General features: G+C 42.2%; 2 protein-coding genes across 6 annotated transcripts; both read right to left on the reverse strand.

Annotated features, from left to right (window-relative positions):
* Positions 1-1,091: 1,091 nt before the first annotated feature.
* Positions 1,092-20,132, reverse strand: Poli (DNA polymerase iota). 5 transcript variants are annotated; one of them, XM_051163570.1, is made up of 10 exons: positions 20,001-20,132; positions 18,371-18,496; positions 16,170-16,334; positions 14,165-14,317; positions 11,674-11,910; positions 11,041-11,219; positions 10,133-10,224; positions 3,690-3,817; positions 2,915-3,120; positions 1,092-2,029 (listed from the first exon to the last, which is right to left on the reverse strand). In XM_051163570.1, exons 1-10 carry the CDS (start codon positions 20,098-20,100, stop codon positions 1,217-1,219), a joined length of 2,199 nt encoding a protein of 732 aa, XP_051019527.1. In that variant the 5' UTR covers positions 20,101-20,132; the 3' UTR covers positions 1,092-1,216. The 5 variants fall into 5 exon arrangements, with proteins under 5 accessions (XP_051019527.1, XP_051019528.1, XP_051019531.1 ...); XM_051163571.1 differs by having other exon boundaries at positions 18,371-18,493; positions 20,001-20,104; XM_051163574.1 differs by lacking the exon at positions 20,001-20,132 and adding an exon at positions 19,637-19,962 and having other exon boundaries at positions 18,371-18,493.
* Positions 20,133-23,070: 2,938 nt separating this feature from the next.
* LOC127204218 (NADH dehydrogenase [ubiquinone] 1 alpha subcomplex subunit 3) lies at positions 23,071-23,397 on the reverse strand. Its single transcript, XM_051163165.1, has one exon. The coding sequence runs from the start codon at positions 23,383-23,385 to the stop codon at positions 23,131-23,133; it is 255 nt and encodes an 84-aa protein (XP_051019122.1). The 5' UTR covers positions 23,386-23,397; the 3' UTR covers positions 23,071-23,130.
* Positions 23,398-57,851: the final 34,454 nt, after the last annotated feature.

The raw sequence follows: 57,851 nt of genomic DNA on the forward strand, positions 1-57,851 counted from the left end.
GTACATGCACTCGCCCCCCACACACTTGCATACACATAATGCATATCCTTGCACTCAGCCCCCCCACACACTTGCATACACACAATGCATGTACATGCACTCAGCCCCCCCACAGACACTTGCATACACATAATGCATGTCCTTGCACTCAGCCCCCCCACAGACACTTGCATACACATAATGCATGTACATGCACTCAGCCCCTCCCACAGACACTTGCAAACACATAATGCATGTATATGCACTCAGCCCCCCCACATACATTTGCATACACATAATGTATGTCCTTGCACTCAGCCCCCCCACAGACACTTGCAAACACATAATGCATGTATATGCACTCAGCTCCCCCAAATACATTTGCATACACATAATGTATGTCCTTGCACTCAGCCCCCCCCAGACACTTGCATACACATAATGCATGTACATGCACTCAGCCCCCCCACACACACTTGCATACACATAATGTATGTCCTTGCACTCAGTCTCCCCACAGACACTTGCATACACATAATGCATGTACATGCACTCTTACACACACACACACACACACACACACACACACACTTGAACACACAAAAAATTTTCAAAGCCAATTTGTAGCTGGGCATATTGGTGCCCATTAATGTAGTCTCAAAACTCTGTGGGCTGAGACAGAAAGATAACAAAACTGAGGCTGGTCTGAGTTACACAATAGGATATTATTTCGAAAACAAAAACAAAAACTTACTAAGTTGTATGTAGTAATCTGGTATTTACCTTTTTGAAGCTTACAAGAGAATTTCCTTTTTGGATATTTGGAGACTTTGAGACACTGCACAGTTTACACACTGGGGGGGGGGGGGGGGCGGAGACCCTGTTCCTTCCTATAGCATAGTGATGCTGTAATGAGCCCATATTTTACATGCAGCATAAAACATCTCTCCTACAAGTTAAGGTAAGTAGCCTGCTGTTGACCATGATATTCCTTTTATTGGACAGTGATATAAAACAGCTGTAGAAATAACAGGAAGACTGCACTTTTTTTTTACATTATCACGTTATGAATATTTCTCCCTTTGTACTAGGATTTACCTCCTGCTTCCTCTTGCTTTATCTGTTACATCTTACATTGGGTTTCTACATCATTGAAATTAGTGTTTAATTAAGAAGAGCTCATGAAAAGCTAGTCTGACAACGATGAGTGCCGTGCTTTCTGGACCTTCTCCTGAGCCTATTTAGGGACAGAGTGGAACCCTGCTCCACCCCTCTTCCACTCTGCCAGCAGTTCTTTCTGGACCTCTTCTGGTAGCTCATAGAAAACTTGAGGATCGATGTCAGCTGGCAAAGTGACTTTTTCCTCAGCAGGATCTTGCTCTCTATTTTCTACTAGTCCTTGCTGAGAGGTGGTGGCTGTCTGCTTGTGGCTGTCTGTACTGCGGTGCTTGGAGAAAAGTTGTTCACTCTGCAAATTGGGAAATGAATGAAAAACCGAAACAGCAGGGTTTGTATTAGAAAAGTGGGGTCCTTGCGAGTCTCTAGGCCCTTGACCCATGCGTTTGTCTTTTAAGCGATTGTCTATATAATGGGAGCAGTCCTTTCCACACAGTGGGGGCGAGGAACTGCTGGTACCCACACCAGATGTTCCTGGCTCACAGGGAGATACAGCTGATACCTCCCTGCTAGTGAACATGGTAGCTTTGGGGCTTATGGAACTGCCTTGCGTTTGCTTTGTAGAGAAGAAAGACAACACTCCTCTAGAGGCATGCAATGGACAACTTAAACTTCCTTTCCCTTGAAGATTTTCTCTAGACTTTCCAGAAAGGATTTCTTCTTGAATATCTGCTGGAAGTTGCTTAAAGACGTCTTGGTCAACACCCTCGGGAAGTGACTGGAATGGAAAGTCACTTGGGTCTTTTTCTTTAGAAGAACTTGTGGCGTCCAGTGGACACTCGCCAGTGTTATTTTCAATTCTTCTACTCGGAAGACAATCACAGTTTGCTTCTTTCTCCTTGTAAAAGTCTTCTGTGTGAGTGTCCTTCACTTTCTAGAACACAAGGGAGCAGCAGAACTTAGGAGCCTGGTATGCCTTCCACACGGCTGCAGAAGCACTCCTGTAGCTAGCGTCTCAGAAACTAAGCCCGCCCCACACCTCCAATCTTTTGTTGCCAGTGCCAATAGCTCCAGGTGCCTGATTGCCCTAGTGACCTGCACTACTGTGCAGCTTATCGTTTCATCCACGCGTTCCCTGCTGGCTAGCACTGAGTAACAGACACAACACGCAGGAGGAAAGGACCTCAACAGCCATGTGTTCAAGCATCCAATTTGGTAAACTAAAGTGATCCAATGTTACTAAAAATATATGCACAAAGCACCAAGGGCTGATTTCCCAAAAATTCCATGTCTAAATGGTAACATTTAACAGAAAGAAACAAAAAAGCACAAAAAAGTCTATTTTTTTTGAAGCTGTAACATTACATTTATATAAAACTTAGAAATATTCTCAACCTAAGTGTACACAATTTTCTACAATTATTTTTTCATTTGAATTTCCCTTCTAGCTTTATGTACCATAAATAGTTACATAATCACTTCAGCTCAAAAATTATTATAATACTACCCTAATCTTAATACAATAATAATTAATTTCTAGATGTTTATATTTATAAGCCAATCCACAATATTCTTATATACATCCAGAAACTGTGTTAAACATTTCCAAAACAAAAGTACCATTCTGGTTATCTCTTTTATTCTGATGTTTACATTTCCTCTTAGATTACAATATATGTAAGGCCAGCATCCATATGTGATAGGAACTACAAACCAGTAAATCACCCAAACAGCAATACCTCAGAGGATCTCTAAACAGCACTAAAGACAAACGTAGGCGTTCATTGTTAGCCACAGGATGCTGAAAGGATGTACTTACAAAACTGCGCTTGCCAGAGTGGGCAGTCGTGGACGCAGACGACGTTAGGTAGAGGTCCATGGGCCCTTTCTTGGCAGTGTTCAGGGCTTTCAGGTTGCAGAAGCACACACTTAGCAGCGTAAGGTGAAATGGCATCTTCACATTTACCATATTTCGGAACAATTTCATAAGGATATCAACCAGGGGAGTCATAGCATCGTAATTTTCTATGGAAAATGTTGAAGGATAGAATAAGCACATGCATCTTAATTAATGTTCAAAGCATAATATTTACATGACTTGGACTAAGAAATTAAAATCTAAATTGGAGTCATTGGGTATTTTGATATATTTACTAAATAAATGTATTCTACATAATTGTCTTATTTTTGTGCCCCTTGGCATTGGGAACTTTTTTTCATTTTTTGAGACAGGGTTTCTCTGTGTGGCCTTGGCTGTCTTAGACTTGCTTTGTAGACCAGGCTGGACTCGACCTCACATCGAATATCTATCCACCTGCCTCTGCCTCCCAAGTGCTGGGATTAAAGGCATGTGCCAACATGCCCAGCTGGGAAATAATTTTAATTAAATATTTACTGAGTAGACTGAGTAAATAATTGAGAATTTACTTTTGTCATCTATTAAAATGTTTTCCTAATATAATTCCTGGTAAAACAAAAGTATCTAATTTGTGAAAACTACATGAAAATACTTTTATGTATCATGTTTCCAATTCCAAGTTTACTTTTTGAAGAGTTCAAAATGCCGACTGTATTCTTAGAGAACTGGCCCGCACCTGTACCTAACTTCTGAATGACATGAGAGGGGATGGGGCACTGACGACTTTCCCGATTACAGTGTTTATCAGAATATCGACGGATGACTAGTCGTACAGTATGGGGCTTCCTTCCATCATGGCATACTCTAAAAATATAAATGGAAAACAGAATTATAAAATGAATTAGCATGCTTTTAATACTTACTGAAGTGTCAGGTATGGTAACTATAGTAATTATGTGTACCACAGAAAATGAAATAATAAGCAGTACATGCGCAAGGACACCCAAATAAGGATCTCAAAGTCAGCACAGCAAAGCCCTGGCAGCGATATCCAAGAGAGGACTAATAGCCAGAAGAGATGAACACTCAAAAAAACAAAGCAAAAAAAAAAAAAAAACACAACCCTACCAAAAACAAAATAAACAAACAAACAAATTAGAGCTAACAGGGAGTACTCAAATAAATAAAATCGTTAGGAAATACTTCTACAAGTTTTTTTTTTTTTTCATTATTTTTCTTTTTAAGAGATGAGGTTTCTCTGTGTAGCCCTGGCTATCCTGGAACTCACTCTGTAGACCAGGCTGGCCTCAAACTCAGAGAGTCCCCCTGCCTCTGCCTCCTGAGTGTTGGGATTAAAGGTGTACAAAGTTTTCAATGACTCAGCAATCAGGGAAAAGTAAATTAAAACTACTTTGCCATTCCCTCTCGCCTCACTCAGAATGGCTACAAGTAAGATAAATGCTCACAAATGCTGGTAAGGAGGCACAGAAAGGGCAGCCCTCATGCAAAAACTGTCCAGCTGTTGTGACATCGGTGTGGAGTTCCTCAGAAAGCCAGGAACAAAGCCACCACACAATCCAGCTACACCACTCCTGTGCATACACCCAGAGGCCAATCAGTGCACTCACAGTGTAGGGTACTAAGCAAGGTCACATATTCTCAGAACAAAATAAACTACATCTTCTCTCTTATATGCAGAATCTAGCCAATAATGTGTGTGTGTGTGTGTGTGTGTGTACACATAAACACATATATGTGGGGGTACAGTATAACATGAAGAAAATAGGACGAGAAATCTTAAATTTGAGGGATGAAGAAGGACTGAAAGCAAGTATTGGACATGAGAGATGAAAGAGAATACAAAGGTAATTGTTTTTTCTAATTTGGCTGGATTTTTTGTTTGGGTATGAGACAATATACTGAGTGAGGTCACCTAGACCCAGAAAGACAAAATCTGCATGTTCTCTCTTACTTACTTAGGTTTGAGTACATAACTTGGAGGAAAACTGTAGGATCCAGCCAAGTAGAAAATGACCATGTAGTGGGAAAGAGGGAAGGCTAGTGGAGCACAGGTGCTCTGCAGGGAACAGCAGGAACGGGGACAGGAGGAGACTTAATTGGAGCAGGAGATGAGAGGGCAGAGGTCGGGTAAGCAAGGGAGGGAGAAATAACACTAAAGATGTTTGATAGGGCCATACAGAATCCTACTGTTTTATAAGTTTCTTAAGAACACATCTATCGGCAGGGCAGTGCATGCCTTTAATCCCAGCACTTGGGAGGCAGAGGCAGGTGGATCTGTTTGAGGGCAGCCTGGTCTACAGAGAGTTCCAGTTCAGCCAGGGCTATAACACAGAGAAGCCCTGTCAGAAAGGAAGGAAGGGAGGAAGGAAGGAAATGAAGGAAGGAAGGAAGGAAGGAAGGAAGGAAGGAAGGAAGGAAGGAAGGAAAACACACACACACACACACACACACACACACACACACACACACACACGAGTATTCATCTACAGTGGGAATAATGATCCCCACAGGAGCTATAGACTCATCAAGCAAAAAGTCCAGTGTCAGATGTAGGGCCTGAGGAGTCCCTACAAGGTAACAGAGGCTACTATCCTTGCTCTTAGTTGCCTGCCCTAACTTGTGATGTGCTGAAGACACCACATGTTGGTCCTAGAACTTGCAGAGATGAAGCTGGCACTAAGCCCGAAGACTCCCTTGCCCCTCCTCTGGCTAGCTCTCACATAGCAACAATGTGCTATGCAGGATGCCAGGAGAAAGTTATCAGAGTCCCACTCAGCTGCAAGTCCTGGGAGCTACCATAACGACAAGCTGTGCTGGCTGTTCTCGGGTGTCGGCTTACTACATTTGGAATTAACTAAAACCCAACTGGCTAGGCACAACTGTGAGGATGTTTTCTTTGCTTTTTGTTTTTGTGTTTGAAGTGGGAAGACCCAGTTTAATCCAGATCTTTTGAGGTGGGAAGACTCACCCTTAGTTTGGGCACACCTGCTGGCAGCTACACAAAAGACATGGACGAAGGGCTCGGCCTGCTCGCTCTCATTCTTACTAGCAAGTCCTTTCCTTCACTAGCATTAGATTTATATAGATGGAATTAAGGTCTGAACAGAAGGAACTGCATGTCTGGTGCTGGAAGATAGCCAAAACCTTTAGCTGGAGAGGTCACAGGCCCGAGAGGATAACCTACCTCTACCATTTCACTGAACTGGTGTAACATCTAACGGCCTCATAAATACGTACCCTTATACCCATAGATGAATGCAGCTCTCATCCACAGGAAGTGAGCTGCTTTTTGTAGCAGATGGAGGTAATCACAGAGAATCACAAATAAACAAAGGGCGGAGAATAGAAGTGCCCAACCCCAAATAGGACATCTACAACACAATCCTTAAGGCTTAGGGGACAGTGCAGAAGAGAGAGAAGAGGACAATAAAAGCCAGAGAACAGGGAGGACTGCCACAAAAGTTTGTCTTCTGGATATGACAGGGATACTACACCCATGAGCGACCAACAGTTATGGTTGCCTCTGCTAGACCACAGCAGTCACCGGTCCAGCATGGATGGCAGAGGGGCTGCACAGCCCTACACCCTATAGAGCTGTAGAGCTATAGGCAACAGATGGTTACTTAGGGTGTCATCGGAGTAGAGGACATGAACTGATAAAGGGATGGGAGGAGTTGGGGGAGTAGATTTAATATATAAAGACACATAGGAAGACATTTTATATTTACCTAAAACTACATATATTATCTATATAAATGTTATAATATATAATAACATATTACATGTAAGTAATACACATAATCTACATATATAATTACATGGTTTAAAGAGGGTATAACACTTAGAGCAATGATGCTTCCCAGAAGCCAGGAGCATGCATGAGAAACCCCCTTCAAGCTGTTGGTCAGCATAGTTCCAAACCCTCAGAACAGTACAGGCTATTGCTGCTGGCCTAGAGTTTAGAACGTTAAGTTAAGGACCTGTTTCTGTGAAGACAGCATGCACTTTGGACACAGGACATGGGAGTAACAGAGCTGGAAGTAATCCAGGAGCCTCGTGCCTGAGAAGTGGCCCTCAGGATCAGAAAGTAACAATGCAGGCTTAATTCAGTTAGAGGAAAAAGTGGGGAAGAACCTGGGACACATAGGCACAGGAAACAACTTCCTGAACAGTACACCAACAGCCCAGGCCTTAATGTCAACAATTAATAAATGGGACCTCATGAGGCTGAGAAGCTTCTGTAAGACAGGAGACACTGTCAAGAGAACAAAGCGACAGCCTACAGACTGGGAAAAGATCTTCACCAACCCTTCATCTGACAAAGGTTTAATATCCAAAATATATAAAGAACTCAAGAAATTAAACACCACAAAACCAAACAACCCAATTGCAAAATGGGGCTTGGAACTTAACAGAGAATTCTCAACAGAGGTATATCAAATGGCCGAGAAAAACTTAAAGAAATGCTCGTCCTCATTAGTCATCAGAGAAATGCAAATCAAAACGACACTGAGATTCCATCTTACACCCATCAGAATGGCTAAGATCAAAAACTCAAATGACACCACATGTTGGCGAGGATGTGGAGAGAGAGGAACACTCCTTCATTGCTGGTGGGAATGCAAACTAGTACAACTACTTTGGAAAGCTATCTGGTGCTTTCTCAGAAAAATGGGAATAGGGCTTCCTCAAGACCCAGCTATCCCACTCCTTGGAATATACCCAGAAAATGCCCTACCACACAACAGGGATATATGCTCAACCATGTTGATAGCTGCTTTATACATAATAGCCAGAACATAGAAACAGCCTAAGTGTCCCTCAGTAGAAGAATAGACTAAGAAACTGTGGTATATTTACACGATGGAATACTACTCAGCTATTAAAAACGAGAAATTCTCAAAATTTGTGGACAAATGGATTGATCTAGAAATTATCATGGGCGAGTTCACCCAGAAGCAAAAAGAGACAAACGGTATATACTCACTTATATCAAAACACTAGTCCAAGGGATTTGTACCATGAAAATCTTTACTTACCAAGAAAGTGGGTCAGAGGAGAGGATATCCGATTGAGACTTTAGGCAAGAGTAGCATGGAAGAAAGGGGAAATAGTAGGACCCACAGGGTCCTGGAAACCTAGAAGAAGAACTTTATGACAGGCAGATCTGGGTCCTGGGGTCCTCCTCAAACTAAGGCACCAGCCAAGGAGAATATAGGCAGTAAGCTTCGAACCCCTACCAAGACCTAGCCGACCAACATGATACTCTCCACCGTTGAGTGGAGAGTGAGATCTGACTCTCACACAAACTCTGGTGCCCCTTTTCTGATCATGTCCCCCGGATGGGGAGACCTGGTGGCACTCAGAGGAAGGATAGCAAGTTACCAAGAAGAGACTTGATATTCTAAGAGCATATACAGGGGGAGGAGGTCTCCCTCAGTCACAGACATAGGGGAGGGGAGAAGGAGAGAAATGGGAGGGAGGGAAGAATGGGAGGAAACAGGGGAAGGGCTAACAATCAAGATGTAATATGAATAAATTAATAAAATTAAAGAATGGAAAAAAAAAAGTAACAATGCAAACTGGCAACAGAGAGCAGCAGCCAGTCATCCTAGCCAGCTCTAGCCTATCTAGGAACCAAAAACAATCACTAGACTAGCCACATTTCAAAAATGGTGTAATGGAGGCATTTATATCTTGGTGGTAACCAACAGCTGCCTAACTAGACTTAAGGTCCTCATGTCAACAGGACATTGGGAAAAGGCTAAAAGCAGCTTTAAACTAGTGCCTAGAGAATGGCCTTTTAAAGCACAGCTTACCTATCTTTCCTATCTGTAGAGTTAATCAACAGATTCTCTAGAAGAAAAATGTATTTAATACACACAGACACAGAGATACATACAGTTATTTTTATATCAGTCACTTGAATTCTATTAAGCCTCAGTCACAGAAGCAAACCTCAGTCGGTGTCATGGTGTGGTGTTAGGGCAGATGCTCAACACTTGGCATCTCGGAGATTTAGAATAGCTGCTTTCTTCTGGATTGAGTCTTCAAGGACAAGAACACACACACACACACACACACACACACACAACATACACACACACACAACATACACTTCCTGTGGCTTTTCTATGTGCAGGACAGTCCTCCACAGCCATAGATTTCAAGCACTCCTGAGCTGAGGCGGAGTGGATGACCCAGTTTCAGCAGCACACTCCCCAGAACACAGCGAGTCACATCCCTGAGCTGAGTCATGCTCAACCTCAGAGCATGCAGTCAACAGTGAGCTGCATGGCTCTGCTCCAGACACCAGGCAAGCTGCATGAGACAGCGAAACGGAAGGCAACATCAGCTTTCTGAGCCAAGCATCAGTTGTTTCATCTGTACACAGCTGGCCTTCCTTGGATCATTTCAGAAGCATACACATTCTAAACCAATTTGAGACACTTCTATCCAGATGAGTGATGGGAGATTAATACCTTATTATGAGGAATAAGAAGTGCACATTTGAAAAGTAACAATGCTGGGAAACCATTTCCTGTTCAGTTTATGTTACATTTTTTGTGTATTAAGATCCCAGGTGACACATCATTGGTAGCTCTAAGGTCAGAGTTCCTGAGCACACTTGGATTGATTCACACGCTGCCGTATTAGCCATCCCTTTCTTTGTCTCTATTACCTTTTCAACAGACTGAGGCTCCTCCTGCTCTCCGCAGCCCTGCTGCTTCAGCATCCTCCTGTTCCAAACCATCACAACCAGGAACACCTGTCCCTAGATAAGGAGTAACTGGCAGGGTTACTCTTCTCCACGTTCCCCCTTTTCACTGAAGAGCGAGTAATAAGACGCCAGGAGCAGAGGCTCTGGCAGGGAAGACTGGAAAGGCCCTTCTCACCTAAAGACAGTAACTCCAGGAATATTAAAAACACCTTGAAACCCGTCAGATAGCCACCATGGCTTAAGAGCAACATAACCACCACGTTACTTGGATGAAAGCTAATGGAAGCAGGTAAGTCGACTTAGTAAGAGAAATCTAATGACAAATGATCTCTTTCGACACCATCTCCTTCACAGTTAATTTGAAAAACCCAACGAAGAACACGAGGTACTTTTTCCCATGTGCTAAATATGGGATGAATAAAAAGATGATGAAGCACCTGTTCAAGAGGCTGGACAGCAGTTCTTCGATCTTAGTTTTAGCTTCTGCTTCTGAGGAGCACTTTTTAAATGTGTCTTCTTCACTGAAGGACTACCAAAGAAACAGAAAGTAAGGATAAATATGAATTCAGACACAGTGCCCATACCACCTAAGTGCTCAGCACGTCCTTTATTACCTCACCCTTGTGTATATGTTAACACCAGGCTCTCTTTTTCATTAATTAACCTTTTGAAAGGACAGCGCCCTGGTCTTAAAGAGGAAAAGAGGAAGCAAGGGTGGGCAGGAAGGAAGGTTTGAATAAATAGCACTGCCTATCTCAGAGGTTTATGGTGAAATTTGAATGCACCAGATGCATGAGGGACTTACTAAAGCGCCTGGCGGGTAAGACAAAGACCGACGCTAACTGGGTGATGACACCTTCCCCATTTTCCAAATCACTCGACTATTTTTAAAACAAGGATGTTGCAAAAGATTACAAGTTTTTTTTTCATGTTTGTGTGTCAGAATTTTGTTTTGTTTTGTTTTGTTTTTCTAGACAGGGTTCCTCTGTATAGCTCTGGCTGTCCTGGAACTCACTCTGTAGACCAAGCTGGCCTCAAATGCACAGAAATCCGCCTGTCTCTGCCTCCCAAGTGCTGTACAGTTGTATGCCACTTCCTGGCTGTGTATTAGGATTTTTAAGATTGTAATTAAAAAAAAAAAAGCTAACTTGATTTAAAACTGGCAGACAAGTTTCAATTACAGGGTACTTGCTAATCTCACATCCATCACCTCCTCCCATACCCAGGGGAGGGATCATGGACAAGGTACAAAGCAAACCAGAGTAGGGAATGCTAAAGTCAGACAGCTTTGGCTTACATAGCATCAGAGCCAGCACTTGGCAACACAAGCACCATGCCCATGTACCTGCGGTGGCCCTGAGGGAGTGACAGGAGAGTCGTCTTCTCCAAAACTGAGCTTCTGGATGCGCTGAGCAACGGCAATTCCTAGCTCCTTTTCTAAGGCTTTGATTGAGAAGGTCTGGAGGTCACGCACACTGCTGATTCCTAGCACTTCTAGACGTTTGGCAGTTTTATAGCCGATACCTAAACAACAGAAGTGCAGTGTTACGAAGGCTTTGCTTCTGAAAATAAAGCTACGCTAAATATTAAAGATGTTTCCACCATATGGTTCCAGGGTACTACTCAAAATCATATATACTTTTACATATATCTTCATGCAGATTTGTTCCAGAAAACATTTTTGCAGGTGGGGGGGGGGTGTTTTGTTTTCTTTAAAAGCCAAGCATGTGCCTCTAGAAATTAACGGCATGTTTAGAGTAAAGAAATGATGCTGGGCGTGGTGGCGCACACCTTTAATCCCAGGATTCAGGAGGCAGAGGTAGGCAGATCACTGTGAGTTCAAGGCCAGCCTGGTCTACAAGGGGAGTCCAGGACAGCCAGGACTACACAAAGAAACCCTGTCCCAAAAAGCAAAAAAACAAACAAAAAAATAAATTACAGTGAGGCCAATACCCACTCTTAAATGTATTTGTCTTACCAGGCATTTCCTTTATGTGGTTCAAACTGTGAATGAGATCTTGACAGCTTTCAGGTAGTAAGACTGTTTGTTGATTTGGTTTAAAAACACCAGAAACTAACTTTGCCAGCAGCTTGTTAGGAGCCACTCCAGCGCAGCCTGTGAGCCCCAGCTGATTATACATGGCCTCCCGCATCTCTGCTGCGATCTGCGACCCAACCACAAGCCGCACGTGTGTGACGCTCTGCAGGTTCACAGCTGTAACGATAACGTTTCCACCACAAAACATTAACTTTCTGTTGCACAAAAAGTGTTAAAAGAGCCCCGGATTCTGTTTCTAACCACCCTCCCCCTCCACTCTTCTCCCTGTGTCTTTAGTTTTGCCTGGGTTACTACGAAGTAAATAGGTACCTAGGGCCTGTGGTAATGAATACACACTGGGAATGCTTGATCATCAACAGACTATGAAAATGCAGCTGGCAAGAACTTCCAGCTGACATGCATAAACCTTTTATTCACATTTACCAATAAAGAAGGAGAAGGAGGGCTGGAAAGATGGCTCAGTGGTTAAGAGTACTGGCCTCTCATCCAAAGGTCCTGAGTTCAATTCCCAGCAACCACATGGTGGCTCACAACCATCTATAATGAGATCTGGTGCCCTCTTCTATCTGATGCTGTCTTCTGCTATGCAGGCATACATGCAACAGAGAGCGTGTGTGTGTGTGTGTGTGTGTGTGTGTGTGTGTGTGTGTGTACATAAATAAATAGATTTTTAAAAAGAGGAAGTAGAACGAAGTATATACTACAAAAACAGACCCAGCTTCAAAATTAAGTCTAGATTTCATGTATTACCTGAACCCTGTGCTAAAAACAATGTCTTCCTGGCTCACAGGTTAGGGGATCTTATGGCACTATAGGGAGATTGTAAAGAAACCCATTTTCTTTGGTGTGGAATGACAGAGTTATATGGGCACATCTTTACCCTTAGGGCTCATGCTGGAAGGACGTGGAGATAAAGTGTAGCAGAGCCTGCGATTTACTTCCCAATGGCTCATCAATCAGCCAAGCTGAGGATAAATGCACAGTCCACAGAGGCAAGACCAAATAAAGGCGACAACATGAGAACTGGCATGTCTACAGCAGGCGAGAGTGTCCACACCATGACTCTACTTATTTATATACTGGTTTGAAAGAAATTGCTTTTTAAACCTGTGTGAGGCGAAACACTAGGGAGGCAGAGGCAAGCTGACCTCTGAACACCTAAGCAAGCTCTAGGCCAGTCAGACTACACAGTGAAACTGGTTTCAACTAAGTAATTTACATAAAAAGAAAAAGCGATGAGCAAAAGAAAAGTGGAAAAAGGCATTTTCCACTTGAAATATAAGACCTAGCTGTCTGTACACTGATATGTTTGTTCTAAACAGTGAGGTCTGCACTGCTTTAAAAGTACAAAGATGTATCTGGAATCATACAAGCCTTTCACCCAAGAACTGACAAAAGAGCACAGGTACATCAAATGCAGGAGACACTTCCTGTCTCCTAGATACGGTGCTGCTACCTCTTTCCATCTGTAGTGATGATAGAAGAGACTCCAAACAGGGGCATAAAGGAGGCGCATGCTGAGAAACAGGGCCAGCTATGTCACCTGCTCTTCCAGGAAAAGCTTGTCTTCTGCATGGATTCTCCAGCAGTCATGAGTGTCCAGAAGCCTAAGGGGTTATCCCCAAGCTCGCACTACAACTCATATACTGACGCAGACGTCCCAGGAAAAACACTTGTCGTCCATACCTTCATATGTGAAGTGAACCATATTGCTTTTTTATCGATAGCTGCTAATGGCCACTAGCACACAGCAGATGGGGCTGAGACAAAGGCCTGGACAAGATTTCGCCAGGATCCAACAGGGCACTCTTAGTCATCAGAGGAACAGAAGGGATTAATAGAGTATTTAACCTACCTCAACATTCAGGAGAATTAAAAAGGAGGAGGAGGAGAAGGAGGAGAAGAAAAGAAGAAGACGAGGAGGCGGAGGCGGCGGCGACAGCACCAGTAGCAGCCGGATGGTAGTGGTATACACCTTTAATCCTAGTACTCAGAAAGCAAAGGCATGAGGATCCCTGTGAGTTCAAGGCCAGCCTGGTCTACAGAGTGAGTTCCAGGGCAGCCAGGGCTATATAGAGAAACCCTGTCTCAAAAAAAAAAAAAAAAAAAAAAAAACAAAAGAAAAAAGTAATAAGCCAACATCTATAACCAAGGATAACCTACTAAGGTAGGGCTCTTAAAAACAGGAAAAAATGAGAAGGGTAATTACTTCGGAGAGATGAAAGGCACATCCCACACACCACTGAACCTTCCTGTACTTACTGTGGACGAGCAAGACCCCATTTGGGCCATCTTAGATACTGACTAAACACAGCTATACTTGCAACAAGGCCACACCTGTGAGTGGCCTCACTGAATACGGGACACGAGCACTTACAGTCACCGAGCAGAACAAGGAGGAGGCACTCACGCTGGTTATTGTAGACATGGCCCGACACGGTCACTGGTGGAAGCTCGTCACTCAGAAGGTGCTGGAGCCTTTTCTCCACCATTTCTGTGAGGTCCACAAAATTTTCATCAAATCCAAGTCTCTCAACAAATGGACTAAATTCCTCCAACAATTCTAAATTGAAATAATATTGGAGCACAGTTATAATTAAGTCACAGCTAGAACACGTCTCACTGTTTAATCATTAAAATATCAGAAATAGCATATAAAAATATGTGTGCCCATATGTATCGTGCCATATGTATCACAGCTTCACAACCTTTTAATTTTTAACTTACATTTTTACTTTATATGTGTGGGTGTTTGGCCTTTATGTGTTGCGGTGTTTTGACAGTATGTAGGTCTGTGTACCATGTGTGAGCCTGGTACCTGCAGAGGCCAGAAGAGGGCACTAGATCCCCTAGGACTGGAATTACAGATGGTGTTGAGCCCTCATGTGGGTGCCAGAAACTGAACCGAGATCCCCCAGAACAACAAGCTCTTAACCACTGAGCCATCTCTCCAGCCCAGCTCCACGTAACATCTTCAATTAACAGACTTTTGAGTAAGGCAACATTCAAAGATAAAAGGCCAAAAATAATATTCCCAGGATATTACTCACCATAATACATCTAATTTGATCTTCTTCCACATCTATAATTTTTATGTGTATTATACTTTTTAAAAAATCCATGGTTAGATGTAGTTAAAATCTTGATGTGGATGTCAAGGAATAGATTACAGTCTTCTTATAAACATATAACCAAGTAATAATATATTTTAGCTATACATTCTAAAAGCACTTACAGTAGAGAAATCAAAATATTATTTAAAATTAGTCTTGAAAATATATTACAATAAGGTACCCTGATGAGCATTCCCTCAGTACAGTCCCTGAGGATGGAGTAGCTGAAGTGTGTAAGCTTTAGGAATTCAAACACCTAGTATCACACCAAGGCTTAGGCACTAAAAAGTTCATATACCTGACCTGAACCAAGACTCAGAATGAATTCAAAAGGATTATCGATTCTGAACTTAGAGCTAATCACTAGTTCAGCTATGAAATCATTCTTACCCCGACTCCTCTTCTAACTAGACAGTGAACAGTATACTAGCTTCTTGGCATTCATATTTACCAAACATTAGTATGTTGACTTTTAGCACACACACAGACACACACACACACACACACACAGACACACACAAACACACAAACTTCATATATACAAAAATACTTCACAGCATTTATTTTTATTTCATATTTTAAAACTCCATTTACATTTTTTCCTGTTACTTAGATTAACAGTGCTAGTGACTGAATTTCTTTTTTTTTTTTTTAAGATTTATTTATTTTTTTATACAGTGGTCTATCTGCATGTACAACTTCAAGCCAGAAGAGGGCACCAGATCTCATTATAGATGGTTGTGAGCCACCATTTGGTTGCTGGGAATTGAACTCAGGACCTTTGGAAGAACAGCCAGTGCTCTTCATCTCTGAGCCATCTCTCCAGCCCGTGACCAAATTTCAATTACATTCAACTATTCATTTTCTCATCGAAGCTATAACACTGAAAGACACCTTCTTATATAATTAAAATTTTATACTAAATGTATTAATTGGAGGCACATAAAGCCATCTTCTTATAGAATTAAAAATATGTATTACATTTACATATTTGGTGGGGGTTAGGGGGGATATGTTAAAACACATGCAGAGATCAGAGGACAACTTGTCCAAATCAGTTCTTCCCTTCCACTTTGTGGCTAACTGGGACAGAACTCCAGATGTCAGGCTTAACATAAAGAACATCTAACCACTGAGCTATCTTACCAACCCCTTAATAATTTTTGAAGTGGGCAAGGCCCCAATTCTTTTTTTTTTAAGTTTAGGAAAAAGGAACTGCATATATGGAACTTTATTATCAATATCTGTATAGTGAAATCACCTTACATAAACATGCTAAAATATACAGCAGCTAACTTGTACCTGTGACCTTATATGACATCGCTCTGTAGCGGCTCAAGTCTTCTCCGTTCACCAGGACCAGCTGAGGACACTTCTCTTTTGCATCTCTGACATTCATAAGTTTCCTCACTCCAAGTTTCCTGGCTTCATAATTGCAAGTAACCACCAAGTATTTCTGCTGAACACCTATAAAAAAAATGAATATTTTCTGAAGTAATTAAGTAGAAATTAGCACTTTAAAATACAGTTTCCTCATATCATGCTCTAACATGTAGGTGGCAACCCACTGTCTGCTGCTGTGGTTGTTTGCAGCACCGAGGCTCAAACCCACAGCTGTGTGCATGCTGAGCGAGAGCTCCACCACTGCTGCTCCAGAGCCCTTGGGCCTTTGCTACCTCCTACCTTGCACAGTAGCCTTGAGATCACTTTGTAGCACAAACTGGCCTCTAGTCTAACCTTCCTACCTCTGCCTCCCTTTCGGAAGTGCTGGGATTACAGAATTTTGTACCACCTTGCCCAGCTTGAAGTGGGTTTCAACAAGAACAAAACGATAACTGAGTTAAAAACACCCACCCCTGCCAAAATTCTAAGAAGAAACACCAAGTTTTTGAGCTATCTCCCACTTACAAATTATAAAATACCAATGTTATTTTCCCATATCTTAACTTTTACCTTTAGCTTTTTCTAATTGGAGAGAAAAGAAATTATATTAAATGAGAAAACACTGAATAATTGTAGCAGAGATTACATATAAGAATGTGAGCAGTCTCACACACAAAAGAGAAGCTGTGTTTCTCAAATTTAGATTATTGTTAAGTCAATATACTCTAAGGGATTGTCAGTGATAAAACATAAATTAAATCCTTCTAAGATTCTTTTCAGACAACTCAAAGCCCAATTAATTTATATTGTCATGTAATACTCTGGGGTATGTTCATTGAACAATAAACCTGATGAAAATAACAAAGAATAATTGAATACTGGTTGCTCTTAGAAAAACTCATTTATCTTCTGAGCAAACTGCCAATGATTATAAGTAATATTCTAAGAGCCAAGCTACAGCAATCATGAGAGATCTCATGCCAGTAAGTACCTAAGAAGTAAACTATAGTTCATAATAATTTGTAGTTTTACCATGAAGAATTATTTTGGGCTTCCTTTTGAAACTGATGACATTATGACCAACTATAGAATATATTTTTAAAAATTGTCCAGGCATTTAAGATTGCTAAAATTATTTGTTTGCTTTTCTCTTTTTAGACAAGTTGATTGTTTCATGACACTATAAATCATATTCATCTGCAATTTGTAAAATGAAAATACAGAAATGAAAAAATCTATAGCCATTATTTTTGTATATTTTTAAAACAAACATTTTAAAACAAAACATTAGCTTTGCAGATACTTTTTTTGTTTCATATAACCTAATATACCTGAAAGTCACTCAGTTAGGTAGCTGTCCAAGACTCAATGCACTATATAAAAAGGCCAGACTAGTAAACTCCTTGGCTAAAAGGACTCCCACTGTGTGCTTTGGCCCAAGCTCTTTGCACATTTGTAAATAAACGTGACTCAGCACTCACACACTTCTATTCATGATAACCACCAATATCTACTTCTTAATCACACGATACTTTTTAGTACAAAGTGACTACTGGACATCTTGTGCTAATTAGAAATTATTTCAGAGGGGAAAAAAACAATGCCCGAATTTAAATTCTCAACCTCTTAGGAAGGTTTTAAGACTTAGTTATCCCCTGGAGAACTAAAACCTACTCATCCCTTTACTCTTCAAGGAATCCACAGGCTGGACTGTTACAAAACTGAGCCAGGCACTAGATGAAAGCATCCAGGAAACTGAGATTGCCCTCTGTGCTAATACTGAAAGAGCCATTGTATGTACATGAGGGAAAACATGCTCTCCTTACATAAGTTAAGCGCCTACAGAAGTAAGCTACTACATCTAGCAAGAGCTCACTCTGCTTTCTGTTCTTTGTTACCTATGCTAATGTCAGCTTCATGTACCAAAGCAAATATGGCTGCCAACAAAGTACCTAACAAGGGACTCCACGAACTCTTAATATATTTATTATATGTAATATATACAATATATGAAAGATTATATATTATTTATTTGTTATATATATTAGAATCAGAAAATCAGAAAAAAATCATACTTGAAGCTAATTTTATCCAACAAAGATACCATCAATGTGAATTACCTAAAGGTTTGTCCTTTAATTCTGGATTGGAGATCATTTCTACTTGGGCATAAAAGCAATCCAGATCCACATGTGCTATGACTCTGGATGAAGAGATTCTTGTTGGCACCCCTTGATCGCAAACTGCTGCACGATACACAAGAGAAAACAAATACATTCAGGCTGCTGATGGTCATCAGTAAACAGCTAACAGAGGCTTAAAACATTTTCTCTGGGAAACAATGTACCATGGTTTTAAGGCTTGTCCCCCTTGGTTTTATGATGTGTCAAAGTATCTACAAAACATAAAGACCTTAAACTCCATCAAAGAGGTAACTCACAGGTATTTCTTCAGGTCCTTTTTGTTTGGTTGGTTTTGGTTTTTTTTTTAGGACAGGGTGCCTCTCTGTGTGTAGCCTTGGCTGTTGTGGAGTCACTTTGTAGGCCAGGCTGGCCTCAAACACACAGTGATCCACCTGCTTCTATTGGGATTAAAGGTGTGTGCTAGCACACTAGACTGGTACTTTTTTTTTTTTAATGAGTAGTTAATTTAAGGTGGAAACTTGATCAATAATGGATGGCACAAAAGCAAGTACTATCTTAAGTTTTGGGTTTGTTTTTTTGTTTTGTTTTGAAAGAAACTTTTAAACACTAGAGGCAAAGAAACTGTAGCAATGTTATTTTCAACCAACTTGAAAATTACTCAAAGTGACCTGTCCCAACATTTAAAAAAAAAAAAAATCAAACCGACACAATACAACCTGTGGGTTCCAGGACACTAAATTTTAGCTCCCGTGAGAGTAAGATTTCCTGTTTCTTTAAGTCCCCAGTGCCTGAGGCTCAACAGAAAACAAATAATCACCAAGTTGAAAAAACAGAGTATCTAATTTTAAAAACTTGGGTCAGGGCTGCCTGGACCTGAAGCCCTTGGACCAGGGAGTAAATAGTTTGTTACAGTTAGTAAAGGAGGCAATAGGAACAGTTCCTTTCTTTACTTACAAAGAAAACAGTCATAATGCAACCCTTGGCTAGGAAAAGCACATTTGTGGGAAAACTGACAAAATCTGAATACAGCGTGTCCTTCAGTAAATCGGGACTAGTTGTGTAGTAACTTTAATTTTGATATTTTGATATATTTACCAAGTAGATGTAAATTTTTGATATTAGAAAAATAACATGTCTGCCCCAACTTTTCAGTTAACTGGGGGTGGGGAGTGTCAGGGAATGGGAATCCAGAGCCAATTATGGAGCCACAAGGGACCACAGGCTGGCGTGGAAGTGGGTTACCTGGGGACTCCAAATTGCTTGCTAGGTTCGGAGCCATCCTTTCCTACAGGGGCCAAGGCCAGGTCTCTACGCTTAAATGGGCGACAAAACTCTTCCTACTCTCCGATTTGGAGCCGCCGGAAGCATCCGGGGTCTCCTCGGGAGGTCGGAAAAGGCTTGCGGGCCCTGAGAACAGGTGCACTCCAACGACGTGTGCAGGAATGCAGCGTTACCCCAGCGGGCAGGAGTGGACGGACGCAATGCCCGCTTTCTCCAGGCTCGAGCGTGACCAGGAGGCCGTGCCCCAACGACCGCCCCAGGCGCTCGCCCTTCCCGTCCTCCCTTTCCTTCCCTTCCTTCCCGCCATCACAGGGGCGGCGCGCACCCGCAGAGCTGCCCGCCACCCCCGCGTCCAAGGGCTCCATGGCGCGAGGAGCGTCTTCTTCCTCCGCGGGGCCGCCTTCCTCCTCGGGCTCCACCCCCATCTTCACCGGGGGCCAACCGCAGAGCAGCTGCTGCACGGTCTCCTAGGAAACCACGGCCCTGCCTCCAGCCTCACGCCTGCGCACTGAAGCGGAACAGCCTGAGTGTGCAGAGGGCGGGCGAATGGGGAGGATCTTTGCCACCTAGTCGAGGTGGTTAAGTGGAGGAGGAAGAACACCCAAGTGGCCCTTTCTTTTCTTCTCTCTAATTTAATCTTTTTAAAAATTGTGTTCCATATTTCTATTAACGTGTATGTGAGAACATATGCTGTGTGAGTGCAAGTGCCCGCAAAAACCAGAAAAGAGCGTTGGATCCTTGGAACTGGAGTTCACTGTGGTTGTAAGCGAGGCCCTCGTGGTTTCTGGGAACTGGTCTTGGGTTCTATGGAAGAGCAACAAGCATTCTGACCTCTGAGACATCTCTTCAACTCGATCTCTTCCTTTTACTGATTTAGTTTTCCCTGAAGGGTTCACTGTTCAGCTAATACCAAAAAATTTCATTTTTAAAATATATTTTCTGGGAGGGCTGGAGGGATGGCTCAGAGCTTAAGAGCACTGTCTGCTCTTCCAGAGGTCCTGAGTTCAATTCCCAGCACCCACATGGTGGCTCACAGCCATCTATAATGTGATCTAATGCCCTCTTCTGTCGGGCAGGATATATGCAGGCAGAATGTTGTAATGGATAGATAGATAGATAGATAGATAGATAGATAGATAGATAGATAGATAGATTCTCCCCCCCCCCCCCCCCCCCCGTCTCATGATTGTTAACAAGAGTGTTAACCCCTAACCCTGACTGACTTGCGTTGGTGGGATTGGGGAAAGGTGACCAGGTAAAGGACGTGACTAGCAAGGATGTGAAGGGTTGTTGAGTTCCGTTTGTTTTATTTAAAGAGACTGTGATGCATTGAACCGTTGAATGGTTTATGTCAAAACAAAACAAATGAACAGACATTTCACACACCAGCTTTGGGTCATAAAATCGCCATTCCAGACTCTGATGTTGTGTAACTGCTCTGAATCTGCACTATAAAAACAAACAAAACAGACAAACACACTCTCGGTTACATAATTGGGGAAAAAACAACGTAGCTTAATAGTCTGATGTCTAAACACCTGGCACATTAGGAGCTTAATGTATCCATGCCGTCTCATGGAATGCATGTGTGCCGGTTTGTCCATGTTTATACACCTGTGCTCCTTCCGATACATTTCTCTCCCTACCTTGGTGGAGTAGAGCATATTGATTGTAGAGGTACAGTGTCACACTCTGTTTCCTATTGCTTTGATAAGCACCATGACCAAAAAGAACAGGGGTGGGGGCGGGGTATTTGACTTAAGATCAGCCTACTTTCCTATGCCATCTAGAACCATCTCCTCAGAGGGGCAGCACCGCCTACAGTGGGCTGGGCCCTCCCACATCAATCATTAATCAAGGAAATGCCACACAGACATGCCTACTGGCCAATCTGCTGGAGGCGTTCTCTCATTTGAGGTTCCTTCTTCCCAGAAGACCTTCCCTTGTTTCAAGTTGATGAAAAACTAAGCAGCACACATATCAAAAGATGAGAGAACCTCAGGCTGTTTTAGGCCTTTTGGAAAAATGGCCATTAACTTTTAGCCTTTATGTCTTATCTTGAGTGTACTGTAAAATTTAGCGGGGACTGGAGAGAAGGCTCATCAGTTAAGAGCACTGACCGCTCTTCCAGAGCTCATGAGTTCAATTCCCAGCAACTACATGGTGGCTCACAACCATCTCTAATGTGATCTGATGCCTTCTTCTGGCCTGCAGGTGTACATGCAGGCAGAGCACTGTATACATAATAATAAAATAAAAATAAATAGGTAGATAGATAGATAGGTAGGTAGATAGATAAAAAGTAAAATTTAGCAAATCATGATCCTCTACCAAATGTTGTAACATCTGAAACTCTCAGAAAGATTTGCTGGATGTGATGTTCTTGCTAAATATAATTATAACTTCTTCCCTTTTCACTAAAAAGTTCATATGACCACTTTCATTCTGCAATGTGTCATTTGGGGTAACTTAAAATTCATGTTCCTAGGGGCTGGAGAGATGGCTCAGTGGTTAAGAGCCCTGTCTGTTCTTCCAAAGGTCCTGAGTTCAATTCGCAGCACCCACATGGTGGCTCACAGCCACCTATACTGAGATCTGATGCTCTCTTCTGCCGTGCAAGCTCACATGCAGGCAGAACACAGTATAAATAGTAAATAAATAAATCTTTAAAAAAAAAAAAAAAAGAGGCAGTTTTAAAAACTCATGTTCCTGTGCCATAGTGTTGTATGACACTTCCTGGGGAGCCAGGGACACAAGTCTACTCACTCTGGATTGGAAACTGACAAAACAAAGCAGGGACACCACCCAATTTCACCCTGGTAAACTACTGAGTTTATTAAGGTTGCTTACAGAAGTGTAGGTGGGGAGTTCCCTACAGGAGCATAGAAAGCCCAAAGGCAACTACCTCATGCAAACTCCACCCCAACAGAGGTGGTGACTCCAGAGCAGTCAAGGTGCCTCGAAGTAACTCAAAGAAAATTTCTACACACGGTACGGCCACTCTCGTTTGACTCACAATAAGCTATTTTATTTCTTTTACAGAAAAGTTTTTTATTTGTTTATTTTTTTGGGTTGTTGTTGGTTTTTTGTTTGTTTGTTTGTTTTGAGACAGGATTTTATGTAGCCTTGCCGGGATTCACTTTGTAGACCAGGCTGGCCTCGAACCCACATTGATCCACCTGCCTCTGCCTCCCAAGTGCTGGGATCAAAGGTGTGCGGCCACCACGCCCAGTGAAAAGTTATTTTGTATGAACAATTAAATATGCATGTGTAAATATACATAATGCATTTTCATTATTCTAGTTTCTCCTCCTCTCCTCCAACCCCTCTTCTGTACTACCTAGCGCAGACTGGCCTAGAACTTCCTCTCAATCCTCTTTTTTTTTTTTTTTTTGGTTTTCACATTTTTTATTGGAGGGCAGCAGGGAAGGGGCCTCTTCCATCAGCAAGAGTATTCACAGGTTCTTCAGCCATTCCAAGCTTGGGCCCTGAGGGTCCTGGGGGTGGCTGGGGATATCGGGCATGTTCCCATCATCTCGCACAGGCACTGGGTAGTTGTAGGGTGTGGCCCGGTTGATCATTTCTGCATACTTGGTGTAGGGGCTGATCATGGGCATAATTATAGCGAGGCCCCAGACAGAGAAGGACACCACCAGCACCGGCTCCTTCGCCCAGGCATTCTTGAGGAAGGCGGAGATTCTCCCGGCCATCTTGGTCTTGGAGGCGACCTCAATCCTCTTTTCTTAACCAAAAAGCTTCTGAGATTACAGGCATGGGCTAACCTGCTGAGCTTTCATTCTGTGTCTTATCAAATATGAAGGCTCCAATTACTTGTAAACAACTAGTTGGACTTTTTTTTTTTCCCATCTTCCAATTCTTCTAAATTGAGAATGATGCAAACCACTGAAGTATCCTGGCATACGAATAAGGTCCCTTCAGAGGAGTCCCAGGCTCACTACCATTCAGCATGTTGCTTGAGTTAACAAGCAAGCATTGAGAGACAGCACACACAAGTCAAGTCCTCCTTAGTCAGTTGCATGTATTTCCCTGTCAATTTTCTAACTCGGAGGACAGTGGCTTTTAATTTAGTAGAAGGATGGACAAGTGGATCCCCGGAAATTCTGGTAAGCAAGCAGAACTAGCCCCATGGTCCATGATACACACAGGGCCCACACTTGGTTTAACATTCTGCTGTTAACTAGCAATCTTAATAATTCTTTTTTTTTTTTTTTTTTTTTTTTTTACAAAAATGCATTTTCATTCTGTAACTGAACTCCACATATTAATTAATTAACCACTGTTTGGGGGTGAGGAGAATAGAAATGACACCCACAAATGACACCTCCAAAACACCTCCAAATCAGAAGTAGCTGATAACTATAAACAAGTTATTTCATAGTATACTATTAATAGCTCGAATGTAGATGCTATTGTTCTCATTTTACCAGAGAGGTAGGAGGAGCTGTGTGTGAAGACAACTCACATTTGTGTTCCCAGCATTTGTGAGGCTCAGGAATTGAGAGTCATCCTCACACACAAGGGGTTTTTGGTTTTTTTGTTTTGTTTTTTTTTTCAGACAGGGTTTCTCTGCGTAGCCTTGTCTGTCCTGGACTCACTTTGTAGACCAGGCTAGCCTCGAACTCACAGTGATCCACCTGCCTCTGCCTCCCTAGTGCTGGGATTAAAGGCATGCGACACCATGCCCTGGCTCACAAGAGTTTTAAATCAAGCTGATCTACAAGAAATCCTCTTGGGGGTTGGGCTGCTGCTATGTATCCTGATGCTAATGAACGGTCTCAAGAGCTGCCACCTAGAGCACACTCTCAAGGACACCTGTCTTTGTTGTGTAAACCTTGCTCCACCTAGTTAAAGTTGATTGGTTATTTAAAAAAAAAAAAAAAATGCTGAAGCTTGGGATTTGGCAGAAGAGGAGTTTGAGGTTCCAGGCCTATGGTCAAGGGACCACAAGGCAGGAGAGAGAAAAGATAGGTACAGGTTAAGGAAAAAAGGAAGAGGAGGTTAGGATGGGCTAAAGTGGAAAGGAGCCCAAGGCCAGATCCTCGTGGATGGAGGAAAGCAGCATAGATGCAGTACATTAGTAAGTATTTCGGGGTTATGGGCGGGAAGTAGCCCAGATAGGAATGATTAAAGCAGATGGCCTGGGATGGGGCCTCGGAAGGGACACAGATAGTTTAGAGGATTAATATCTGCCCAGTCCCAGGTTAAATGAAGATATTCTAAAATACAACATGTATCTGTGTCTTTATTGTTTATAACAGTGGGTTACATAATACTGCCATAATAATTATAGGTTTTAATAATAAACATTATTAGATATTTTTACTTTCTACAACAAAATCCTCTCTCTGCGAATGAGGCAGGTTACAGGGTTGAGGAAAGAAAAAGGATATGGATATGAATCTAACAACAGCAGATCCACTTTTCAGAGTTCTACATGAGAAAAATTAAATAATTCGTCTTCAGCGAAGAAATCAATGCCCCCTGGCCATTTTCCAACAAGTTCAAAGAGCAAGTTCTTTGGAAAGGATATAATGCCTCTCAAATATATGAGCAAGCAAGGCTGCCTAGTTCTATGTCAACTTGACACAAGCTAGAGTCATTTGGGTAACCTCAAATGAGAAAATGGCCTCACAAGATCTATCTGTGCGCAAGCCCGAGGTGCATTTTCTTAATTAATGATTTATACGGGAAGGCCCAGCGCAGCAACGCCACCCCTCGGCTAGTGTTCTAGGAACCGTAATAGAAGAAACTGGGCCAGCCATAAGGAACAAGCCAGCAGCACCCCACAGTGGGCTCTGCATCAGTTCCTGCCTCCAAGTTCCTGCACTGAGTTCCTGCCCCAATGTCCCTCAGGGATGGACTGTTACTTAGAAATGTAAGCTATAAGAAACCCATCCCTCCGCAAGTTGCTCTTGGTCATGTTTTATTATATCAACAGAAAGGTAGCTAAGTAAAATGACATATGCTGCTTTGTTCAGAACCATTTTAGAGAAGAAACATTTTTATTCTATGTCTCCCCTTTTAATTAATTGATTGTAATCTAGGCGAATATTAGGGATTATGGAGATTTGGTTGTATGTATATTTAAGCGTCCAATGAGAAAACAGTGAAATTATAATAAAAAAAATACTTGTGAGTGTGTGTGAGATTGGGGGGCATTGCTAGTGGATCAAAAAAGGAGACAGCCAGCCATGATGGCTTGTACCTGCTAGAACCAGCTGTTCTTGAGGCTGAGGCAGGGGGATCCATTCAGTACAACAGTTTGAGATCAGTTTAGAAAACATAATAAGACCATGTTTGTTTGTTTTTTAAATAATGCTTGGGACATTTCTGAGTACCAGTAACCAATGCACTATGAATTTACAGTTATTAAAAGCAATAAACATGCAAACATAAACATTCATTTACCAAAGTATGGGGCTGATTCACTCCTGCTTAGCAAGCTGGACACTCAGGACTGAGAGGAGATACCTGGACAGTAGACAAAGTTCTCCCGTGGAGACTGTAAGAGCATCTCTGTGTGCCGTGTCCACGCTTTATGACGATTGCCTGGTGAGTTGGGAGAGATTGGCTGCTCTCGTTTGCATTTTACCGCCGTGATAAAACGCAGACAAAAAGCAACTTGGGGAACAAAGGGTTTACTTGGTACACACTTCCACATCACAGTGCATCAACCAGGAAAGCCAGGGCAGGAACTCAAAGGAGAAACTGAAGAAGAGACCACCAAGGAGTGCTGACTACTTTCTGCATTCCATGGCTTCCTTAGCTTGCTTATCCAACCCAGACCACCTGCCCCACAGACAGAGCCATGGATAGAGACAATTTCTAAAGCAAGCTTCCTCCTTGCAACAAGGCTCGAGTTTGTGTCAAGTTGACAGAACTAAACAACACACTCACCGCAGAGACAAATGAACAATTTGAGTTGGCAGAGGCCCAAAAGACTTGCTTTTGCAACTCTTTTTGCCCAGCACAGAACTTACCAGCTGAAAGGATTGTCTTTAACATAGCATGTTTGGTATTTTTAATGGTCATATTTGGGAGGCTGGAACTCTGGCCCACCAGTAAGTGGAGGCCATATATTAGTGCAGAACACCCTGAAACCCAGTACAGACTGTACCGCGTCGAAGCAATCACCCCAAATGTCCATTGGGCCAACAGGAGGGCTTAGTAGTGTCCATACCATATTATTACTCCCAGCCCTCACCTCAGATTAGAGTCCTGGTGGACAAGCTGTGCATTTCAGCTATGTGCTTTTCATTATAAGATGGATGTGTTTTCTATATTTACTCAACAGTCATATGCAGACCGCTTTTAGAGACAAGAGTATATAAAGAGGGAAACAAGTACTATTTGGTTTTTGCTGTGGGAATCAATATACTTCAGCTAAAATAATTTCTTCCAGCTAAGAAAGATATTTAAGAGAAGTAACTACTCGGTTATGGAGGTTGTGAGTTGCCCATGAAAGAATAACGAGTCAGAAATAATTTAAAGCACTACGAAGCCCAAACCCAAAATCACAAGAGACTGCGTGACTGGAAGCAACCGCAATTATGCTAAGATGGCTGGTGTACAACGTGCGTGCCTAGCACTAATTACTGAATAGCTTTCATCCGAGGGTCTACACCCAATGCAAGCCGGAGCTGTCGTAAAGAAAGCCCCGCCCATGTATGGCGTAAAAAAAGCCCCGCCCATGCAGTTCGGGCTTTCTCTGGGTAATCTGAAAGTGCTTGCTGCATACCATGTGCTTGTGGCCAAGCAACAGTCCAAGATACTAAAGGCGTTTTTGCTTTTTGCTTTTGCTTTGTGTCTAGTCAATTTTCTGCTCTGACCTTTCTTTGTGGTTCTGTCAAGATCTGGTGAAAAGCCTGCGTAGCCCTTTTGTTAATGGCATGTTTGATGCTGCTTACGAGACTGTATGCTTGATGAGCCTGCTGTTGTCATTTTGGATGAAGAGGGTAGGGAGCGATGGATCCACTGTACAATTCCTTTGGCGTTTGTTTTCAAACACAGTCTTTAAGGTTTAGTACTTGAGGAAGGAACTGCCTGATGAGCTGTCAGGTTGTCATATATCGGATAGGCTGTACTAAATATCTGCACATTTTTGACTTAATCTAACCGTTCTCTTTAAAAGAATCTCTTTTGGATTGCAAAGGTCAGGCATGATTATTATGTAGTGTTTGGAAAAACAGAAAGAAGCAATGAAGAACATGGAAATTGTCATAGTCTATAACCTGGTGCCCAAAGATAGTCATGATTTGATAGTCTTTCCATAAAGCACAACTTTAAAGAAAAAAATTAACTTCATATATATATATATGAATGTATATGTAAAATGTGTGTGTATGTGAGAAAGAGAGAGAGAGAGAGAGAGATCTTCCTTTCCCAGTTTCCCAAGTGCCATCATTCCTGACACGTGTTTTATATTTGTAAGACATTTCCAAAAGTTTATTCTAAGAGTGTGTTGAGAGTCTGGGCTGATGGCCCAGTTGGCATAATGCCTACTGTGCAAACACGCTTTGCCAGCATGAGTTTGGATCCCCAGCATAAAAGCTCTTAAATTTTCTTTAAGCTCTGTAAGGTTATGGTTTTCTTTTTAATTAGTAAAATGCATATGCAAAGATACCAAAATGGATGAAACTTGTCTATTTTAAGTCTCATTGTTCTCTCAAATTTCCCTGCTTTGCTGTAGGTTTGCTCAAGTGTTCTGTACCAAGGCCACACTCACACACTGGTTACCTTTCTAACATCTGCCCTGTTCCCGGACCAAACATAGCAATATTTTAATATTAAAAATCATAGTCATTTGTTTTCCTGCTAAGAGGCTTTCAAAGGTGTTAGGAAAATGTCTTTGTACTCTGTGTAAAAAATTTTCTCTATTATTCAAATGCCAATTTCTGTGCTGGTGCAGATCTGATTCAGGCCGAATGGTGACAAGGAAGAAGGAGCAGCCAAGGTGGCACTGAGATGGCAGCTAGTGGGCTACATTATAGTCAGGTTAGAGTAGCTCAGAATGTGCCCAGCTTAATGCCATAAGCTAATAATAAGTATAAGTCTCTGTGTCATTATTCAGAAGGTAGGGCAGGCATAGAAAAAAAAAAAACCATACTTTTGCACAAAATCTTTTACAGTCTCTACAATAAAAGTCAAATCCTTCCTTCTCATGGTCCTCAAGCTCCTGCTAGGACCTCCCTCTACTCTGCTTTTTTTTTACCTGAGACAGGGTCTCTCTGTGTAGCCTTGGCTGTCCTGAACTAACTTTGTAGACCAGGCTGGCCTCGAACTCACAGTGATCCGCCTGCCTCTGCCTCCTGATTAAAGGTGTGCGCCACCACCACCCAGCTTACTTTGCTTCTTACACATAATATAATCATCAGGATCGTCTTTCTCTCTTTTCCATACCAGCCCAGTATTGTTACAGTAGCCATTGCCATGACAAAATACATGCTGTAAGCTACTTTTAAAGAAACAGAAGTCTGCATAGGTCACAATTTTGGAGGGTGAAAAATCCAAACAGCGTAGGGCCAGCTCTGATAAACATTCTCTTGGCTGTTCTACCTTATGGCAGACAGCAACGGCGGGAAGTCAGAAGCGCTGCAGAGGCCGAGCTTAGAGTTTGTGAAGGACGCATTCGTTCACAAAAGCCAGCCAGACTCCTAAGACAGATACCTCAATGTCTTCCAAGGACTTGCCCTGCAGACCAGTGAACCTCCTACTAGGTCCCACCTTCTCAAGCTATACACCAGGGCCCCACATGGCCACCCCAGAGACCAAGCCTCCAACAGATGCGTGTGGGTGAGGAGTAACCATACCTGCCTCCCTTTGGGCTGCGGGCACGTGCATTTGTACTTAGTCAGCAAGCTGCAGGAATAACAGAGCCTGTATTATTGTACTAATCTGAACCAGAAAGCTTGGGAACCAGCAGAGCTGGTGATGTAACTAGCACCCTCATCCACACAGGAAGAAGACCGATGTCCCAGTTCAGTGGGATAGACAGGTAGCAGAGTTCCATCCTTGACCTTTCGGTTGCTTTTAGGTCTTCAGTAGATTGCGTGGTGTCCCTTGCTATGGTTGGAATGTGGACTGTCCTGCCCCCCTGGGATCCCTCGTTTGAATAGTTGTGTCTCAGATGGTGGCACTGTTGCAAGTGTTGTGGAACCAAGAGGCAGTGGGGCCTCCCAGCAGGAAGTGAGTCGATAGAGAGGAGGATGTTAAGGGTTACACCAGGCCTGGCCCTAGCTGGAGTCCTTTGGCTTCCTAATTGTCCATGAGGATATAGTCAGCTCCTGCAAAGCTGGGGCTATGACCAGGATGTAAAGTGAATAAATAAATTAATTTTTAAAAAGAAAAAAAAGTCTCCTTAGACAAATTTTCCTTCCGTGGGAATTCTAAGCCATGTATATAACTAAGTCCTGCTTCAGGAACTGATTTCCATCAGTCCCCCATCATCACTGTATGCCAAAGGATAAAGGCTGGAAATACAGGGACAATGGGAAAGTCCACAGGCAGCATCTTTACCAAATGCTCATGCAGACACCACACATCCTGACAAGATGCACTCAGGAGAGCACAACACAGCATTGCTTCTGTGGAATTCTGAATGGAAATTCTCAACTCTAATCAAATCATAAGAAAAAGTCACATAAAGTCAAACAGAGAGAAATTAGCCAATATTCAATTACAATATTAAAACTAAATGAATTCTGGGTTAGGTTCTGGTGAGACAAGACGTTAGTGGAAACCCAAAAGAAATCTCAGGTTTATAGAAAAAAATGTTGCATTTATGTTGGCTTCTTAGTTTTGAGTTATATACCACAGTAATACAAGATATTAACAAAAAAATTTTTTAAAGGGTGTGTGTGTGATCAGGGTTAATGATAATTCTATTATCTTGTTGCTTTTCTCTAAGCATAATCTAAACATTTACTTCTCTGATTATAGTAGTTCATTCTTTTTTTTTTTTCCCTTGTGTCTCGCGCAGCCCTGGGCTAGGCAAGGCCGCCCGCCCCCCCCCCCCCCCCCCCCGGGCCGCCGAGGGCTGCTCTACCCCTCCGTTCTGGCCGCCGGGAGCAGCTGAGCTCGGGGCAGGCAAAGCTCGAGGGGACATAGTAGTTCATTCTTGTAACCCCAACAGTTAGGAGGCCAAGGCAGGCAGATCAGAGGTTTGAGGCCAGCCTGGGATATATGGTGGGTTCCAGGCCAGGCTGAGCTACAAAGCAAGACTTTTATCTCAAAACACCACAACAACCACCAAAAAGGAGAGGAGTTTGTCTGAAGAGATGGTAATCACAAACCAGAAGCTAAATAAACCACGACCTTTAACCTTTACACACACACACACACACACACACACACACACACACACACATGTTCATCGGAGGATCACATATATGCTGCTAGTGATACTCAAAAGCACATGAAAACTTTTGCCTTCCTATGTTAGTTAACTTATGCGTGGAGTGATAACCGCCATTTAAAAATACTTAAGCCTCCTAGGGTTTCCATTGTTCATTCATTCTCTCTCTCCTTCTCTCTCTCTCTCTCTCTCTCTCTCTGTGTGTGTGTAATGTTTATATGTACACGTTTGTGTGTGAGGATGCAGGTGTGCTCACCCATGCATGCTCATGCTGAGGGCCACAGTTGACACTGGCTGTCTTCCTCTCTTGCCCTGTGCCTTATGGTCTGAAGTGTCTCACTGAATCTAAAGCTTGCTGATTGGGCTGTCCTGATTGGCCAGGATTCTCCTGTGCCTGTCTCCCCCGCTGCTATCACTATGGCTGTGTGCTTTCCACACCTGGTTTTACGTAATTGCTAGGAATCTGAATTCAGATCCTCGGCCTTGTGTAGCAAGCACTGCACCAGCAGAGCCATCTTCCCAGGTCTTTCCCCGTTCTGCCACCGTGCTTAAAAACTCATAAAAGATGTTACATTCCATTTGATGAGCATCTAAGGTTTTATAGCTGAAGACATTTTAAACATATCAACATTATACAATTGTTAATGCTGAAATCATTTTGAAAGTTTCAATGGGAAATTATTCCCACTCGTTTACAAGCTTTAGTTTGTTTTCCTTTTGCTTTTATAAAAGTAGACGAGTCTTGGGTTGTGAACGATAACCAGTACTTGACTTTACAAACACCTCCTATCTCTCTGAGATGTTAGATATCAAGTTCTAGCAAGAAATTCTGCAAGTATGTGAAATGTTTCCTTCTAGAAGGTACTCCTTATTGAAATATAGGGGTAGTTTGCTATTTGGATGATTACTCAGGCAGTTAAACCCCACTAGTAATGCTTTCTGCTACATTCACTTGTGTAATGTCAAATTAATAGATAAGCTACTGTAGAAATATCCTGGGTTTTTATTTATACAGAAATATTTGAGAAATTAATAGAGAAGAGAAAAATATTGACTTGATTTAAGTTCCTTACTTTCACAGAATCACAGATCAAAGTCACAATAGGCAAAAGAAGAAGTAATTATCACAGACTGGAGAAGACTTTCAAAAACGTTGTTTTTGTTTTATTTTATTTCTCTGTGTAGCCTTGGCTGTCCTGGACTCGCTTTGTAGACCAGGCTGGCCTCGAACTCACAGTGATCCGCCTGCCTCTACCTCCTAAGTGCTGGGATTAAAGGCATGCGCTACCACACACGCCCGGCCAACTTTCAAAAATGTAACAAATTAATGATCAGACCTTGGGCAGAAAAATGCTAATAGGGAAAAGCCGATAAGATGAAAACAAGATCTGTTGTCAATTTCACAATTCTACCCCAGAGGTCTCTCCTGGGTTTTGGTAGTTATATTATGATTAACTTGTGAACATTGGGGAAAACCCAGAAAACAACTTTATGAACTACTTTGTCATTTTTACAACTTCTGTGACTCTAAAACGATTCAAATTAAAGGGACAGTCAAATGCATCCTGGAAAATTCCTCAGGAAGCTGGTATTTGTAAGCAAGGCTCAGTGTTTCCCAGTAGCTTCAAGATAAACAGGTTTTCCCCAACTTTGAAAACAAACACGGCTTCTTCAGCTGAGCAGTAGAAAAAGTATAACGGCTGACGAAAGCTGCAGGAATACTGTACAAATATACAAACTTCAAGTATAAATCTGGCCCACTGCTGCAATTCTAGCACTTGGACGGGGCAGGATTATCAGGATATTGGGTCATCCATGGTTACATAAGGAGTTCAAGGCAATCTTGGAGGGACAGGACATGCTGTCTCAAAACAAACAAACACACATTTCAAAATACTGTAATTATACTCATTTCATAGAGATGTTCATGCTTCAAGAACCATTGAAACACAATTCTCCTTAATACTTACGTCAGAACATTTGATCATCGATTGAAAATTACACTGAAGTTCCTAAAGATAATTATGTTTAAGAAACTTAAAACTGAAAAAAAAAAAAAACAAACTATCTTTTTCTTCCTTGCCAAATGAATATAGCTGAATGTTAATTCTAAAAATTCTGATGTAATGTGCCACTGTTATCCAATAGAGAAACAAACACAGGAGGATTTTGCTAAATGCCCAGTGGAAGACTCATTTTCTAAATGACTTTGTGACAGTCACTGAAAGGAAGTCCTTTTTATGAACCCGTGATTCTATGTTGTTTAATTGACTACATGCTTTTTTATTAACTTCCCTTTACTATAACACTTAAACCATCTGCAGAATGAAAGCAATGCCTAAGGTTGTCCTCTGACCTCTGCCTCATGATCTGGTGCATGCGTGCCTGCACTCAAGATTTATTTTATTTTTTAAGTGATGTGTGCGTGTGTTTGTGTGTGTGTGTGTGTGTGTGTGTGTGTGTGTGTGTGTGTGTGTGTCTGTAGGTACATGCACACAAATACTAGTGTCTGTGTAGGCCAGCAGCTTCACATAGCCTTGGAAGTGAGTGCCAGGCAGGTGTCAGTCACCAGAGGCTCACAGGGCCTTTGTCAGAACAATGCACACTGCTATCCACTGTGTTGTCTTTCCTACCCTGACTGGCCTCTCAGTGTCTATGTAGTTAGGATCTTTGTTGAGCTTGACCTGGCTATGACAAGTTCCACTCTTCGTGAATTATGTCATCCTTAAAAATACTTAATTTTAATATGAAATGTGACATTTACACTGGAAAATCATATATGAATATATTTTATTCATAATCTGTAAGTACAGAAGAAAATCTGAGGTCTTTCAAGTATTAAGTAAATTGTTAGGTTCTATTAACAAATAACAAAATATATGCAGCTAACTATTTAGGAATGTTCCCAGTATATTAAATATAGCAGTGTTCCAGAGGCATGCTTAACAATGTGTGCTATGACAGAACACAATGTGTGCTTCTTAAAGGCTAGGAAAAAAGTCAGGCATGGAGGCAGAGGCAGGCGGATCGCTGTGAATTCGAGGTCAGCCTAGTCTACAAAGCAAGTCCAGGACAGCCAAGGCTACATAGAGAAAGCCTGTCTCAAAAAAACAAAACAACCAAAAAAAAAAAAAAAAAAAAAAAGTTTCCCACGGGCCTTTATTTACCAATCAGAACCAGAACTACAGTGAGGAGTTTATGAGTACAACTCTTTGGCTGAAAGAAAAGATCAATAATTACCTTTACTTCAATCTCATGAAACATTCCTACTAAAAACGTTACGGACTTCAGATATGGGAAAACTTTGCTGTTGAGCCTTTTTTTTTTTTTTTTTTTTCTGTATAGATGCCATATAATTATAATTGGACTGGTAGATAAAGATCACTTACCCGGTAAAAGGGGGAGGGGCTGTGGCTATTGTTGCTTTCACATTACAATTAAAATTGCCATAATTAGACAGTGCACTTTCAGCACCCCCATATACAGGTTTAAACACATCCCTTGAATCATGAAGACAGTGCACTTCATTCCACGCGCCCCAGCAGCTCCGCTTAGTGAAGCCGAGGTGCTCTAAGGGGGTGCTAAGATCCTCTTTGCCTAGGAGGACAAACCTCTTTGATAAAAACCACAAAACATGTCATCACCTACCTGAATTTGCAAAACTACAGTGTGATCTAGGCGGTTTCTTAAAAGCTCAACCAGTTCCCAGTAAAACGTCCCCTTTTCTAGCACTTCATTGAGAAATTGTTACTTAGCTCAGGGGGAGAGAAGAAAACTGAACTATATAACTTGCTTACTTATGATTTGTTTAGTAAGAATGATTACAGCACTGGGACTCAATGCCAGCGTGTTGTAAGTACTTTACCTCTGAGCTTCATACCCAGGCTGAAAACTCTGAAGCTTAGATGCCACACATGCATCTTTGACACACCATGGTCTCGATTATTCTTTTATGTATGTGTGTGGTTAAGCGTATGCGTGGTTTGTGTGCGTGAGTGCAGTACACTGTGCATGTAAGGTCACAGAACAACTTCCTGTGTCCGTGTCTGAAACAGGGTTGTTTGCTCAGGGCTGCATATGCTAGGCCAGCTGGCCCACGGGCTTCTGGGTATTCTCCAGGAACCCCCTCCCATCTTGCCGCTCCTTCTCTGGGATTACAGACACGCTACTGTGCCCTGCTTTTGGTGGGTTCCTGGGATTCGAACTCAGGTCCTCGTAATTACATGGAAAGTGCTTTACCTGCTGAGCCATCTCCCCAGTCTTGATCTCAAAGTTCAAAAATCAAATAAAAATAAAGCATCTATTACTTCTGAAGGAATTAGAAGGACTATGAACTTTGCTGTCAGAAAAGTCTTCCTATTTCTCCACAGAACAATTATTTAACCTCACTCCTTTTCTGTTTCGAAAAAGAGTAACAATTAACTTTCAAATTCCTTGTGACAATTATGTCTGAAGCCTCTTGGCTCTCGCTGCACAGCATGTGACAGGGAGATCAACAGACAGACAGCACTCTGAGAAACGTGTTAAAAATGCAGAATCTGAGATCTTCTCCCGACCTTATGAACTGGACTTCGTTTCTTCCGACCATCCCCGGTGTGAATCACACTGAAGCTGCAGAGGCACTGACCTCGCGCTCCGCAGTGTTCGGGAAATGCTAGGTTCTTCCCTCCTTGTCCTGATCCTCGTGAGTTGGCTTAGGTGTCTGTCATTGCCAGGAGTGCTCACACCCGGATGCAGTCACAATTAACAAATGTCTGAGCTGGTAGCTCCAGAAGGTGAGGTGAAGGTGGCAGGCACTGCTAGATTTGTTTCTCGCGTGCGGCTGCAGACATGAAGCACCCAAAAAGCAGTTTTTCAGTTTTCCGGATAATTTTGGACCTTCCCTGACAGTTCCTTTAGAAGGCTTTCATTATCGTTTAGAAGTTGCTATGAGGAGGACAGGCTTAAAGCTGCTAATTAATCTGATCACTGCTTGAATACAAATTTAGAGAGGGCTCTGAGTTTTCTCCTCCTGTTAATCTCCAGAGTTTATCGGTGAGCCCTGAGGCATCAGAAGAGAATTGGGTAGAACCTGTCTTACAGCATCAAAGAGAAGTTCAGTTCCTGCCCACATTAAGATGCCCAGTGCAAGTTGGCACATGACAAATGAAGATTACATTTTCAACTCTGCGGGTGTATTTAGGGAACAATGGAAAAGGCTTGCTATAACAATTAATGTTCTAGCTACAATGTCTTTATTAAAATAGCAAACAAATCTAGCTTTATGTTTTTAAACAAGTAAATAGGCTAATTCCTAGATTTATTCATATGCTGGCTTTCAAAGGAGAGAATTCTACCATGCTGGGTTTCGTCCTGCTCCCAGCATCAGATGTGGAGACCCAGAATGTATATGCCTTTTATCACAGATGTATTCCTTACAGAAATATTCTCCAGGGTCTGGGGTAGTAGCTCACTTGGTAAAGTGCTTGCAGTGTGAACGCAGAAACCTGAAGGGGACCTCCAGAACCCATAGTTTAAAAGCTCTATGAAGTGGCACCTGCGTGTAATCCCAAATTTGGAGATGCAAACCCGGCAGATCTTTGGGTCATTCTGGCTAGGCAGCATGGTGAATTCATGGAGCATTAGCCCAATGAAAGAACTCCTCTCAGAAAACCAACACGAATAGCCTCCGAGGCATACAAGCCAATTAGACCCCTATCTATGACCTTGCATAAAGACTAACCCCAAAATGGACCAAAGCTCTAAACGTAACACCTGAAACATTGACACTGCTGGAAGAAAACATGGCAAAACCTGGCACACCTTGGAGGTCTGAGGTCAGCTTTCAGGAGTCATCTCTCTCTTTTTACTATGTGGGTCTCTGAGATAGAACCCAGGCTGTCAGGATTGCTGGCTCCTTTGCTCACTGAGACATCTTCCCTGTATCCTCTTTTTATATTTGAGACAAAGTCTTGATAAATTTCCCATCCTGAGCCCAGGAGTGATGGCGCCTGCCTTTAATCCCAGCATTTGGGTGGCAGAGGCAGGTAGATCTCTGTGAGTTCAAAGTCAGCCTGGTCTACCGCGTGGGTACAGGACAGCCAGTGCTACGCACAGAGAAATCCTATCTTGAAAAACTAAACAAACAAACAAACAAGCTTTCCAGGCTAGTTTTGAACTTTCGACTCCACTTCCATGGCCTCTTAATTAGGTTAGTCTGTAGTTCAGGCACATGTCACTTGACTACACTTCACTAATATAGATTTATTAGCAGAGCAAGACCTGCTTGGGATTGAAAAAATAAGCTTTCTTCTCCCCCTCTTTCCCTCCCACTCCTATCTGTGTTGAGGATAGAAGCCAGTGCCTAACTATGTACTTTACCACTGAGCTATATATACTCCCAAGAAGTTTCTTTGCTAAAATCAGTGGGGATTTTTGTTGTGGTGGTTTTAATTAAGACTTTTTTAAAATGGGTCTTGTACCAAGGCCTAGGTTCTATCCCCAGCACTACAGGGAAATGGGCCAGGACTTTTAAATTAAATTCTCTATATTATGGGTTTAATTGTTTCTCCACCCAAAATTTCTGTGATGACAGTATAGCCTTCAGGAGTTCAGAAAGTATATGAAGTATGCTATGAAGTTGTCCTTGCCTCTGTTAAAGATCAGTGGCATTGTCTACCTAGTCAATGGTTGTGCTCCCAATCCAACACTTTTTTTCAATTTTACAATGAAGTTTTAGATAATTCAGACCTCCAGACAAGTTGTAAGCCTAGCAGATGAAGCTACCAAATATCCTTTACACGCACACAGACACACACACACACACACACACACACACACACATTCATGCCTCAAAAATTTATTCTAGAGCTGGGCGTGGTGGCACACGCCTCTAATTCCAGCACTATCGAGGCAGAGGCAGGCGGATTGCTGTGAATGGGAGGCCAGCCTGGTCTACAAAGTAAAACCAGGACAGCCAAGGCTAACACAGAGAGACCCTATCTTGAAAAAAAATTTTTTTTATTCTAGACTGTTTAGGAATTGAGTTCATTCATATATTTTACCTGTCAGTGTTTCCTATATTATATTACTGTTTGGAGCATGCACTTCTTTTACTGTACTCTAAATATCAAGGGACTGTCTTTTCCTACTCTTATTTTTATAACATAATTCATAGTAAGGGGCTTTCTTTGTGCAGTTATTTCTCAAATGTTTTTGGTCTATGCATTTTTTCTTTTAATCTTTCCCAAGGCCTCTTTTTCTCCTGGGAAGAGAGAACCTATGATGGTTTAAATGAGACTGGTCCCTATTGGTTCATATGGTTCAGTGTTTTGTCCCCAGGTGGAATTGGTTGGGAAAGTGTGGCCTTGTTTCAAGATGCTTGTTACAGGGGTGGGGGTGGGGAGACTTTGAGGTTCAAAAGCCCATGCCACTCCCAGTTAGAAGCCCAGGACATCCCCTGTTACCACCCACCCCACCCCAAGCCTTATGCTGTTGTCTCAACATGTAAGCTCTCAGCTACTGTTCCAGTACCACACCTGCCTGCCTGCAGCCATGCTCCCTGCCATGATGGTCATGGACTCACCCTCTGAAACTGCAATCCCAATAAACTCTTTCTTCTATAAGTTGCCTTGGTTGTACTGTCTCTTCATCACAGTTTTAAAAAAGAAAGTAAATAAAAATAAATAAAGGAGACAGGGCCCATACCTGAATGACAGCTTTTTGGCAGTGTTTCTTCAAACCTACCCACAAAGGCTCAGCTTTTATTTTCAATCCTGCATAGTTACTCCCTTACTCACATTACAACAGAGTGCATAAGCCATTTCCTTACTCTTGTTTCCGCTATTTACTTTTCGTTTTGAGTTCCATGTGCTGTGAGCCACTAAAGGAAATACCCTTGACTATAACCAGCTGTTCCAAACAGTGTGTGTCTCTCTGTAGGCGACATAGAGCTCAGCAGAAGGCCCGAGGTTACACCCCACTTCTGCTATAATCTTTCCAATCCCCTGACCTCCGCTTGGTAACTCCATCTAAAATGCTATACCCCCTTTGTCTCTCAGGCACTAACACCCTGCTTTGTCTCCATTAGGGATTCTGGTGAGGTGAAAACTATAAGACGTTTGTGATAGGGCTTTGGAAGAGATGCCAAAGTATTTTGAAACAGTAGATGCCCAGTATCCACGGGGAGGAAGGGATCGTGGGGATTATCCAGTGTAACTGCGCAATTTCACTGACAGGGTAACTAAAAACGGGGAACATTAAGTGACCTGTTTACGGTCAGTGAAAGGGTTTGGCAGAGCAAGGTTTCCTGGTTATTAGACCAGAGCTTTCTTAACCTTAGCAAACTGCCTTCCTCGATGGAGTGCATAGCCCAGGTTGCTCAAGGTTTCCTTCCCATATCAGAGTTTGATATTATGAAAACACAACCACAAGAGCCAACGGTGCAAACTTTAAGCAAATATGCACCTCTAGGAAGAGGAGACTTTTTAAAGAAAATGCACATGGATGCTAGACAGCTGAAAACCATACCTGATGTTACTTGAAAGGTACCAAAAACAAAACAAAACAAAACAAAACCTCACTTATTTACTGAGATGCAAAGTTTTCAAATGTCTCACAATCCAGGGTCTAAGAGTCTAAAGGTGAGCCCCTATTTTAAGGTCAATTAATGGCCCCCCAAAAAACTGTCAATAATTTTATCATTTTTCAGCTGATCTAATCATAAGATTTTAGAAGTGTAACAAGCTGCCAGTGGAATACTGATCTGAAGAAGACTGGCCATCACTGAAGGTGATACTTTTCAGATAAAACACCATAAATTAACCTGTGTGTGTATTCAGAAGAGTGTCCTTTTGGACAATGGCGTAAACCGACTGTTTAAACATATCTTAGGAACAGGCTGTAAGAGGCCAAAGGGTTAGTAAGGCTTGCAACTGACAAGTTCAAAAAGGATATGGAACTCTTCAATACGCAGATCCTCATCGAGTGCCTGTTGCATTAAAAGCTGCTGTCCAAGTGAATTATCCGAGGATGAATTGCTGAGTTCTCAGAACAAAAAGGCTGTAGTCAACAAAGACACGAGCAGTCATCTTAGGACACGGGGACAGAACAGTCCTTCAGGATCCCACACCCCAGAGCTACCCTGCTGTCTTTCATGAACACTGGCAGGGAAGTACCCTGATTATTTCACACGGAATGTATTTGTAGATAAACTAAAAGTCACTGGGTTCCCAGTTAGTCTCCTCTGAAATGTTCGCCTCTGACTCGACTGACCACAGACATTAAACTATGAAGAGAAAGTCCGTGCTAGGCTATAATGGATCTTTTGATAAACACCTGAGGGAAAGGTAGAGTAATGAACATAATTTGAAAGCATAGAATTTTGAATGAGGATATCTCCATATTTTCATTTTGGTGAATGACATTTTCTCCAATTATGAAAATAAGCCTTCATTGATGATGACTGTTGCATTCCTGGTCAGTACTGTGTGTGGTTAGCAGATTTAAACAGCTAATATTATGATCGCAGAAAATATCCAGACTCGGGAAGAAAACTCCACGCCACTGAACTACTCTGTATTTTTAAACATTTCTTCTTATTTAGAGGGAATGTATGTGTGTGAATGCCATGTATGCAGACACCCCTGGAGGCCAGATGAAGGAGTCAGATCCCCTTTGTAACTGCAGTTACAGGTGGTGCTGAGCCCCCTGACATGGGTGCTAGGAACTGAACTTGGGTCCTCTGCAAGAGCAATAATCCCTGTTAGCCACCGAGCCATCACTCCCGCCCATGCTCTATTTCTTTTTAATTTAATAAATCAAACTAGAAGGCATCTGCTCTTGAAGCAAATCAGAGTTGTTGGTTTTAAATCCATGCTGTGGCAAGCCATCCTATTCCTGAGCCACTTTCATGAATTAGTCAGAAAATACTTCCGAGGAGGTTCCCACTTGAGTGCCGGTGTTATCGGAGGGTAACTCCACTCAAAGCCTTCGAATTGACCCTTTTTTCCTCTTGAAATCTACTGTTCCATTTACTTAGCGTTCTCCTGCCTCTTACAGGTCTCAGCGAGGGTTTGTATAACTCCCAGCCTTTTACAAGGTAACACAATACTCTTGCACTGAAGGGAAAGGAGAGGGCGGAGTTCAGTCCTGAAGGTATAGCTGGAACTGGAAACAGAAGGGCAAAGCCCAGCCTCTTTCTGAATTGCTTTTTCTCTGAGCTTCTGCGAAGGGAGCAGAATCCAGCTATGTAGTTTTTTGGCGCCTTTTTAAAAAAAAATATGTATTTATTTATTATTTATACAGTATTCTGCCTGCATGTGAACCAACAGGCCAGAAGGGGCACCAGATCTCATTATAGATGGTTAATGAGCCACCATGTAGTTGCTGGGAATTGAACTCACGACCTTCGGAAGAGCAAACAATGTTCTTAGACTCACAGCCATCTCTCCAGCGCCCCCAGCTGTGTAGTTAACGTGAATCGGCCCCCTTTCTCCCTTTACAAAGCTCAAAGTTCAAATCCTCCTCATTCAGAAATAGATCCAAAGAAGTATAAGAGGTTTTATTCTCAACCAAAGCCATTTTGGAGGAAAAGGGAAGCGTTCTTCTAAGAACCCGTTTCTTACGTCTGCCACAGCCCTAGCCCTAGTCTCTGTGAAGTGAGTATAAATCGACCAGACCCTTCCACCCAGGAGCAAGCAAGATGCTGTTTCTGAGAGAGCACAGGCCTGTTGGGGCCTGCAGGAGACAGCACACTGATGAGAACCTGGAACCATAGTCGCCCACACCAACCCCAGAGGCAGCTCAGCAAGCCTCCTAAACGCTCGCCCCAGAGCCATTAACCCCTCATAGCCTTTGCCAGGTTCTCCTCTTCTCACTATTTAAATAAACACCCCAGAAGGAGACGGGGAGTCATAAAAGGGAAATGCCTTGCCTTTGGAGAGTAAAGCAGAATTCAGGATTCCTTTTAATTATTAAAATGTTAAAGAGCACACCTTAAAAACGCCCCCTGTCGTCTCTCACAATAGCTCGAAACGGAAATACATGGGATGTATTTGTTTTCTTTTTCAAAGAACACAGATTTTGCTAATCAAGTATCCTTATTCCTCACCTTAGAAATAGCTATTGAAGACTTAGAGTGAGGGGCCATGCATCACAGAGGCCAAAAACATATCTGGGAGATGGCTGAGCCAAGTGTTCAATTGTTTTAAACTACTCTTTACTGTTTTTAAATCGATAATAATCTACATAGGTTTCCATTGGATTTCCACTAGATCTATGTGGTGTATGTAAACATGTTTTTGTTTTGATCCTGAGTGTGGGAATTGAAACAGACTTGTGGGCGGGATGATGTTTGTTCGCTGGAAGAGGAACTACCTTATGTGGGGCCATGGTCTTTGCCAGCTGATAAACATCCTGGTACCGACATACGAGCCCAAAACCAGAGGCTTGGCTTTTGGCTTTTGTATCACTTCACATCACTTGGCTGTTCATCGCTCCCCTTTGAGACCCTTCTAGAAAGAAGTGCTCCAGAGAACATTTCGAGGTTCCGGTTCTGGCTGCTGCTCCGGGTTCCAGCTGCTGTGCTTGAGGTCAGTTTTGCTGAATTTCTGGTTTGCTGTTTCACGGGTCTTCTGGAATCCTGAACATGAAAAGTGGAATTGGCCTGAGGAACTGAGTCTAAAAAATGTCTACGTCTCCTGTTTTTATTAACCTTCTTTCTCTCCTGTCTAGGGTAGGTGGTTTGGAAGGGAGAGAGAGTCATTAAAGAACCCCAAATAAAGTAGGTTTTTAAAAGATCAGAGCCTGCAGATGTACTTTTACTTGTTGATCCATTTAGAGAGAAGCATTCCCTTTATATTGATTCCCTGGCAGACTAAACCATAAAAGTGAAATAAGAAACACAATATTTCATTGTCCGATTGCAACAAGGCTTTCAGTAGCTGCTTGGCCAGGCTGAGGGCTCACGGTATCCTCCTCAGATAGCAAATATACAACTAGCTAACAGTAAACAGGGCATCAAATTCCATCTGACCCTTTTAACAGCGAACACATGTCCTGGGAGAAAAGATACAAATGCAGAGGTGAAGGTGGTCTGTCCTTTGGATCTGAAGTGACCCTAAAAGACTCATGTGCTGAGTGAAGGCACTCACGCTTTCAGTAGCCTGTAGCACCACAGGGAGGTAGTGGTGTTTTTAGGAGGTGGTACCCTGCCAGATGAAGTTGGTTCATTAGAAGCATGGCCTTTAAGGGGACAATGATGCTTAGGATGTCTTCTTCATTCTGTCTGTTTCCCAGTGGCTGAAACTAGGTAAATATGTACTCTGGGGCCCTGCCATGGGGTATTGTATTGTCACTGGTTAGATGACAACAGATTAAAATCACAAATCACCATAAATATCTCCCTCCTTTTGAATTGTTTGTCTCAAGCACTTTACCACAGCCACAGAAGCCGACTGGCATAAGAGCATTTATCAAAAGGGGCAATGCTATCAAGCAGCAAGGACTGATTCTGGTATGGACGTCTTGATTTGATAGACACCAAAGTGGTTGGCTGGTTCCTTAGCCGAACTTTTTTTAACAGGAGGAAACGGACTTTCTGAAGACCAAGTCTTTCCAGATATTTTATTGACGTGGAGTGAATTCTTCAAATTGACAGAAAAATGGTTATATTTTGAACAAATATTTGAAAAATGATCTACAAATTGCTAGTAACGCACATGGAAAAGGTGTTTAGCAATATTAGTCACCAGAGAAATATTTGAAACCACAATGAGATACTGCCACATACGTAAGAAAGGCTAAACTTGGAAAATAACTATGTGGAGCAACTGGGATCTTTGCATATTCCTGGGGGAAATGAAAAATGGCTTTGGAATGCCATTCACCATTTTTTAAACAGTTCAACATACTTGCACCTGAAGAGAAATGAGAGGCTGGGAGGTGGGTATGGTGCAATGGAAGAATGCTTTATAGCCCCTAAAGAGCCATGGGTTCAATTCCCAGAACTACCCAAAGGATCTCATATCTAAGATATATGAAAACATATTGCCTGTGTTAAGACTTGCACAGAGGGTAGGTGATGTGTCTCAGTGGCTAATGAAACATGCTGTCAATCCTGACAACCAATCCTGGCAACCAGAGTTTGATTCCTAGAGCCAATGGAATGGAAGGAGAGAATCATGCCTCCCACAGTCTGTTCTCTGACTTCCACACGCATGCCATGGTACAAGCACACCCAAATGAACGAGTGAACGAGCGAATAGATAGATAGATGATAGACAGATAGATAACTTTAATACATTATCCACTTCAGACTTTTAAATTATTATTAGTATTTATTAGTATTATTATTATAACCGTGTGTGGTTGTTTTACCAGCATGTATGTCCATGCACCACTTACTTGCCTGGTGCCTGTGGAGGCCAAAAAGGAATGCTGGATCCTTTGGAACTGCAGTTACAGATGGTTGTGAGCCATCGGGTGGGTGCTGGGAGCTGAGTGTTGAGCCTCTGGAGAAGCAACTAGTGTTGTTAACCTCTGAGCCATCTCTATAACCCAAGACTTCAGACTTATTTGTAAGAGCCAATGTTGCACAACTTTTCCTGGACAGATGCAAAGATGTAGTCACCACAGATAAGGCACCAATGATGGAGCACTGACCCCGCCCCCACAAAATGGTACCACCCACACATAGCGTAGTGAAATAGCATGTCAACTGAGGTTACTTAACGGGGTATGGATGAGAGACAGGGTTTCTCTGTGTAGCCTTGGCTGTCCTGGACTCACTTTATAGACCAGGCTGGCCCCGAACTCACAGCGATCCACCTGCCTCTGCCTCCTGAGTGCTGGGATTAAGGGTGTGCGCCACCTCACCTGGCTGGTCCATGGGTCTTAGTCAGCCTACAGTTAACTACCTCTGAAACTGATGATTGAAACTGTCAGGAAATAGACAGATAGTCAGGTCCAGCAGGTACACGATTTAACCTGGCAGAAGTCAAGTGTGTTAAGTCCTCTGGGGAGACATGAATAAGTAGCTATGGCTCAGCTAGGGCTCTGACTGCAGGCCAAATAAAGAGTTCCCTTGAAGTGTAGCTTGGCGAACTAGTCAGTTTATTGGGGTCACTTACTGGAACATGGATGAGGGGTTACTTATGGGAGCATGGGGGGACTCAAATGCAGCTTCATCACCTGACTCCCTGCCCAGTTTGCAGGCAGCTCCTGCTAGACTTCCCTCCTCCATAAATAGCTTACTAATATCATAATTTAGGGGGTTAGGGTTTGTGAACCTTAGAATGTTTCTGAGCCTCCAATTAGAAGTTTCGTTTAGCTTCCCAAGTTACAGAGACTCCTCCCTCCAAGGAGTGTTTACACCGAAAGGAAGCAACTGCGGGGCACTGGGTCATCACATGTGACTGGAAGTGAGCATCAGTGTAGCTTTAGGAGGGTGAATCTTAGCTCAAAGACATGATGTCACCAGTCTTGTCAGATTGATAGATATGACTAATTATAAAAGTGGTTTCCAGGCAAAAGGATACCAGGATGAGGGGCGCAGAGCAGACATATTAGCAGAATGAGGAGCATGTATCCTGGCACTCAGTGGCTCCCCAACTTCATCCCCAGTGACACAGTTTGTTTGTTGAAATTATTTTTATAAAACTGAGTTTGTTTCTTCTAGTTTTTTTCTTAACCCGGCTATCACACAAATAATTGAGACTCTTTGGTAACGCAAGGCTTCACAAAGACAATCTTTGCAGTTGAAGTCTGTTTTTAACCCGCTATGCTGTTTTGTCTTACTCTCAGGAAACATCCCAGCAATACTTGAGCTTTGTAGCTTTCTTCGGCTCCAGCTCCTTCCTCCCGATCCTCCTTGGACCTCTCCTGGTGGCCCAGCTCCTCTGCCTTCTCCCCCAACCCCTCCTCCCCTGGCTGGCAGGAAGTCCAGCCCCTATTCTCTCCCCTGCTTATTGATTGGCTGTAAGCTGCTTTATTGACATAACAGGAGGATAATTGAGGAGCAGAGTTTACACAGCATTTAGGCAGAAAATCAGAATTTAAACTACACAATAACCTTATGCCTACATGTGCTGCTGCAGTTTGCAGACAAAACAGGGTTCAGCTGGTGCATGAGCTCACTCTGGTACAGGCTGTGGTGCTCAAGTGATAACAGACTGCAGCCAGATAAAACATCAGATATGAGTCACAGCAGACACGAGTCCTTCCTTTTATCACAAGGTCATTGTGCAAAAGTGCAGGCAAGCTTTGCAAATACTGTGTGATAATTCTGGAGAGAAACACTCAGCCACATAACAACCTGGCTTGAGGAAGGCCACCATTGTCCAGTGCCAACATGCTTCTTGTGCTCGTTGGAAATCAAAGGGATTTAGAATCTACAAGAGAAGTAATAAGGACGTTGAAGCTTTTTCAAGAGAAATCAAGTTAGCTTCGCGGAAACTTCAGCCCAGACTGTTTCTAACTTAAGGTGCACAGTAATGCTGCAAAAAAAAAAAAAAAAAAAAAAAAAAAAAAAAAAAAAAAAGATTGGGGGGGGGGGAGGGGAGGAGTAAAAGGATTCTTTGATATTAATAGGGCAAATGCCTTTGAAATTGCCTCTCAGCTTGCTGCTACTATAACCCAACACAGCGGAAATCTCATCTTCGTGACTGCAAAACCAGAACAAGTACAGCCAAGAAATGAAAGGTGGAGAAAGATGTGTTGCCTCCATCAGGTGAAAAGAGCATAGGAGTCATTTCCAAGGTGATGAGTGAGGCACGTCGGGGTCTTCCTTGGACAGCCGATATATGTTCATACAGGAAAGCGTTTATCGTTAGGCACACTTCTGAGCATCTGGGCAGGATCAAATAGGTAGTACATTTCCTGAGCATATTTAGTTTAAGGTTATAGTTCAAGAAGTTAAGATAGCCGACAGTTTTGGATACGCTCAGCTCGAGGTTGAAGTGGCTTGGTGGGTACAGTGCTCGCTAACACAAGCATGAGAGCCTGAGTTCAGATGCCTATCACCCATAATGCATCTGTGAAATCAGGTGCTGGGGACAGAGACAAATGGATCTTAGAAATCCACTGGCCGGCCAGGCTAGACAAAATGGCAGGCTCCAGGTTCAATGAGAGACCAAATTTCAAAAATAACTAAGTAGTAAGTAAGAACAGATAAATGCATAAATAAGATGGGGGACTATGGAAGAATGCAGTGTATGCTGCCGCCTCCCACATGTACAGGCGTGGGCGATCACACCTGGAAACCACGCCCACATCTCCCGACAGTTCCGGTGGTGGATGGGAACATTTTGGAGCATGCTCAGTGGGTTTCACAAAGATCATGGCCAGAAATAGCCTCTGGAAATGCTCAGCTTTCCACGCAAAGTTTTGGCTGACAAAAAGGAAAGGACGCCTTGAAGATGTGTTAATAGAAGACTTTGTTTCTCAAGGAGCCCAGCTCACTTACCTGCTGGCACTACAGTGCACCACAGGCAGACAATCAACAGACGCTGCTAATCCGTCTGTTTTTCTGCTGAGCTGCTCATATGGAGCTGTTTGTTGCTTCTTTCACCCTCTGTCCACAGGCTCAGCTGAGAAGTGATGAGATGTGAGCTTTATCCTTTGAATTCTTCTAGAGGTTTGGATACATGGTAACTGCTCCCCCTAACAAGATAGATTTTTGTAGTTTGTATTTATGTCTGATTTCTAGATCAATTCAAAGAGTTATTACTAAATGTTGTCTTGTTTGCTTAACTACAGATTGAATGGTATCGAACACTCCTTTGTTGTTGTGAGTGTTGAATCAGTTGTCCAGCTAGAATTCTGAACAATGGTTATCCAGTGTTTAAAATCATGAACATTATGTTTTAAGTTTTAAAATCATTGCTAATAAGGATGCTCAGTGTTCTTTTTATTATTTTAAGAAAAATGTGCTTAATGTGTTTTATTGATGCCTGCATATATTGTTTTAAAGCCAACAGTTTACTATTGGTTCACAATTTCGTTAGACTATTTCAGAAAAGGACTCGTTTGTCTCAATGAGTTGATGTTGCATTAAAAATGCAACATAATGGACAGAAATAAGAGAGACAAGACATCCCTAACCTTTCTTTAAGTACAGTAACTTTTCCCTATACCATCCTGGCTAGAGGCATTTCCACATAGCGCAACATGTCAACTTTGATGTACAATGGCTGGGTACAATTTGTCTTTCAATGACAGCCTGTAATTGTTGTTTTTTGTTTCTTGTTGTTTTCCTTTTTTTTGAAATGGGGTCTAGACCTACAGTTCAGGCTTTCCTTCAACTCAGGGCAACACTCACCACACCCAACAACCTATAATCTTCAAGTTCTGGGTAGGCAATTGTCTGTTTTGAAAGTGATATAGCATTACTTTACCAGATGGGTAAATCCTGTTAAAAGTTAAACAGAAAAAATTATAACATGGGTCTGTAAGTCCCAGCAAAGGAAGTTAATTACTAGTTACACTAGAATTTTCTAGACATAGTGGCATGCTACAGAGGTGGATTTCTTAACTCTTTTGTGTGTGTGTGTGTGTCTGTGTGTGTGTGTTTCAAGCAGCATTTAAAGCAATCTATTTCTTCTTTACTGGGCAAAATCTTACTTGAAATATCTGTCTGAATCACCAATGTTGCTATAGATTGAAGCAGAATCTTTTGGCCAGTTTGTGAGTTTACTTTTGTTTTTTGTTTTGTTTTGTTTTGTTTGTCTCTCTGTGTTAGCCTTGGCTGTCCTGGACTCACTTTGTAGATCAGTCTAGCCTCGAACTCACAGTGATCTGCCTGCCTCTGCCTCCTGAGTGCTGGGATTAAAGGCATGTGTCACCACCACCCGTGTGAGTTTACCTTTTAGTCCTTGCTAACAGGAAGACATAATGTAATTAGAGAGCAGTGGCGATGACAGACTGCAGGGCTTGTCTAATGGGAGCTGCACATGATGGCCAGTGCTATCTCAGCTTTAATGCCCTTTCCTATTTTCATTATTAGTGGTTGTTGTCTTTATGAGACAGGGTCTCACTATGCTGCTCTGGCTGTCTTGGAACTCACTATGTAGACCAGGCTGGCATCAAACTTGCAGAAATTTGCCTGCCCCTGCCTCCCGAGTGCTGGGATCAAAGCCGTTGCCATTATGCCCCACTCGTTATTGTTTTACTGAAGTTTTTAGAAAGCCTAAATTCATACAAAAAGGCTGTTTTAATTGTTTTGTTTATGGTGCTCAGGACATCAGATATGCTAGGTGAGTGCTCCACCACCAAGCTACGCCTTCAGACCTCAAGTGGTGTGTGCGTGTGTGCATGCGCGCACGCATGTGTGTGTGTGTGTGTGTGTGTGTGTGTGTGTGTACAAAAATGCTATGGAGGTCAGAAGAGAGTGTTGGATCCTCTGGAACTAGCTATAGGCGCTTGTCAGGTGCTGGAAACTGGTCCTATATGAGAGAAGCAAGCACTCTTAACTACTGAGCCATTTCTCCAGCCTCCTCAAACGGTAATTTTTTAAAAATGACTGACCACTGAAAAATGAGTATACTCTTTAATTAAACTAATGCAGAAGCGTAAGAGGATAGAAACACTTACTTGCCTAGAGTGAATCATTAATAGTTTCCAACTAACTTTACTCCACATTGAAATTCTCATGTGTTAAAGATACAACTGTTAAGTGTCCGACTCAATATGCTCTTAAGTCTTTGTTCTTGCACAGCTTTTGCTTGAACACACACACACACACACACACACACACACACACAAAGCAGATATGACATTTCACAATTGGGCATACATGTTGTAACAACATTTTATTGCCACCCCATTATATGTGTTCAGACATGCAAAAAAACCAGGCCAGCATCGAGAGGGGAAAAACACTGAGTCAAAAGAATCAATAATCAGCAACACAGTATGAGAACTCCTAATCTATCTGTTGAGATGGTAGAAAAGTCAGAATCTATAAGGTGATCCTATAAAGATCCATGACCACAGGTAGATAGATCTCTGCGCATTTGATTGGGGACATGGTCCACATAACAAGTGCCAGGATGGCCGGGGCTATAAAAGACCATGTCTCAAAAAACTAATTAATTAAGGCCGGGCGTGGTGGCACACGCCTTTAATCTCAGCATTCGGGAGGCAGAGGCAGGATGATCACTGTGAGTTCGAGGCCAGCCTGGTCTACAAAGCAAGTCTAGGATAGCCAAGGCTACACAGAGAAACCTTGTCTCTAAAAAATGTTAATTAATTAATATTAAATATATGAGCCTGCATACTCCTCTCTTTTCAGTGTGGACAGAACCTTAAAATGACTCTGTTTGTAATACTGGGGAATCGAACCTACAGCCTCAGTGCAGGCTAGACAAATACTGCTCTATATGCCAGACCCCTTTCAGGTTATAGGTATTTATTTATTTGAGTGTTATTTATATTTGTATGTACTATATATTCATTTTTCAATATTACCTTTAAACAAGGTCTCACCAGTTAGCTCAGGCTGAGCTTGGCTAATTGGTATGGAGCCAAGTTGGCCTTAACTTGTCATCTTCTTGCCTCCTGAGTGCTGAGAGTATAGGCATGAACGACCAAGTCCAGGTTCCTCTGTGTGTGTGTGTGTGTGTGTGTGTGTGTAGGCCAGAAGTGTATTCCTCAAGTCCTTTCCACGTAAGTTTTTGGGGCAGAACCTTACCTCACTTGGACTTCACAGATTTGCCGAGGCTTGACTAGAATGGCCGCATAGGCTTATGGATTTGCATACTTGGTAACCAGGAGCAGTGCAACTAGGAGGTGTGGCCTTGTAGGAGGAAGTGTATCACTGGGGGTAGGCTTTGAGCTTTCGGAAGCCTTGCTTAAGCCAGGCCCGGTCTCTCTCTTCCTGCTGCTTGCTGATCGGGATATAGAACTCTCAGCACCCACTCCAGCACCATGTCTGCACACAGTGCTTCTCCACCATAGCAACAGTGGACTGAACCTCCGAGTGTGAGCCAGCCCCAATTAGATGTTTTCCTTTGTAAGAGTTGCTGTGGTCATGATGTCTCTTCACTACAAGAGAACTTTGATTAAATATAGCACTCCTTTTTTAAAAACTCTATTTGGGGTGTTTAGGCCTCAACTTCCCTTCCAACCTCCCAACCCTACATAGAAGAGAGCAGGTTAGTAGGGAGAGGGGGGCCCTTTTGCTTTTCCCAGCTGTTTAGGGTTGGAGGGTCTTTGGGGCTATACCAATCTTCATCACCAGCAGTCTCCTCCAAGCTGCTGCACCCCGAAGCGTACCTCTCCATCTGCTCCAAACTGCCACAGAGTCAATCTCTGGTCTCTTCAAACTGCTACACACCACACGCCAATACCACAAGCCGTTTATATCCTCAGAACCCTAGATCACGCCCCTCTCCGAGCCCGCAGGAGAAAGGCCTTACCAGTGGGAAAAGCCACGCCCTGCATTGAGACAGCTCTCAGCTGTGGACGAACTGAGGCTCAAACTGAAATCCCACACCTGGGATTAAAACAAAAGCGTATTTACATAACACACCTGAGTTTACAAAGAAACCAAAACTTCCTTTATAATTAAGACAGCTGGCAATCGAGTGAAGGAAATCCAAGGTTCTCCCATCTCTGCCTTCTTGGTACTGGGATTACAGACAATAAGTCATCACACTGCTTTTTATGTGGGTTCTGGGAATCTGAACTATCTTCAGGTCTTCATATTTGCCTGACATTTTACTGACTGAGTCATCTTTCCAGTCCCCTACTCCCTTTTAAGTTACTTCTAACTAGTGACAAAGTTGATAGGCTGTCACTCCTGTGATTATTCAAGCTAAGACAGTTATATGTATTTTCACATATATAATTAAAGTCCCTGAATAGTTGGCTTTAAGGTAACAAAAAGTAGATTATTCTTAGTGTGCCTGGCTTTATCATAAATAGTTTTAAAAGCATTTAAGTTTATATGCTTTAAAATGTGATTTATTTTCCTCGTAATGGGGATTGAAAGTAGGGTCTTCCCAGGCGTGGTGGCGCACGCCTTTAATCTGAGCACTAGGGAGGCAGAGGCAGGCAGATTGCTGTGAGTTCGAGGCCAGCCTGATCTACAAAGTGCGTCTAGGACATGCAAGGCTACACAGAGAAACTCTGTCTCGAAAAACCAAAAATAAATAAATAAATAAATAAATAAATAAATAAACAAATAATAAAAATAAAGAAAGGAAAAAGGAAAAAAAGAAAGAAAGCAGGGTCTTGTGCACTTTAGGGAAGCGTTCTGTCACTGGTTTATATTCTAACCTTCTTTCTACTTCTCTGTTTACGAGAAGGTCTCACTGCATGGCCCAGGCTGGCCTTGGACTTGCAGTCTCCTTCTTCAGCTTTCCAAGTAGTTAAGTTCACAGACCTGTAATGCCAGGTCCATCTTTTTAAAAATATGTTTAACTAGGCAATGGTAGCGAATGTCTTTAATCCCAGCACTTGGGGGGAGGGGAAGGAGGTAGAGGTAGGCAGATCTCTGAGTTCAAGGCCAGCCTGGTCTACAGGGCAGGTTCTAGGACTGTACAGATAAATTCTGTCTAGAAAAACAAAACAAAACAAAAAAAACCCAACCAAACAAAAAAATCTAAAACACTTTTTTTAAAACCATGATTTCTTTTTTATTGTTATCAGATACACAAAATTATTTCTTCATACATATACTTGCTATAGAAAAACTGCATGCTTAGATATATTTTAGAAACACTTCTGTTAATATCTTTAAAAATATTTCCCTGAAAATGTGTGAACATTAATCTTTTTGCCCGCTGTTACCCTCCCGACTCTCCTGAGTTGGCATGGCTCCTCCCTGATGGGCTAAAGAAAGATGAGGGTCTGAAAGAGCAAGCTTTGCCCACTCCAGGGGCAGCAGTTTTACTACTGGCTCATCAAACGTTGCTTCTCCTTCCCCCACACTGAGGTATCAAACTTGTCAATAGACAAGAGCCAACAGTCAGTGCTAAGCAAACAAATGAAATGGAAACAACCAAAAAGCATCCACAATTCAGAGTTATGGCTAGGCCCTGTTTCTGTAACTGGAGTCCTTTGAAATCACCTGCTAGCAACTCAAAGGGTGTTGTAAGTCATAGCCGAAAATAAGATCCTGACAAGTTCCTAGAGCCCACACGGAATAAGCCATTAGCATGTGCAAGGCATAAAATGACTTATAAACACGAAGGGCTGCTTTTCCCGAGGATGTGTAACCCAAAGGGCTCAGGTTCCAAAACCAGCCGGACCTATATGGCTTGGCTCTAGCTTTGTTATCACCAATTGTGGAGTCTCTAAGCAGGTGATTTAACATCTGGTTACCTACAGTCTTTACCTGCAACCTGTGGACAGCAATGCCTTCTATATGGCCCAGTGAGAATTAAACACAATGCATGAAAAACACCCAGTCCAATGGCTGGCATATAATAAGCATTGGTGGAAAGGGGTAATTATCTTTCATTTCATGAAATTGTGAATTAGAGTACAAGATAAGTCATATTTTGACCTCCCTCCCTCCCTCCCTCCCTCCCTCCCTCCCTCCCTCCCTTTGTGTTTTATTTTTAGGTAGTCTCATACAACCTAGGCTTAGACTCCTTAGACAACCTTAGACTCACTGTGTATCCGGGGCAGACCATGACTCCTTGTCCTCTTGATCCTCTCCTGCCGTGCTCTCCCACATTCTGGGATTGTCAGCGTTTGTCTGTACACATACACCAATTATGGTATTTTGAGTAGGATATTAGAAGCATGTGCTCTTCTTAACAAGTTAAATAAGTAAGTCTAAAGAAAACATATGGTTCCTGGCCCAGCCCTTTGCTCCACTCTCTAGGGGCGGCACTGTCTGCTTCTTTAGCTGTGCTCTTTGCCCTAGGTTCACCTTCCTAATTTTTAGTTAAAACATTCAAATATTACCATGTATTGTAGACTACTCTAAAATTATGACCACGATTATAGTTATTTTCCTTCACCCTGAAGTTAATGAAGGTCTTTCTTTTTTTTTTTCCTAGTGTTCTTTGTAATTATCACTGATGTCTCTTCAAAACCTCTAAGAGCCTTTGGATGTGATTTTCTGTAGCATCATTGAAATAGACAGCCAACTTCCTTATGTATCAAAGTCTTCCTAGAAGTAAATGTGCCACTTTCCCTCCTTCTTCTTCCTCCAAATGTGGTCCATGACTCTTTAGTTCAGTTTCCCACCTAAAAGCTGGTCAGACTCGAAGGATTTAAAAGCATATAATCTACAATGGAATGTCTTCTCTTCATTATGTTTTATTTGGGGTGTGTGTGTGTGTGTGTGTGTGTGTGTGTGTGTGTGTGTGGTAGATCTTTCCACCATGTGGGAACTAAGGATTGGACTCAGGTCATTATACTTGTCAGCAAGCTCCTTTATCCAGTAACCTGTCTCACCATACCTAAATTTTATTTATTTATTTATTTTGGACCAAGAACAATTTCACATTGTCATGGTAATCTTAAGAGGTTCTTGTTTTCAAATTGTGCTCAGAGATTTTTTACATCAGCAGTGATTTCATGTTAGAGCAAAGTTAGGCAAAAACTAGACTCAAATAAAATCATATATTTTAAAAATATTTAAAGATATTTTAAAAAATGCATTAACAACTTTCCCCAAACAGGCTTTACATTACTGAATTATTCTGGGTGTGGTGGCACATACCTTTAATCCCAGAACATAGGAGGCAGAGACAGGTGGATCTCTGTGAGTTCAAGAGCCAGCTTGTTCTATGTAATGTAATGTAATGAGTTCCAGGACAGCCAGGGAGATGTAGAGAGACCCCAACTCAAAAGAAAAAGTTATTCATATATCATGGCAGCATCTTATCTTTATTTTATGGGGTCAAATATTTTATCTGTTTATTATCAGTCTTATATCATCTGAATATCTCCCAAACTTCTCACCCAAGCATTCTTTAATATAAGATTTTGAGATGTAACATTCAAAGGGGCATTTTCCAGCTTTCACAAGTGACACTACTGTTGGTGGAAATGACTTTTCACTCTTTTCCTGAGCTCTTTCTTGCCTTCATGGTCCCAGTGACTTGTAGCCATGAAGACACAGAGGGAACGATGAATTTGGGAAAGAAAAGAAAGTATCTTTTGTAGTTCAGCCCCTTCTTTCTTATCATCCTTTCTGACATTTTGATCCACTCGCCCTGTTCATTTGTTCTTTCATTAGTCTGGGCAATATAACAGTTAGAAGAGAGAAAGAGGCTATAGACAGTGTAGTCCTAATAAAGTAAATTAATCCACTAAGCTTTGCAATTCAATGACCATCCCTTGCAGCTCTCACAGTGTGTTACATCTAATCTTCTGACATAACTTAAAAAAAAAAAAAAAAAAAGAAACATATTTTGGATGTCTTTTTCTTAATTTCCTTAATGCTTAATTATATTTATGACTCAGGAGGGATAGATGTATGCCCGCTGTCTTAGCATTTGTTGGAGACTTCAGCCAGCAGTACTCACTGTGTGTGGGACGTTGCTATAGGGAACTCCCAGTAGTGGCATCTTCCCACAGCTGTTTAATCCATGAGCTTGTTAGAAGGCATGAGCCAGCTCCTGCCAGATTTAGTGAGAAGGTGTGCAGTAGTCACTTTTCTATTGTTCTACTAAAACACCATAACCAGACCAACTTATAAAAGAAAGAGTCTATTTGGGGCTTACGGTTTTAAGGATTAGAGTCCATGATGGTGTGGACTTACAAAGCAATTGGTGGCTGGAACAGGAGCTAAGAGCTCACGTCTCGAACTGCAAGCGGGAGGCGGAGAGGGCACACTGGGAACAGAACAGTCTTTTGAAGTCTCAAAGCCCATCCCCAGTGGCATATCGCCAACAACACCACACCTCCTAGTCCTTTCCAAGCAGTTCTTCCAACTGGGGACCAAGTATTCCCAGAAATATGGTATCAAAAGACAACTGGAAAGCAATTGTCTGAAAAGCAGAGAAAAGAGGTGCCAAAATATGTCTTAGAAACCAAATTAAAAAAAAATATACCCACATAAATTGGTGAAAAGACAAACATCACATTACCATCTCAATAGGTGATGAAGAACTCTCTGACAAAATCCAATATGACATCATGATGAAAGTTCTAGAGAAAGTAGCACAACAGGGAACCTAACCTAACCTAATATGGTTATATGTGAGAAACTCACAGTGCCTATCATCCTAAATGGAAAAAGAACATGAAACAGTCCCACTGAAATCAAGAATGAGACAGTGCACTGCCCCCATTCCATTTCAGCACTGTGCTGATAGCGTTAGCTGGAGAGCAAGGAAGAGAAGGATAGTAAAAGGACACACGTAGTAAAAACAGAAGTCAGACTACCCCTGTTGGCGGATGATGGGATATTATGACCAAGAGATCCCAAAAATTGTGCCAGAAAACTTCCAGAAATGACAAACAAATTCAGTAGTGTGGCAGGATACAGAAGTCACTTCCACAAATCAGTGCTACAGAGAATTTGATCATAGACACACTTTCATTCAGGACAGCTTTGAGGAAATTAAAATATCCAGGAATAAACATAACTATAAAGAAGCATGAAATCGTAAAAATTTCAGGCAAATGAATGGAGCACATTGAGGGAAGTAACCCAGACCCAGAAAGACAAACTTTGTATGTTTTTTTTTTTTTTTCTTATTTATGGTTCTTAGGTCCAAATCTTCAGATCTGAGTACATAACCTGGGGCAATCACACAGTAACATCATAGCAAGGATGTGTGAAAAACTCATAAGGAGCCTTACTACTTAACGAAAGCTAAAAACAACTTACCCTAAAAACACCTATAATACATGTACGCCAGTGTATAAATTCACATGTGTCTTTTGAGGGGGGTCGGCATCTGGTTTTCAAGACAGAGTTTCTCTGTGTAGCATTGGCTGACTTAGTCTCACTCTGTAGACCAGGCTGGCCTTGAACTCACAGAGATCTGCTTGCCTCTGCCTCCAGAGTGCTGGGATTAAAGTTGTGTGCCACCACCACCTGGCAGCACATACTTACTTTAAATGAAAATTTCCTGTCTGGGCTGACAATGCTCTCTGCCCAAAGCCATAGACCATGTAACAAAGACGGCAGTACCAGGTATGAAAAGTTTTCTTTTGGTTTGTTGTTTGGAATTGTCCAGGAAACTGCCCCCCAAACATTATAGGCTATTGCTCTTGCCATTGGTCACTCTCAAGAGGTGGAAAGTAAGTCACAATTGCTGAAGACACCATGTATTTCAGACACAGGGTGCAGATGCTCCTGAGATGGTACTGACCCAAGAGGCTGCTTCCTGAGGATTAGCTTTCATGGTATCAGAAGGAGCCACGCAAGCTTCCAAAGGAGGGAAGGAAGAAATAGTTCTACCCAGCTATGATGTCTAAGAATTACAGCAACCAGAACAACACCACGACTTTAAGTGTGTAGTAATGGTACAAATACCTTGGCAATAACAAACAGTTCCCTAATTGGACGTAAGACCAGCTTAACAAGAAAGAAAGAATGTCTAGTATTGGAAAACTTGCCAACTACCAGGGATTAATGAAGTCACGGGTCTTGGAGAAGAACCTACAATTGCCATCTTACTAAACCAGCACAATCCAAAACCACATTCCAGATATGCGTCCTTCCACTCACAGATAAGTGTAGTCCTCACACCTCATCAAGAAAACCTTTCTGCAGCAGATGCAGACCATTACAGAAAACTACAACCAATCAAAATGCCAGAACTCCAAAAGTTCTGGGGCCCAGTCCCAGCTACAGCTACAACACTTACACCTAAGATTCAGGAGTCACTGCAGAAGGCAGGGAGTGAGGAT

Source organism: Acomys russatus, chromosome 20 (assembly GCF_903995435.1).
Source record: "Acomys russatus chromosome 20, mAcoRus1.1, whole genome shotgun sequence".
NCBI classification, from domain to species: domain Eukaryota; kingdom Metazoa; phylum Chordata; class Mammalia; order Rodentia; family Muridae; genus Acomys; species Acomys russatus.

Excerpts from the sequence above, each read along its gene's own strand:
- LOC127204218 (XM_051163165.1), bottom strand. The coding sequence starts at position 23,385 with ATGGCCGGGAGAATCTCCGCCTTCCTCAAGAATGCCTGGGCGAAGGAG.
- Poli (XM_051163569.1), bottom strand. The coding sequence starts at position 19,673 with ATGGCTCCGAACCTAGCAAGCAATTTGGAGTCCCCAGGTAACCCACTT. Across the intron at positions 11,911-14,164 it reads CCATGTCTACAATAACCAGC|CTGTGAACCTGCAGAGCGTC; the intron begins GTGAGTGCCTCC and ends TTATCGTTACAG. Across the intron at positions 3,818-10,132 it reads CTGTCCAGCCTCTTGAACAG|AGTATGCCATGATGGAAGGA; the intron begins GTGCTTCATCAT and ends TTATATTTTTAG.